Source organism: Sesamum indicum, linkage group LG5, assembly GCF_026168435.1.
Source record: "Sesamum indicum cultivar Baizhima isolate 11 linkage group LG5, ASM2616843v1, whole genome shotgun sequence".
Lineage (NCBI taxonomy): Eukaryota > Viridiplantae > Streptophyta > Magnoliopsida > Lamiales > Pedaliaceae > Sesamum > Sesamum indicum.
The window spans coordinates 10,626,680-10,698,768 of record NC_142661.1 but is presented as its reverse complement, the minus strand read 5'-3'; the positions used below and the strand labels follow the sequence as shown (position 1 = coordinate 10,698,768).

The window sequence follows — 72,089 nt, the reverse complement described above, 5'->3', positions numbered from 1 at the left end:
GCTTTAATGCATGATTCTTCATTGTTATAAGAATATTTTAGTTTGAAAATATTTGTTTGACTTGCAATAAATCAGTAATAAGTCAATTGGGGTTTAATGTCGATTTTCATTCTTTTTCTTTGTCAACATCAACAAATTTAATGAACTTTAACTAATGGAGGGACCTATTTGTTAGATGAAAGCAAACCTCAAAAAAACTGAATGTAATTTTCTAAATCAAGAGGAATTTACGTATAATTTCACCAAACTCAAGAGAGGGGGTGTGATTATCCCATTAAAAAGATATCACGTATTTCATCATATTATGTTTTATAACTAAACAATAATACAAATATTAGTAAAACAACTGCAAATCATTGTGGATAAAAAAATCAAATGTATTAAATATATAAATCTTTAGTTACGGACATTTATGAGAAACTCGTTTTTTAATAACTTACATTAAAAGCCATTTGTTAAATTTAAAGAATATATTCAACTTACATATTATTAATTTTATTTAGTTTTCTGAATAATTAGTAGTTGTTTTATTAATATTGAAGTACAAAAATTAGTACATAAAAATTAGTAGTTGTTTTAGTTACAAAAATTTTGGAGTACTAAATATTTTAAGATTTTCTTCAAATTATTCAAGTACATAACTTTTTTCAATTTTTCCTCACATTAGTGGAATATTTCCCTTATTTTAATTAGATGCCATCAAAATTAATTGATCGAATACCATAGTAAGTTATGTTTAAAAATGAGGGGCTATTATGGTATATTTTAGGACATTAAACTAGTCAAAGTACTCAATATTCAATTGAAAGCAATAGATTAAACCTCGTTCTAAAAAAATTTTTTGTTCGATAAAATTACAAGCTCGCAATCGGGCTCGATTCATTTAATATAAAAATAATTCAATATATTTAAAAACATCAAATTACATACTCGAGTCCGGTTCATATTTAATCCAATTAAAATTTATTTGAGTTTACTAGAGCAATAATCAAACCAAACACAAATATATTTTTTAAATTTAATATTAATTTAAATAATAATATATTTGACTCGAATCAAATAATCTGGTAACCAATTTTTTTTTTCCCTCCAATTGTGAATGAATGTGCTGAGTTTGAAGAAATCTACGTGGAGTCGAGTAATCCAAGGTTGCTGCAACTGCAACTCTCTTTCTGCACAACTTTCTATGTATCCCACCCATTCATGCAAATTCACCTTTCTTTTTTTAAACAAAAAATAAAAAAATAATTACATTTATATCTCTCTCTAAAAATATAAAATTATATTTTTTTAAAAAAAATTAAAATTATACTTATATCTCTGTTGAAAATTCTCTATTTACATCTGATATTTTTTCATTATAGTTTACATGAAAAATATTGATGTTAGCAAAAAAAAAAAGAAATTACATAATTCTTCAATTTTACCCCTCATCTAATATTCTCATATACTAATTTTATATTTATAAAAAAATATAATGATGTTAACTTCACTCAGTATATATAATACTTATTTTTTTATAAATAAAAAATTTATGTAACTTTTTAATATCGTTAGCATTTTTCGTCCAAAACCTAATGAAATAAGCTCATGTGTAAAGGAATTTTTTTAAAAAGAGTGTAAACATAATTTTAAATTTTTGGATGAAAGTATAATTTTACATCTTTTAAAGGGGTTTAAATATAATTAATCCAAACTAAAATTATTCCGTCTTTTTTTTTTCCTCTTCTAAAGGGGTTTAAATATAATTTTAAAGGAGACTCCTAAGATGTGTATAAAACTTGTTTGTTTATGTTATTATTTTTAATTTTCAATTTTTAATAAAAAATATATATTTTCTATTTTGTATAGATTTTCGTGTGAAAAATGTCATTTTTTCTTTCGTTTCATTTCTTACAAAGTTGAAAACATCGTAAATATTTGTTTTTAATATGGATTCTGAGGGTTTTAATATTTTAGAAGAATAATTAATATAGAGGGATACTTTAGAGGTGATAACTGTATTTAACCCTATAAAATGCAATATAGATCCTCTTTAGACCGTATGTTTTAATATCTAACTAATGTATATGTGATATCATAATTATTGAATATGCATCAATACATATGTCACAATTATTAAATAATGTAATAATATAATTACCAATACATAATTATATTTAAATATCTAAAAATACGAAATTACACTTTCTTCTTAAAAATTTAATGAAATTTCACTTATACCCTTTTTAAAAATTTCTCACCCTTTTTGTTGGGGTTTGGACATAAAAAATCTAACGTTAATAGAAAAGTTTACATAATTTTTTAATTTTGGCCCATGTTTAATATTTTCATGTATATTTTTGTACTTATAAAATGATAAGTGTAATATATATATAGAGCGAGGTTAACATTACTATAATTTTTTCATTATTAGTACAAAATTATTATATGAGAATATTAAATGAGGGGTAGAATTAAAAATTTATAAAATTTTGCCAATGTGAGTATTTTTCATCCAACGATAGAAGGTTGGTGTAAATAGAGAAATTTCGAAAAGAGTGTAAGGATAATTTTAATTTTTTTAAGAAAATATAATTGTATATTTTTAAAAGGGTGAATATCAATTTACCCCCATATGATATTGAAAATGAGCACATTATCCCCTTATGAAAAAAATATAGCAATTTACCCCCTTGTACTTTTTAAAATGAAGCAATTTACTCCCTATAGGAAGGTAAATTGCTTCATTTTTAAAAATCATAGGGGGATAAATTGTTGTATTTTAAAAAATACAGAAAGGTAAATCGCTATTTATTTTTTATAATCGGATAATTTGCTCATTTGTAATATCACAATAGAATTGCTGATATATTTTCCATTTTTGAAAGGGGTTTGAATCCAAATAATAATAATAAAGGAAAAGAATGCATGCATGCATGCAGTTGCACGGGGATTTGTAAAATGAAAAGCTATGGGGGTCCAGTCCTCGTCTTTTGAGGGGCAGAAAAGGGAGAAAAAGGAAGTGAAGTTGGGGACTATGGGCTGAATTCCTATTTCCTATTCACAGTCAAAAAAGGATGCCCAAGCATTTGAATTGAGTTGTCAACGAGAGCTGGTTTAATTAGTGAGGTTAAAGTCTCATGACTACAAGGTCAAGTTAGATGCAATTTAACTCGTGTAGTATAAAATGAGCAAATATCTCCTCTAAAAAAAAAATAGTAAATTACTTTCTTGTATTTAAAAAAATGAGGCAAGTTACCCCCTATCGTTAGTTTAGATAGGCGGTAATTTGCTTTTTTTTTCAAAATATAGGGGACAATTTGCTATTTTATTTTTCATAAAGAATTTTTACTCATTTTTCATATATCAATGGGGTAACTTGCATTTTCCCCTACAAGGTCATGTTTGAACTCATTACATATTTTTTTTTTTAATTTTGATAGTAGTTTTTGATTGTATATATATTGATAATTAGTATGTGATTATTATAGTCGTCGGTAATTATTTGATATAGATATTTGATATTGATGATTGTAATCGATTTGTCCAAAAAATAATAGTTCATTGCTTTCATTGATAAAAAAAGAATATTTGAATTGAATTTTTTATTTTCAATATACTATAAAATACAATATGATTTGAAATAGAAAATTGACTCTGATAGTTACTCAGGTCAGATATGATTCATAATTTGAAATTTAAATGGCAATAAATCCATATTGGGTAATTCATATGCACATCCTTTGATATTTGATATACTTATAAGTATCTCTATATTGTTTGAGAAATTATAAATATCTCTCTAGTTTTAATATTGGTCCAACAACGAGCCCATTCTATTACTCTCTCATGCATATGGCCTAGAAAAATCCAGCCCTAGAAAGAGTAAAAGAATCAGGGTTTCCCCTAGTCAACCCAACAACCCATGAAAGGGTGACAATCCAAAATATCCGTAGACCTAGCTCAAGAAGGTGGCCAAACAAGAGATGACTGGCTCAAGATCCATGTTTAAACATCCCCACGTGGCATGCACCTGGATCTCCATGTGTACCCCTCAGCCAACAAGGAAAACACGAGTTAAAGTTCCCTAAAAGCCTCGGACTTTTGGATTAGGAGGACTCCTTGCTGATTAGGAGTCCTCGCCTGTGAAGGATCCCTTTTAACTTGGAGGAAGACTTGCATCAACAAGATTAGCAGAAGATAAGAAGAGATTATGACTTATCCGAACAACCTTTATCTATTCTTCCTGAGAATAGAGGGAACATGCAGAATCCCAACGAAAGGGGACACCCTCTATAAATATAGGTTTGGTCTCCAAGTGGGGGACACCTTCCAAATCCTGGAATATTGTTGTCAATCTTTACTTTGCACTCTAATTGCACTCTTAAAACAATTTGTTTAACGAATTTGATCATTATCTCGATTTCTCATTACAATTTACTTTTTCTTAAATTCGAACTAACTTGAGAATCGAAATGCTAACGTGTTGTTTTGCAGGTTTCGTTTCTCAAGCCTTTTTATTCATTGGCCCAAGTCCAGAACTAAGATCCAAGCTTGTTGGATCCATGCTATTTTTGCACGCATCAATTGGCGCCCTATGTGGGAATATAGAGTTGAAGATGTGAGTCGTAATGGAAACTCCTAGCAACGCCGTAAGTCAGTGGAGTGTCCGCCCCAACACCTCAGCACTAGTACCACCTCAGGCATACAGATCCCGTGGCTGATCCTCGATAATGTAGCACTTCTATCCTTGAGAGAATTGTCTCTAGCCCTCTTATGGGCTATTCAGCAAATAGTCTCGGTAGCCAACTGAGAGCAGGTGGCACACTAGTTCCCGCTTGCATAGTCACCGAATCTGATGTGGACGCCCAAGAAGAAGATGCTGAGGGAGGTACCCCTGGTCCTACACCTCCAGTGCTAGGATGGCGGTGGCATCCCCTAGTAGACCTCCAAGTTGTCCCTCCACAATGGCTTATGCGTCTGGAATACTCACAGAAGGGCCTCGAAGATGTTTAATACCAGATTATAGGGGCCTAGAGGAAGAGCAGCAGGTGTCCCCTTCACCAACATGGTGATGGCGGATAAATTTCTCGCAACTTTTCGTACTCCGCCCATCGCTGAATACAATTGCACTTTTTATTCTCAAGAGCATCTCTCACTTTTTGAGAACACAGCCCTCCTACACAAGTATACAGACGGGATCAAATGTCGTGTTTTCTTCACCATAATGGTTTAATCAATTGTCAGTAGGCGCAATAGGAAGTTTTAGGAGTTTGGATCCCTCTTTTTACACCAGTTTGCCAATAGCCGAAAGCTTTGGAAAATAGAACTTAGTCTCTTTGTTGTTTGGCAGAAAAAAAACAAGCCTTTGAAGGAGTACCTCCAAAGGATCAATGCAGCTGCATTGGAGGTGTCCTCAGTTACCCAAGAAGTAAAAGCTTGTGCTTTCTCTCAGAGGCTCTTAGATGGAGACTTCTTTAAGTCCTTAGCCAAGAAGCCGATAGCCAAATTCGATACCCTTTTAGCTCATGCTGCAAAATACATTAATATGGAGGATGCCCAACCCTCCAAAAGGTAGAGCCATGGAGAAAAGAAAAAGAAAACAAAAGAGGAGACCCCCTCTAAGAAACCACGGACTAATTTTCGAAATAAAAAACTATCTTTCCAGAAAGTAAATGCGGTGTACACCCCGTTGACTGTACCCATCACCCAGGCTCTCATGGCGGTAGGAGGAAATGGCGTATTGGCTCATCTCAAATTATGGAAGGATGGCCCCCGTCGCTCAAAATCTGTTAAATTCTGTCATTTTCACAATAATTACAATCATACCACTAAAAAATATCAACACCTTAAAAACGAAATCAAAAGGATTATCCAAAATGGTTACTTGCAGGAATATGTGTGTTGGGAGAAGGCCCGAGGGACAAGACCCTACCAAAAACAAGAAATTAATAAATCAAAAGAGACAAAAGTTTCTAGTCCAGAACCCCTTCCCAAGGAGGGAACCAAATCTGCATCTCGAAGTAGGACCGAAATCAATGATCCCCCTTCTGTAAGGGAGTCATATGGATAATAGTGGGAGGACCAAATGAAGGTTATTCCAACCATGCCAGAAAAACCCAAGTAGGAGAGGAGCATGATATAACGTTGAAGGAGGTCCTGGATGAGGAGCCGAAGGAGGACACTCATGAGGCATGACCTCACTCCCCCAACCCTAGGAAGTGGGTTCATTCGAAAAACTTGACTACTAAAAGTCCTAGTGGCAGACATACCCTCCATCTACAATGCTATTATGGGGAGGTCTACACTCAATGTGTTCAAGCAGTAATTTTCACATATCATATGAAGATCAAGTTCCCTACATCCTATGGTGTAAGAGAAGTGCAAGGGGACCCCCTCCAATCACCTAAGTGTAATATAGAGATTGTACGTAAATGGTAGAAAAGGAGCACAGTTGAGGCGTTTAAAGAGGCACCCCCAACAATAGGGTGAAGGATGCCGAGCGAGTAGAGGAAGCTGAAGAAGGAGGGGGGACACCCAACAAAATTCAACTGGCTCAAGAACTATTAAATATTGAGCTCGTGTTTGAAGATCGAGAGAAAATTACCCGGATTGATTCCCAAATGTATGGCACAGTTTGACAAAAAATAATCCAATGCTTACGCTGCAATATAGACATCTTTGCCTTGACCCCCCCAGCATTTGGAAGGGATCAACTGAAATGTTATTACCCATCATCTCAACATAGATCCTAGTATCAAACCAGTGAAATAAAAAAACTGACACTTTAAACCTAAGAAAGACAAGATAATCCAAGCTGAGGTAGATAAATTGATGGCGGCAGAACACATCAAGGAGATTCAATTCCTTGAATGGTTATCCAACATGGTCCTGGTACCTAAGCCTGGAAGGAAATGGAGAATGTGCATCGATTGCAAGGACCTCAACAAAGCATGTCCAAAGGATTTCTATCCTTTACCTTGAATTGATCAACTAGCTGATTCCACATCTAGTTGTGAATTGCTAAGCATGATGGACGCCTTCCAGGGATATCACCAAATTATGCTGGCTTTCGAAGATCATAAGAGGGTTAGCTTCATCACTTCTGTTGGAAGATACCTTCGATCCGATGGCTAGAAGAAGTAAACCTCCCGAACAATAGGTAGGATGCAGCTGGACTCAAAACTCAGGCCACACATTTCCTACTTCAAGGAGGGATCCTCTATAAGAAATCTTTCACACACCCATTACTCTGGTGATTGTCCCAACAACAAGGGATGAATGTCCTTAAAGAAATACATAGCAGTTATTGTAGAGCAGATGCAGGAACATGCTGGCTAATAAAGCTTTGCGGACTAGATACTTTTGGCCTACCATGAAGCAGGATGCACGATAATTGGTGAATAAATGTGAAAAATGTTAGAAGCACGCCTCGCTTATACATCAACTCGCAAAGCTACTCTCTACTATGGTATCACCCTGCCTTTTCTCATAGTGTGCTATAAACATTATGAGACCTTTTCTCTTGGCTCCCAGCCAAAGTAAGTTATTTTTGGTAGCTATCGATTATTTTCCAGAGCCACTCGCTCGCATAAAAAAAGGAGAGGTAATGAAGTTTATATGGAGGAACATTGTTTTATCACCTGGGGCTCCTCTGAGAAATAATCTCATACAATAAAGGCTTGCACATCAAATAAAGATTCACATCGGTAGCACACCCACAATCTAACGAACAGGTTGAAGTCACCAACCATATCCTAGTACAAATAATTAAAAAAGAGATTAGCGAGTTGGCGGAAACTAGACGGAAGAGTTAACTAGCGTTTATGAGTTTATAGAACAACCCCTCGAGGATCTACAGGGGAGAGCCTATTCTCGCTGTTTATGAGACTAAGGCTTTCATCCTTGGTGAGTTGGAGATGCTCTCCCACTTGCACTTTTTCGAAGAATGTAATACACAACTCCTGAAAGAAAATTTGGATCTCATTGAAGAATTAAGAGAAAAGCCTCTTATTCGCATATAAAGATACAAAAACACCATGATTAATGCTCACAATAGAAAGGTGAAGACCCAAAATTTTCAAGTCGGGATCTAGTTATGCGGAGGGTTGATATCTTGAAACTGGTGGAAAAATTAGATCCTACTTGGGAAGGACCTTACAAGGTCACAGGAGTAATAGGACGAGTAGCTTATGAATTAGAAGATCTTGAGGGATGCCCTTTGCCACGTCCTTGGAACATACACAATCTCAATAAATATTACATGTGATGAAGGACATCCCCCTCACTACACAAGTCCTCTTGAAGGATATCCCTTCAAAGAATAAGTCCTCCTAAAGGACATCCCATTCAAAGAATAAGTTTTCCTAAAAGACATCCCCCCTCAAAGAATAAATCCTCATGAAGGACATCCCTCACAAAGATTAAATCCTCCTGAAGGACATCCCTCGAAAAATTCCCTCTGGGGATTTCCTTCATAGGTTCCCAGTTTTACATAATAAGGCGAGGCATAAATCAATATCGGAGGAAGCCTTCTTAAAAATCATACAGGCATCAGTCATCAAGGGGACCCCGGGTCCCCCATTTTGAGCCCTCATATGCCTTTTATCCATATTTCACATACATACATTTTGCGATATAACCTAAAAATTAACCTTATTCTTGAGGACACAAGATGCAGGAAGTTAAAGGGAATGCCTCTCACAAAGGGTATCACTATAGCATGCCAAAAAGCCCTTTCCAGCAAATAACCAGTATTCTATCAATCGGGAAAGACTAAAAAACAACATGGCACAAATTCCACGATAGATACCAAGCTTGAAGTAAAGAAAGAAATTAGAGTCATCACATTACGACGCCGACATAAAACATGACCGGGGGGCAAATAAAAAACAGCATCCGTCAAAAAAGAAAATAAATTGCTTCATCCCCATTAGTGATGGGGAAAGGAGCAGAACAAGAAAATTGTCTTAAAAGGGGGAGGGACAAGTACATCTTCGTTTTTCTTCCTTACAAGCGGTTCTTCCTTCTCCTTCTTAGCCTGGTTCTTTGGGGCAGGGGCATCTGCAGAGGCATCAGGAGTTCCTCCATCGGCAACCAAGGGAGCGTCTCCTTCCTTTGGCACTCCAGATCTCCTTCACTTGAGATGTCCCCCACTATAGGATCGACTGTTGCTTTGGGGGAACTTCTCACTTCAGCTTCGACCTCCCCCAATATGTTGTCGAAATCTTCTTCTGCAAGGCCCTCTTTGCGTCAATTTGAAATAAGGTATAATTACGATTAACTAAAAGAAAGAAAAGAGATAACCTAAATCAAGAGGGAGGGTCCTGCATATTGGAATTTGAGGTTTAATGAAGGGGTTTGGGGCATTATCCATGGTGGCCCCAAGATTAAGAAAAGAAGGTTCTTTCCCAATTGGGGGATACCCCTAAGCTAAAAAATGTTTTTTGCAAGCCACAAAACTGTATTCAGAGTAAGGCCGACTATCTTAGCCACCTCCTGATGATAATCCATTGATTTTTGAACTCCTTAAGGTTGTCGTCCAAATAAGCCTCTAGATAATGTTAACCCTACTCAGTATTCGGAAAGTGAAGCACAGCCTTCTCAACTGCCTTTTTGATCACCTCCTCATGCCAACAACTTCTTTTTGTAGCCTTTTCAAATCTTTTCCAATTGCTGGCGATGGCTACTAGCTTCGTTCTTTGTTTCCTTGACTTGGCATTTTCAGCACCCAGGCGCTCTACCCTTTTCTCTAACTTTTGCCTCTAAGCTTCACTTTGGGGGATGGAGGGATCTCCTAGGATCGGGAAAAGAGTTCCTCACCTATGGAGGCCGTTTGCAGATGGAAAAATTATCAAGAAGCATTTCAAAGAAAGAAAAATAACCAAATTCATAAGAGATACCTTGACCAAGTATAAAGAAACTATCCCCTCAAGCTCTTCCCAAAACATAGGGGTCAGGAGGTTTCTAACCCCCAGGGTCATAAACCCCATCATAAGTTTGGTCACCAAAGGGGAATTCTTCACTCTCTCCTATTTTAAAGATTGGCGAGTATGCAAGCAATCTGAAGAAGCACGAGAAGACGTAAGGGGGATACCCCTCTCGTCCTTGAAAGGAGGAAGGGGGAGATCCAGAAAAAAAACCTTGTGGAGCTAGTTGGTGGGGTGCCCAAAGATCTCATTCTAGCTTTTTTGGAGGAACCCCCAGGTGTAATCCCTGGTGAAAGAGAGGCAGGCCATTTTCTCTTAGACTCATTGGATGCTGGGGTCCCCCTAAGAGATCTGGAAAGGAGGGGTGCCCCCAAAAAGACCCCTAGAATTGTGATCACGCATCAGTTGGTTGAACATGATTCTCTCTGGCAAGAAGAAAGAATACAGTTATGAACATAAGCAAAAAAAATAATTAAGTACAAGGAGAAATATAATATACACAGGGAGTCCCCCACGGGTTCCATCCAAGGACTCAAGCCAAGTGCTCCAGAAGCCTTTCATCAATTAAGGACCGATAGTAATTATGGCTCTCATTTAAAGTGGTTAACAAGGAAAACAAGGCAATACCCCTTCCCCGATGTTTACACAGGGAGTGGCCTCCTATATTCAATAATCTGGCAAGGCCCAAGGATGAGGGGGCAGGAAAAAAAAGGAAACTGTTCTTCCAATGCTTCAAAGGGTTGGGGACAACCAAGAAGGGCGTCGGGGCATAAAACGAAAAAAAAAAACCATTTTGGTACATTTTAACCAAAAATACTGGACAAAAATATTAGCACTGACAGGGGACCCATTGAAGTAGAAAATCATATAAAAACTAGTGAAAAACATAAAGGATTTGGGATCAAATAGTTTAAGGGAACTTGAAAGACACGAGCAACATCAGCATAAAAAGAGGGTACACGAAAGCGTAAGCCTGACTGTAATTAAGCAGAAAAGAAACACAAATAATTCAGTGGAGGAGAATGGGGGCAACTAGTAGGGGAAGGATTATAAATAATGAAAGACGGGAGAATATGAAATTCACTTATCAACTAATCAATGGTGGAAGTTTTGAGACTGGAGGACCCCCAATCCACTGGCGATTGGGGCACCTCCCTCTCCTCTTCCTCAGGGGAAGACCCTTCCCCTTCGTTCCCCCTACCTCCTCTTAATCAGTTTAATCATCTATTAAACGACAAGCAGCTGCCTCCGGCACTTGGGAACCCAAAAGAAAAAATCATAAAAGAATTGTGGATAAAGGAGGAGGGAGAATACTTATAGATTTTTGGGGGGAAAAAAGAATCTTTGTTCTTTAAGGAGGATATGAAAAAGGAAGACGGAGAAAAAGAAAGTTACACTTTGATCAAGGACGTGGGAGGGGGAAGTTAAACTCACATCCCCCTATAACCACTCCTTATTTGGCGGTTACTTGGCAACTCAGGCGCGTGAGAGGGGGCAGTATCAAACGCCCACCGGAGCAACAATTATGATGGCTAGGAGTAGCCCTAGCCATCATTCCCTCACTGACAAGTGGCAGGGCTCAAAGTCCCAAACTTAAAAAAGAAAGCAGAAGGTGGGAAAAAGAGCATGAATTAAGTAGGGGGTTACCTTAAACCATTGATTGTTCCCAAATGAAAGGGGGAACCACCCTCAGGCATAAGGGCTCCTACTCTAAAAAAGAGTTGGGGAACAACCCTTCTCCTTAGAGTAAGGGGGACTGAATGATGCATATAGCCAAAAGAAATCAAGCCCAAGAAAGAGTAAAAGAATCAGGGTCTCCCTTAGGAACCCAACAACCCAAGAAGGGAGTGACAATCCAAGATATCAGTAGACCTAGCCCAAGAAGGTGGCCCAAAAAGAGATAACTGGCCCAAGATCTATGTTTTGCAAGACAAAGAGTAGCCTTCCCTTGTTAAAGTACTTTGCCAAAGGCATCTCACTTGAATTGGAGAATATATTAAGCATATCATCCCTCAATCCTTGTACATGGTGAATAACCAAATTCCAGTTGAAATAAAATCTTTAGGATAAATCAATACAATTTATGAGAAATTAATGAGAGAACACCAATTCAAATTTTGGATTTTAAAATTAAGAGAGATATTGAGAGAAAGCAAGAATTCTCACTATTTCTTAGATTCATGGCCCCAATTCCATTCAGTGGGGTCTTTCATTCACATTTTTACATCCCACGTGGCATACATCTAGATCTCGAAGTGTACCCCTCAACCAACAAGGAAAACACAAGTCAAAGGGGGTTCCCTCAAAGCCCCGGACTCTTGGATCAGGAAAACTCCTTACTGATTAGGGGTCCTCGCCTGTGAAGGATCCCCCTCAACTTGGAGGTAGACTTGGATCAACAAAATTAGCAGAAGATAAGAACAGATTATAACTTATCCGAACAACCTTTATCCATTCTTTCGAGAATAGAGGGAACATGCGGAATCCCACTAAAGGGGGACTCTATAAATACAGGTTTGGTCCCCAAGTGGGGGCACCTTCCAAATCCTAGAATATTGCTATCAATCTTTACTTTGCACTCCAAAAATAATTTATTTCACGAATTTGATCATCATATATCGATTTCTCATTACGATTTACTCTTTGCGATTACTTTTTCTTAAATTCAATACTAACTTGAGCGTCGGAGTGACGTGTTGTTTTGTCAGTTCCGTTTCTCAAGTCCTTTTATTCATTGGCCCAAATCTAGAACCAAAGTCCAAGCTTGTTTGAATCCGTGCTATTTTTGCACACTTCACTCTCCATTAGGTTTTCATCTATTTTTTATATTGAATTGATCAAAATGCCTTTTGAATTATTAATTATGATTTAATATATTTTTTTATTTCTTAAAATATTTTATTGACTAATATTCCATGTGGATTATTTATATCACCCATCCTCAATTAATTTTTATATTTTTATTATATATAGATATTTAAAAAATCACAATGCCAAAATAGTAATGTCCACCTCAACGCCTAGAAATATATAATTATTTTTTATTTAAAGAAGATATTTATAATTTTTTAAATAATAATGAGATATTCGTAATTATACTAAATTTTAAAAGAGATAATTGTAGCTTACCTATCCATATTATAGGAACGTTAAGTAAGGAGAAAACAACCCAAGTTTTGATTATATTTGATCATATGGCCCAAAGGAATCCAGCCTCAGGAGGAGTAAACAAGCCCAGGACCTCCCTAAGCCCAAGAAGGGGGCAACAACCCAAAATATTAGCAGATCTAGCCCAAGAACATGGTCCAACAAGAGCTAATCTGCCCAAGACCCATGTTTAAACATCCCCACGTGGCATACACCGGGATCGCTACGTGTACTTCTTAGCAATGTGGAAAGCACGAGTCAAGGGAGGTCCCCTCAAAGTCCCAAACTCCTGGATCAAGAGGACTTCCTGCTGATTAGGAGTTCTTGCAAGTGAAGCATCCCCCTCAACTTGGCGATAGACTTTTATCAACAAGATTAACAGAGGATAATAATAGATTATGGCTTATCCGAACAAATTTTGTCCATTCTTTCCGAGAATAGAGGGGACGTGTAGAATCCTACTGAAGGGGGACACCCCCTATAAATACAAGTTTGGTTCCCAGACGAGGGTCACCCTTCCAAACTCGAAAATGTTGTTGTCAATTTGTACTTTGCCCTCCAATTGCACTTTTAACACGAATTCTCTCATGAATTTGCTGGTCATATTTCGATTTTCCATGATGATCTATTTTTTATAATTATTTTCTCTTAAATTCTGTGCTAACTTGAGCATCGGAGTGCTAATGTATTTATTTGCAGGTTTCGTTTCTCAAGTCCTTTTACTTATTGGCCGAATCCATCACTAAAGTCAAAGCTTGTTGGACTCGTGTTATTCTCACACACATCAATTGCCGTCGTCTGTGGGAAATATAGAGTTCAAAACGTGAGTCATCATGGAAATTCTAGGCAACACCGCGAACAAGCAGAAGGCTGTGGAGGCACCCTGCAACGCTCAAGCTTTGCAAGTTGTTTCAGGGACATCCCTGGCCCCGACCAGTGGAGGGTCCGCCCTAGCACCCCTAGCACTAGTGCCACCACCTCCTCGAACTTCAGGTCCTATAGCTGACCCCCCAAGACGTAGCACTTCCTTAAATACTTCCTTGGGAGAATTATCCGTCCTATTGGGAGCCATTCAACAAATAGTTTCAGGGGCTATTCGAGACAAAAAATAGTGTAAAGAATGCATAAAAAAAAAGTGAAAAAAATAACTATCAAAAAAATAATTATTCATCCTTTTTGGATAACTACATATACGCTATCATAAACATTAACATTATTTACATAAACCAACCCTCTTTTTTAAAAAATTACATACATGACCTTAAAAACCTCAACATCATTCATAAACTATCGTATTTTTTTGGTGTATGCGGGATATTTGTAATTACCCAATAGGATGACTTGGAATATGTGCATAGAACCTCAACTTTAACCATTAAAATATTATTGATAGTTTCTATGAGGTATTGAGCTCTATAAATAGTATACACAGATTAATATATATATATATATATATATGTCACTAAACTAAACAAAATTTTTAAAAGTGAGAATATATTATAGGCATATTTACACTTTCCTCTCCTAAAGTTTGATGTAATTACACATAGACCCTCTATGATTTGAAAAATTATATCTAGTGCTCTTGAAGTTTGTTTCTGTCTAACAAATAGGTCCCTTCATTAGTCAAAATTTATTGAATTTGTTAATATTAATAAAAAAAAACTAAAAAAAAATAGATATTTATCATCAATTGACTTAATGCAAGTCAAATAAATATTTTATGGCTAAACTACTTTTATAACGTTGAAGATTTACTTCATCACGTGCATTAATGTGTGATAATGTATAAAGATAATTTGATCATAAAAAGATTTATTTAATTTGCAATAAATCAGTAATAAATCAATCGATAAAAAATATAACTTTTAATCTTTTATTAATATCAGTAAATTCGATAAATTTTGATTAACGGATAAACTTATTTATTATATAAAAGTAATCTAAAAAATATTAAAAATAATTTTTTAAATTATAAAAAAATTACGTATAATTATATCAAATCTCAAAAAATATCACTGTAATCTCTCTATATTATACACACACGTTGATCTAACACCAAAGTGGGATTGGAAATTCTTCCTACATCAGTCCAAAATGGCTGGAGCAAATTAGTCTTTTGGCAGTGCCGGAAACATAGGCTAATTAATAGTGGCACGGAAACAAATGAGCCAACATATAGACAATCAGCAAGCAACCAAATCAACAGTCAATCATATAGTAATAATAATAATATAAAAACATACACAAAGATTTTGGTAGTGGAAACAAAATAAAATAAAATATTATGGGATTATTAAATTATTAATTAGTAGAAAAGGCCAAATTAGGTGGAAATATTTAAATGCTAATGGCGCACTTTTAATTTTACTTGCCCCATTGACCAAAAGACAATACAAAAATACATTAATATATGCTTAATTAATTATTTAATTAACATAAATCCAATGATTAAATAAAAAATGGAATTTCCATGAACAAGTTTGAAATTACGATCAAGTTGCACTGCACATATGTGTAATTATCTCACTTTAAGTGAATTATTGTAATTTATTTACGATCATATTGATTATTAATTAAATTGAGAGTTATATAATTTATTGTTTATTTTTCTTAACATATTGATATATTAATTATTGATATAATACTTAGAAAAAACCAAAATAATGCAGGATTCTCGGATTATTAGTATAAGCTTATTATCATTATTTTATTTTATTTAATTATTTTGGGGTGGTGATTGGTAAATCTATGACGAGCTTTACCTTAGGTATGAAAGAATATTACATATATTTTATGGTGAATTACGGGACAGTTTTTTAAATTAGGTCTAATTACACAAGTATTCTATATTTTTCGTAAAATTATAAATATATTTTATTAGATTGTAGTTATAATTAAAAACAAAATTTTAAAATAAATACACATCTTGAGATAAAATACATCGAGAAAGTGTACTTATAATTTTGTCGAAAATAGTGTGATTGTCTAAATAGATTTAATCTCAAAAGTTGTTGATGTGATATACTTATTTGCCAAGTATTTAATGAGATTAAATTACTAAATAAAGTTTTGTGGTTGATTTTCTTTCGTATCCTTGTGTGCCAATTAAATTGATTGTGTAACAATGAAGTTTTAATTTAATGGTTGAAAGTAAAACTAATATCTCATGAAAAAGTTCGAGTTCTTGAGTTTAAGTCCAACTTGATGAATGAGTATTTGTCTCACTTTATATTAATGTTTATCTCACTTTCAATGAGTTATTATAATTTGTTTATAATCATATTGATGTATTGATTGAATTTAGAGTTATTGTAATCTATTGTTTACTGTTCGTTGTATATTGATGTATAGGGTCAATGTAATGCAAAAAAAGAAAAAAAAAAAACAGAATTATGATTGTGTTTGCATTAATAAATTCAAAATTAAAGATTTCAAAACCATAATCATAAATTAATTGAATATTTTTGAAAAATTTCATGGTTGAGGGACTTCAAATTTAAATTCTCAATTTGATTTATTTTGTCTTATTTTTTTCCATTTACTCTAAACCTTTCCGTTGGATGAAAATTATTCCATCAAAACACAACTTAAAGTTTGCAATATTTTAATTTTTAATATTCTCTTAATTGTATCCAAACTAAGACTGAATAAAAAATTAAATCACATTTCCTTTGATGTAGCGCAAAGCGATTCCACATTAAAATGGTTAGAACCTCTTTTTCTAAAATCCCATTTTTATAAATATGATTTTACTCCCTAACATAAATCCTTTTCCATTGATATTTATCTTATCTTACGTAAATTCATCATAATTTATTATTTCATTATTCTCACTAACTTAATCTTTAGAAGGAATATATTGATACATTAATCAAATTGTTTAAATATCAATGTAATCATATAATTATCCCTTCTATAAAAAAATATAAAGAAATCTATTATTTCTGAAGTGAACTTGCCTATAGTTGCAAAGATGATGATGTGATGGCATACAGATCCAAAACCCTTGAAAGAAAACAGCCAAAATTGGTACTGCTGCTGTTAGAACAGCCCATAAATCTATAACACAAACATACGTACAAACACCCATATATTTGCAGATTCAATGTCAGTAGCATTAGGTGGGTGGGGTGGGGTGGGGTGGGGCATACACATAGGTCTGGCTCAGTTTCTCTAACTACATTCAATGGCAAAACCATCTTCAGAAACTAGAATCAAACATGGTACACAAGAAATGTCATGACTTCAATACAAGCAGGATCCTAATCAATAAAGAATCCTGTCTCACCAAATAGCTGTGTGTTACTTCGGAGGCCATTATCATATCCCTTTTGTCTCTCTGCATTATCTTTGCTGTTACTGAGTACCGGACGATTAATGAGGACTGCTTTGGTTACATTCAAGATAAGCAACCTCTGCTGACTAAATAGGTCGTCATGCTTCTAAGGGTACAGCAGAATCAAGCTGTACACGGTTTAGTCTGACGGTTCCAAGAATGTATTTGGGGATTTCTGGCTCTTCTTTTGCCTGTAACATAGGGAAATATCATGTTTTTTGTGTATAATATGCATGGTTTAACAGCAATCTAAATTTGAAAGTGAACATGATGTTGAAAATTTAGAAAGGTAAAAAGATAAAAGTAAGAAGATTATAAGGGGATAGAGAAACTAAGTGGACAAGGTATGGTGACAGGAAATTGCGCATTTGCTGATTCTAAGTCATGGTTTATAATATCTCAATACCTCGAACCTCATTTTTCCCGTAAATGAGATAGGACTCTTATTTGTCATTGCACCACCGAAGCATGAAGGAAATCCTAGGAGGGCTTTGGTTTCAGCCAAAACCCAAATACATTATATCTCGTTTATTACACTTGTCATGTGATTCATTTTAAAAAATGCTACCAATCACATGGTGAATGTGCAAACACCATCTAGCAAAGGAAAAGGAAATTCCAACATGCACTAGAAGTGAAGATTGACTCGGGACTTTCTCAATGACATTCAACTTATTTAGATTCTCTTTAATACACAAAGGAGTTATCATCATGTATCAAGTGTGCAAAAGGTTTCTAAAGTTCCCAGTATTTAGGGTATAACGAATAATTGACAGTGTGTACTGATTCCTGGAGTTGTAGAATTCGATGATTTTGGTAAAGAAATCCAGGCATAGAAACGATAGCTTGTTGGAGCGAACAAAATATATCAAAAGAAACGACCAGTGGTCCACGTGGAAGCAGTAAAAGTTTTCCATGTTTAAATGTTTTGAATTGCAGAAATATTAGGCCCCTGGAAAGAATTTGTGAACTAGGAAAACATATGCAACATTCTGATGTCAATGTTGATCTGACATATGTAAAGATTATCTTATTTTAATGTATAGAAAAGTTCCTGGTGAAGAAAGATTGCCAACAAAGTAAAACCTAGAAGCCTTTTCAATAAGCATATGAAAACCCATCCATACTTTTTGAAGAAACATGACCTTGCAGATGAATTGATAAGGCACCGCTGAAGATGATATTGATTCGGCTCGTACTTATTCATTAATACGTAAAACATCGGGATAAGGGGTAGAAACCAGAGTGTGCGCACCTCAATAACTATTGCAAGATCAACAACAAGGCTTGTGACATATCCAAGGACGAGACTGATGACACCCCTTGCCACAGATGATGAACCAATATCCACATCAATCTGCAGGAAGGATTACCACTTAATCATCGTATCTGTAGGAGGGCAAGAAGATAAAAACCACATATGGAAATATATCATTCAAGTGCAATCAAATGCATCCCGTAAACCATGACATCAGACACAGCTAAAAGCTCCTTCACAGTATAGGTACTTCCTGTGAGGCTCACTGAAGCAGCATACTTTTAGCTGGAAAGTTTGACTTGGGAAATGCTATTTATGTATTTGCTATAGCATTTCTTCAATTCTTAATTGCAGGTGGTTTTTCTTCAATCATCATTTCATTTCTTCCATCCCCTCGTCGTGTAAAGTTCTAAAGTTACTGTCAGATGTTTCTCAATCACATTCCAGTTAGGCTCCAAGAGTTTCGCCAGTTTGTTTCACTGGTCTGACCACCCATGCAAATTGATGGTGGAAAATGAAGTCCAAATTACTCCATAGTTCAATTCAATCAACACATAGGCAACAGTTCGGCTCTATATAAAATTCACCAGCATCTGACAAGATTCCAGGACCAAAGAAGTGGGGATCTCACCTCCAGAAAATTGTCTTGCCTGAGGTACTTGCAAGTTACTGCTTTTCCAAGCAGGCAAGCTTTTGTTCCAACTGCCCGCTTTACCATCCAGTATCCCTTTTTTCAAAAAGACAATTGTCAAAAACAAGAAGCATGTCAAGCATACACTCCAAAACTAACCAAGTTTTCACTTTAGCAGATGGAGCTACCCCAACAATGCTTGGAATAAGTTTGAATCTTGAATCACGAAACATATCAGTGCCATCAATAAGTTTACCCAACAATGAGTCCTTCTTCACAGGCCTGTCTGCAGAACAAGGCTGTAGTTTGGTCTGGCACCTGATATAAGGAAACCACTATAAGACTTTCTCATCCGAAAGCTGTGGCCTGTTTATGTTACTATAGATTTTAGCAATGAAGTAACAACAATGTGTCTTTGGACAATCAGCAGTTCGCCCAGATATTAACTTATTGGCAGCTATATTTGCAGACTTCTATTTATGACCCTGAACAAGTTTCACCATATGTGAAAATACAGGCTATGTGCACAAAAACTTACAAAAGACGTTGCTAATGCTTCTACTGAAATCAATAAGATTACATATAAGCTCCCAGAACATTAAACAGAACATATGTAAGCTTAACTTAAAGAACGGTAGACATATAGACAGAAGCGAACCTCAAGATTGATGACAAGAATGAATGGAAGTTTCTTTCCTTCGAGGCTCTGCATTAGGAATGATATTAGAAAAAAAATGAAGGAACAATACAATCATCAGAAATAATCAGAAAGGAACAATGACAACTCATGATATCAGCAAAGTTGTAGCATAAACACTACATATTGATGTCATGATATCTAAGATAATACAACTACCAAAAGAAGGAATAATACAATCATCTGAAAGTAATCAGAATCGAACAGTAACAACTCATGACATCAGCAAGTTGTGACACAAACACTTAAGTATTGATGTTAATGTATATAAGAGAATACAACTACAGAAAGAATACTAAACGACGAATAACTTGTCCACAGATGTGCCAATATGTAAGATGTCTTACACAAACCATTAAGCCAAGATAGTCAGAGAAGTAGGACAACTAGCATTCAGCGATAAACAAAGGAAAACTGAAATAATCTTTACTTATTCGAAAAACTTGAAGCAAAAAACAAAGAGAAGTTGATCGGATGACATATAGCAGATAAGCCAACTGGATAGCTTGAAACAAGCAAGAAGCAAGACTTCATGTGCAACAGCTAAACTTCATTCTTTAGTAAATTAGAAAATCATCTTTAGCTCGGTCGAGAGCATTCATTCAACAGAAAATTAAGACATTTGAAGCAAAGAGAAATTGTCAATTCAAGCCATCTGTGCTCTTGCTTAAAATACAAATTGCCATAGAGTGATTTAAAAATGCCACTTAGCAGAAACTCAATAAGGAAAACAAGGTTGAGAACAAAATAACACCAATCTTAAATTATCACTAAATCATCAGCAAATTTATTTTGAGGTTTAACAGCATTTTCCAAAGGTTTATGACATAGTCTTACCACCACAAGAATGTAGTTTCACCACACGAACAAAATAGTTATAGACTTGGGACAAACGAAGATATTACTTAAGAGGATTATTTCGTGTATACAGTCAAATTCAGAAAGACCCAACATTGGTTTCCATAGTAAAACTTAAATTCTAACCGCCAACTCCTGTTTTAATGAATTTTAAGTTTAGAATATAATTTAATCAAATGAGTGTTAAGAGCATCATCACATGACGGATAGGAATATCAGGTAGAAGCATGATTGAACACATCAGGTAAAAGCCTCTCGAACAAGGAACTGGACAGGAAAATCTTTGACAGAAATTACTAGTGAATAAATAACAAGACTAAATATTGATGATTGAACACATCAAATAAATAAACTTCTATTAGCAATGGAATCTTAAGCACAGCTGAAAACTAGAATTATTAAATCTTGAGATAAGATCTATTGAATTATTACAGAAGGAGAAAAGTTAGTGAACACCTAGGGCATATTCATTTAAACAGAAAATAATTTAAAACTTATAACCGAAACTAGATTGCTTAAATTTGACTTCCAAGTCCATCATGTTAAAAATGAGGAAGATTCTCTAAACATATACCCTTCAGTCTCTAAGATATTCGTGCTTATACCATGTGTACAACCTCCAATTTTTTAATTCAATTAGTTGGTCACAGTTTTGCATCCTGAAGTAATAGACAAGACTTTTCTGGTTAATAGACTTAGTAGATTTATCTGGATAAAGGACTTGAGAGAAGGAAAATAATACATATAACAAAACCCTTCTGTCCCTGTAAAATAATGGAAAGACGGTTGATAAACACTTAGCAAAAGTAATAATCTCAATATGCAAACATAGAATTGAGATCTGCTTAGAACCTTTTAAATTGTCAATCCGAAATTGGAGAGATTGACAGAATACCTTCAATTCTTCTTGAATTACATTGAGATTAAGCTTCATTGAGATGGTTCAAGTTTTATTTAATGTCAAAAGACAAGGAGTATAAACTTCACATAAAGTGCTGTATTTTGTAGTTTATGAACCGACCTTCATGTTATCTTTCAAGTATGTCTTCCCCCTGATCATAAATCCAGAACCATCTGGAGAAGACCAGCAATTCTTATCACTTTTATCCTTTGCTTTCCTCATGGTCCCATGAAACTGACTTGAGTCGAGACTAATGGGAGAACATTTGAGTTCAACTCATTTGATTCTGGTGCTGCACCAGATGCCAAAATAAATCTTAGCACAATAACTTAAATAACAGACAAAACCTATTAATGGTAGTAAAATATGAGAGAAAAGTAGCCAGTTTTTTTCAAAATGAGAGATACTGGCATGGCATATACCTGAAGACCTCTTTAGTGTTAAACTTGCTATGGCCCAAGAAATGTTCTTCAGTTTAATCTTCTTAGCCTGGTGAATAAAACAAAGTCAACAAAGTGTGCGGTCTTTTAGAAATAAAGGATTCAGTTGATGCAGTCACACCAAGGACCAAGAACCTTATTGACTTCTATTTCGTTGTCAGTACCCTCATCAGAAGATGATGAATCACCAGCAATTGCATCGTAGAACTCGTCTGCTCGTTCTGCATCCTCGAACTCACTATTGGATCCAGAAAAATCAGACACTTTCGAATGAATTATTGTAGTAGATTATTCAGATCTGAGTGCTGGATTTGCTCCAATGTACTCCTTCAGACCTGAACAAATCAAATAGCAAGAAAACATCACTATTATACAAACAAATTGAGCTCCAGGTCATTCAAGGAAGCAAAAAGAAAAAACGAAAATGAAAGAAGACATAAAGCATGAGTATGTGATGGAATAGAAGAAGAGAATCAAGATTACAGCCCCAATTAAGTACAAGATAAGGCTGTCTTGAGGTGAGATAGTTGAGAGAATGGTATATGAAGAAATACTGATGAGAGCAGTATCAGGGCTTCTACAGTATGGAGCCATGTTCCAAAACCATAGGTTCTTTAATACGAAAAACACTCTAGTTACAAGACCAGCTTGCTCAAATAATCACGTAAGTTTATTTCTCAACATTTGAATGTCAGAAGAGGAGAGAAGGTTTGCATGGTGATTGTATTTGAACTTTTGCCTTACTGTCTTTAATTATGAAAACGACGGACTTATGCACTCCCGCAGTTCATCAAACTAATGCAATGAATTAACATTCTGAAAAATGGGCAGGGGTTACACAACAGGAGAGGAGGCTTGCAATGTTTCAATCAGGATTACTGGTTAGCAGCAGCTCTCAGTTATACGCAGCATACATGTTCTGTAAAGTAGGACTGGAAGTATTACCAACCTGATACTTGACTCAGCAATGCATAAGGAACAGTCTTTTCAAACTTCTAGCAGCGTTTATTCCTCCATTTAAACCAACCGTTGGGGCTTATCTCAAGCGTTTGTGTAACTAGACACCTCGCAGTATTTGATGGCGAAGATGTGCTTAAATTACTGATCTCCCAAGTGGAAGCTACAGAACAAAACAAAGCAAAAAAGGAATTAGACAAAACAGCAAGGTTCATAACTGCCACAGGGGGAAATATTGTGCCAAAGGCAGCATTTGATAAGAATTGTCTGAGCAACAAAATACATAAACCAAAAAGTCCTAATTAAGCCCGCTTAAATGCTTCGAAACATTAAAGGATTTATTCTCGGTTGACCATGCAATTGCAAAAGCAGGAAACTGAGGTGGGTATAATTTTGGGACTAGATCCAAAGTGATAGTTTCGTCTCACCTTAAGTGCAAATAATTAGTGAAAATATGGAACCAAGAAATTAGAAGTCTATTTGGGTTGAGAACCCCAAGGAACAAAGTATTGTCATTTAGCTGGCTTCTAAACTTGGTTTAGCCTTCAAGTATACATGTCTCTCAAACAGAATAAATACATCTACACCCAAATTCTGGACATGTCTTCAGTGGACATAATAAATGCTTATTTAAAATTGGAAGCTAGTATTTAATACTATATTTTCTTACGGTTGATTTTTGTGCGCTTATAGCCAGATCTGGGAGGCCGCTTCTTGTGTACAGAAGGAAACTGCAGAATTGCTGCACCAACAAGTGTATATCAAACTGTCAATCACAAGAACTGTTGGTTTATAACAATATCAATGAATAAATTTAAGCAGCATATCTACCTTACTATTTGCACCCAAGAAAATATGCATTAGCTAAGCAACAAATAGAGAAGATTAATACTCCATAATATTTTACATTAACAGACAGAACTGACATCTATTCTCATATCCACCAAGCACCAAGCATATGGTAAACCTCAAACTAACATAACTCTGAAAGAATCCTGGACAAAGAATTTGCTAATAGATTCTTATTTCTAGAAGTAGAGAATTAAAATTGATATTACAGCTGAACGTAGACTCGACAAAAATTGATACACCAAATTTTAACAGAAAGCATTAGAGAAGGGCAGCATAAACTGCTTGATTTAATAAAAAGTGTCATCTTCAACAAAGTCAAAAAGAATAAATGATGAGACCACAATTGCATAAAATCTTCATACCTACATTTTAAAAATAAAGGGAGCTCAACGTAATTGCTTCATGTTTCTTTTCTCTATGTTTATCTTCCTCTTATAGCCTTAATGGCTTAACTCCATAATATTTTTTGGAACTTTCCTAAGTAGACCACAATATCATTTTCACAAAGTTTCTAGTTAACAGCTCCTAGCAGTAGGACACACATCAGGATGGGTATCTACTCGACCTGGATCTGATATGAACCTATCATTTCAAGACCCAGCATTAAGCAGGGCAACACATTTGGTCTAAACCACGCAGGATGATTACCATATTGATAACACGTATTGATATATGGTGATTAACAAGACTTCAATACTCAATAGAAGCTACCGAACATAAGCACAGCGAAGCTGACATAAACACAGATTCTTACTGTATGTCCCATCTTGTCCTCGGACCCATTGCCTTGAGAAGACAAAGTCTCTTCTTGACTGCCGCCTGCATATAAAACCCTTCTTTCAAGTGATGCACATACGAAGAACTAGATACAAGAAGCAATTGATGCATCCCTCACTTTTCTTTACAAGCATCCGCTCATATAACTTTTCAATATGAATCGTCTTATTTGTGTGAATGCAGCCTCAGCCTCACAAGAAGAATGGCTATTTGTGTGACTCTAACATGTCACTTCCAAGTCATATGAACCATCTTTATTTGCACCAAGATTCACTACATACTCCTTCAGCACCGAATGGGAAATGATATCATGAAGCTTCTTGAACCAAAAAAAACTAACTCACCAAGTAAAATAACGTGGATCAAACGTCCCGTACACAACATCAAAGTGTCCATTTACAGAATCAACCAACTCCAAGTCACCTGTCAAAGTGTACCACCTGTAAAAGAACATTAGATGCCTATCACTTGTAAGATCAAGTACCACGAACCAAAGGCTGGCCAACTCACTTGTATCCCCTGTGTCGATCAGAATTCAACACAACTTCAATTTTATCACTCTACAAAACAAGGCAAATGAGCAGTCTGTCTTCAGATTAATTTAACTAAAGTAGATAAACACGCAGTACTGTTATGGAACCTAAATGTCATTTACCAAATATATACCTGCATATTATTGGATGGAAACTGGTGGCTGAGTTACTATGTCTCTAATGCTTTCAAGATGGTTCTCTTAAATCGCTAACTCAACGGCCCCAGTATTTTTAAAGTAAAGACACTCAGTTATGACTTATGCTATGGGTTTAAGGAGCCAATCTCGTTTAGGTGTGTGTTGATTGAGGAAGCCAGTAGCCAGTATCTTCAAGAAATAATAAGAAATAACCAAAGTATTTTTGTAACATATATGTTTCTAGGGGTTGTAAAGAGGGATGAAACATGCAGCACAAGGCGAAAAAAGATGCTAAGGTGATATGGAGAATCAATCATATATTTGCTTCACTTAAGGTCGATCTTTGGATTTAAAAAAGCATGTTGTTAGGATCAAATACCACGGTTGCCTTATACTAAGAGACAAGCATTGGCCTATAGTTCATCAAATCAGAAAATCCTAGATTTCTCTTATTTGCCTCCTAGACATATTTGCAACTGTATACTTACATATTTCCACCAGAGTTGACAAACAATTCCATCCAATTCAAACCATCTAAACAGATTTTGAGTAAGAAGTCAAATTATAGCAACTTGACTCGGGTTACTGGAACTCATCCCAAACTTCATCATTTGCAAGTGACCATGTGCAAGTTCACATTTCCACTTGTTTTTACTGTCCATATGCCCTCAAACATCAGACAGCACTTCCAATCCCATTCCAAATCCATTTTGAACCGGAAGGTCCAGCACATCATGAAGCAAACCTTGAGATACTGAAAATAAAAGGTAATATGGGATCCAGCTGGAATTGTTTCAAATACCTGTTCCAATATAGTCTTTAGAAAATATTTTGTGCTGTCCTAATGTTGAAAGTATGTTGGAAAACAAAAATGTAAATTTAGATTCTCATATTTATGATTAACAAAAAAAATATAATCCAGTGATCTGAACATACTCATCCTCCATGTTCAGCTTGTTTCTCACACTACCACCTCTTGAAAACTCATACTCGACCTACAATTCAACAACAGACAGTGAGATATTCAAGCAGCAAAAAATAATAAATAAAATGTGTCAATTCCTTTGATCAAGATAGCTTGGTAATTAATTAATGCTCACATGGTGTTGCCATCCATGTCTACAACATAATGAAAAGCAAATTTAAGCATTGCTCAGAAAAATTAAATGGTTGAAAGCCAACATAAATGGCAACAATGAATAGAGCTTAATCCATTTGCAATTTTGTTTTCTAAAGAAGGGCACAAGTTCATAAAAGTCATTTAACTAATTTTCTCCAACACCCTATTCTTCACATGTCAAATATAATGCACATGAGGGCCCTGTGGAAGTGACACTGTGCCACCTTAACAGTAAAGTCCTAAAGTAAGATGGTTATCAATGTCAAACAAGCAGAAATAAAAATCAAACATATTAGGGGCGGGAATATCTCCAATCTCATTGAACTATCTCATTTGGAAAACTCAAAGTTTAAACGCATTTTTTTCTCTTTTTTCTCTCATACCTGTTGTTTAGCATGATCAAATGCTTCCATCCATTTCCGGGCATCACCGGCTGTATTACAAGCAATCTTGCAGCAATCAAAAGATTTCTTCACTAGGAGCAACTTAAAGAATACAAGCACACCATGTCTAGCTCAAAAACAATAGCATGGAAAGTAGTGACAGCATGTCAAGCAACTTGCAATACTTGTTCTTCAGTACTAGTGCACTTCAGCGATAATGTTACTTTAAGTAGGAGCTCTAATGAATCTGTACTTCATGAACTCAACATACAGTTCGACAGAAATCTTGAGTCATTTGACTATCTTCAACAGGCAACAAGTTCACTTAATAGTGAGCAAAAGTACACCAGATCAAGATTTGATTTTTGGTCTTAAAAGAAAAACAAGAATCATCTATAGTATTTGTTATATCTAACTATTTTGGTATTGAGGAACTATTGGCCCCAGACCAAAACTTTAGCTGGTAAAATTAGCACTTTATCCAGGAGACAGGAAAAGGAGATGTTCCACAGACTTGTATACTCAATAAACAAATTTGCACACCCTACAAGCACTGCCAACTCTAACCCGAATAGATTAGAAATGAAGCTAGTTTCGTTTCAGACACAGAAACATGTCAAAAGGGCTTAACCATCTCATGCGATTGTAGAACCTTAGCAGATACACATCCTACAAAATGTCCACAAAATGTTCAGAGAGAAAACATCTACTTTCTGTGAAGCATTATGTGTGTTGTACTCGAAATAACACACTAAGCTTACAAGGACGGAGCACTTAATAAGTTGAAGCAGTCATAATATGAATATTGACAAACAGAGGTGGAATAGTTTCCTGAAGGATGGAAAGATCTAAAGAATATGCCCAGAGGCCTTACACCATGGTGCACCTTCCGTCGCCCTACCTCCTCCACCATAAGTGTATGCCCTATGACACCCCTTCAAATAGGTTTCTGCAACAAATGTATAGCAGAGTCACTGAATACAAAAGGTGTAACATTAAGAAATTAAATTTGTTAATTCAGAATGAGTTGCAGGTAAACTGAAGATGGTAAGTTCATACTGATCAAAGATCAGTAGCAAACTGATCTGTAATATTCAATGTCAACTCTAAAATGTCAATCCAAAATCAGATAGAATAAGGTTTCTAGAAGGATTTCATTTTCTGCTCGCTTCACCTGAAGGCACTTGCAAGAATACTACGGATAATGCATACAAACTAAATCCTTCATGGAATCCATCTAAAAGTATAGGAACATGATAAACCCACCCCGAATACTCAAACCTCTCCCCATCGCTGCTGGTGCTTCTGATGCTGGTGCCATGAGCATAGGTATTGACGGAATTACTACTCGGCCGCAATCGCTCCTCGGAGCCAGACTCCGAGGTGCCACGTAAAATTTTCAAACTCCTACGTCACCAAGTAAAATAACTACCTACGTACGACAACAACAACATTTAGTCAACTGAAGCCAACAGTACCAAATTTTATTTAATTAACCAAAAACAAAATACCTAAATTGAGGGGAAAAAAAATAAAAAATTAGCCAAATACGTGCTTCCCATAACATGCTCTCTTCATATACACTTCCTCCACAACCATCACACCGGCCGCCTTCAACAATCCACATATAATACCCCACACCCACAATACCCTATTTCCATCCGCACCAAAAATGCCAACACCTAAACACAAACCCCCCACCCCTAAACGCCCACCTCCGCCTCCTCCTCCGTCCGCCAACGCAGTGGCGCCCGACCAATCCCCCCCAAGGCCCCAACTCTCCCTCCAACAACCCTCCCACAAGAAGACACCATCGAAATCCACCAAACTTTTCAGGCGGGTCAAGTCCGTTTTCCGGTCATTTCCAGTGATCAACCCGCCATGCAAGATGCCGGTTTCCATTCACACGAATCGCATGCACGAGGGCCACATCCACGGCGGCAAACAGATGACGGGAACCCTCTTCGGCCACCGGAAATCACGCGTAAACATAGCTATCCAAGAGAACCCCAGGTGTTTGCCCATGCTGGTTCTCGAACTCTCAATCCAGACGGGTAAACTTCTCCAGGACATGGGTCTGGGGCTCGTGAGAATTGCTCTTGAATGCGAAAAGAACCCGTCGGAAAAGATAAAACTCATCGACGAGCCCATTTGGACTATGTACTGCAACGGGAGGAAAGTAGGGTATGCTGTGAAGAGGGAGCCGACCGACGATGATTTGAAAGTCATGCAAACACTGCATGCAGTGTCGATGGGGGCGGGAGTGTTGCCCGGAGAAAGCAGCGCCGTCGGGGAAGCGGCGGCCGAGGGAGAGCTAACGTATATGCGGGCTCACTTTGAGAGGGTAGTGGGGTCAAAGGACTCGGAAACTTATTACATGATGAATCCGGATGGGAACAGTGGACCTGAACTCAGCGTCTTCTTTGTTAGAGTTTGATATTTTTCGCCTCAAAATTTCCCTTGCTATGTAGAAAAAGGAACTAAGCAAGCATTCAATGTAATTGCCATATATATGCGGATTGGAATTTTTGTTACAATTTTTGTTGTATGTTATTTTATATACACACTATGTGTACAATAAAAATTATGTCAATAACTTTATTAAGGAAAAAAAGATTATACACGTAATATGTATATATATATGAGGCTGGGAAGATGCAAATCAAATTTATCAAATTTGAATTAATTATAAAAAAAGTCTAATATATATATATATATTTTCATGGTACAATTAAACAAAAAGTGGTTAATTACATAACAAATGTATTATATTTGCTTTGGAATTGATTTGATTTTATCAAATTTAATTTGAATAATAATTTTTCGTATATATAAAACAGAACATAAATGCAATAGTAATAGCAATAGAAAATTTAATCAGCAAATACAGGTGGCAACTTGTGTAAGGACAATTTAATGTTTTTTATGTGTAGTTTATTCAAGGAAATTGCTTTTCCATTTTCTTTTAGCTCTTTTTCTATTCAATTTTATCGTTTAAAATTAAATTTGGGATTTTATCAAAATACAATTAAGTTTCATAATGTTATTGTACTCGGATTTTGAATTTTGAGTTACTCCTTCAATTCGTAGTATTTAAAATTCAAAATTGATTTGGAGAAACTTTTATAGTTAGATTGAATCTGAATTAATTGAGATTTATTTATATTGCGGTGATATGAGTTTGATCCATTTTATTTAATATTTATACGGTACATATATGTAAGAATTTATTTTTCAATATATATTTCAATATTGTTGTGAATTACCCATAATTGAGCTACCTCATATTATACGTTAGGATAAATTACATTGATACCATTTAAAATTAGATTCAAATAATCAAATACAAAACCTAAGGGTGATATAAAAACAAATATTGAAACTTGCCTAATGTGCCAGCAACATCGGGATCGGTATAATAAAGACCTTGGATGGTATTCGAGAGATTCGGGAAAATAAGTTGAGGACCTACACAAAATAGAGGTGTCGGGTTTGTTCCCAACATAAGTATTCTGATGCTCAAATTAGCAAATAATATAGATTAAATGATTTAGAGGTTGGGACATTAAGAGTAATTAATAACGGAATCAGATATCTAGAATCTTCATAAATGGGTTATTTATACCCAACCCTGTACGATCTACACATGGCAGAGCACCAGATGCCAACACATGTCACTAATCCCCTAAAAGTTATGAATTCAATTGGACAAAATAAGCCTTTAATGGTGGATCTACCTTTGGGGCAACCCTCTTAACCTTAGCTTTGTTGGGCTGACTCCTAACCACTATCCTAAAAGATCCAATACATAAAAGCCTACATTATTTACTCCCCCAATTCAGTTATTCTCTTTTGGCGGCAAATGCCAAAAATTTGAATATATTGGATTGAATCTAGGTCATCGATCCTCTGGCATCTCTTTAGCTATTATGTTGTCCACAGTCTAATGTACTGCCTTTCTGACTTAGTCTTCCTATAAAAGGTGAGTGGGTGTAACTTCCAACTTATTCATTTTTCTCTTAAATGCTCCGACCTAACGTCCTTCGCAGCTTTGTTTGGCTCATGTTTCATAGCATCAAGCATGATCTCCCCTTCCAAAGGAGGGAGCCAAATCTGCATCTCAAATTAAGACCGAAATCAATGATCACCCCTCCGTAAGGGAGTCATATGGATGATAGCGGGAGGACCAAATGAACGTAATTCCGACATGCCAGAAAAGCCCAAGTAAGAGAGGCGCATGATATAATCTTGAAGGAGGTCCTGGATGTGGAGGCGAAAGAGGACACCCCCTCATCCAGTTCGGACGAGTAGAACGATCAGGACCTAAAAACTCTCATAATCACACTTTGTGCATCACAGCATTATTGGCTAACTTTGAACTAGGGAGCATTTTTATAGATTCAGGGAGATCGACAGACATATTATTCAGGGAAGATTATGACTAGATGTAGTTGAGAGACGTCCACCTAGAAAATGTGAACACTTCTCTGTATTGCTTTGCGGGAGAAGTGGTACACTCACGAGGAATGATCTCACTCCCTTTAACCCTAGGAACTGAGCCCATTCAAAAAACTTATCTACTAAAAGTCCTGGTGGCAGACATACCCTCATCTACAATGCTGTTATGGGGAGGCCTACCCTCAATGCATTCAAGCAGTAATTTTCACATATCATATGAAGATCAAGTTCCCTACATCCTATGGTGTAAGAGAAGTGCAGGGGTACCCCCTCCAATCACGTAAGTGTTATATAGAGGTTGTACGTAAATGGTAGAAAAGGAGCACAGGTGAGGCATTTAAAGAGGCACCCCCCAACAAGATGAAGGATGCCAAGCTAGTAGAAGAAGCTGAAGAAGGAGGGAGGACACTCGACAAAATTCAACTGGCTGAAGAACTATTAAATATTGAGCTCGTGCCTGAAGATGGAGAGAAAATTACCCAGATTGGTTCCCAAATGTATGGCACAGTTCGATAAGAAATAATCCAATACTTAATCCGCAATGCAGACATCTTTGCCTAAACCCCCCAAGGATTGGAAGGGATCAACTCGAACATTATTACCCATCACCTCAACATAGATCCCAGTATCAAACCAGTGAAATAAAAAAAGCGACACTTTAGACCTGAGAAAGACAAGTCCAAGTTGAGGTAGATAAATTGATAGTAGTAGAACACATCAAGTAGATTCAATTCCCTGAATGGTTATCCAACATGGTCCTAGTACCTAAGCCTGGAAGGAAATGGAGAATGTGCATCGACTGCAAGGACCTCAACAAAGCATGTTCCAAGGATTTCTATCCTTTACCTTGAATTGATCAACTAGTTGATTCCACGACTGGTTGTGAATTGCTAAGCATGATGGATGCCTTTCAGTGATATCACCAAATTATATTGGCTCCTGAAGATCGTAAGACAGTTAGCTTCATCACTTCTGTCGGCATATTATGTTATGTGGCTATGCCATTCGACTAGAAAAATGCAAGACTAACTACCAGCGTTTGATAGACAAAAATATTTCGTCCACCAATAGGGAGAAACGTTGAAGTTTGCGTGAATGACATGTTAGTAAAAAGCAAAGAGGCCAGAAAGCACATCACAAACTTAGGAGAAACATTCTCTGTGCTAAGAAATTATCGATTGAAATTCAATTTAGGAAAATGCGCCTTTAGAGATCGAGGAGGATGTTTCCTCGATTTATAGTAACACAAAGAGGAATTGAAGCCAAGCCCCTCAAGATTAAAGTACAGAGGCTAATCGGTAGGATAGCCGCACTAAGTCACTTTTATCTCCAAAGCAGCAAAGAAGAGTTTACCTTTCTTCAAAGTGTTGAGAAAAGTAAAGAATTTTGACTGGAACATTACATGCCAGCAAACTTTCGAAGAACTTAAAAAGTATTTTACGGACCCTGTTGATAAAGCCGTCCTCAAGGAACACCTTCTATTTGTATCTCTCTGCCATGCCACAAGCCGTCAGCTCCATTCTCATTTGTGAGGATGGAGGAAAGCAAATGTCAATTTATTTTGTTAGCAAGGTACTAAATGGAACCTGAAGGACACTACAGTCTTATCGAGAAAATGGCTCTACCACTGGTGATCACAGCTAGGAGATTGTGCCCTTATTTCCTCTCACACCCTATCGGGGTGAAGACTTACTTACCATTAAACCAGACTTTGAGCAAACCAGATACTTCTGGGCAACTAGTGAAATGGGCAGTAGAATTAAGCAAATACCATATCTCATATCTGCCACGAACGACGATCAAAGCTCAGGCTTTGGTTGACTTCGTATCCGAGATGGCAGTGATACCTATGGAGGATACCTCCAAGGTTGAAAAATGGTTACGGCATGTGGATTGATCACCCACGACCCAAGGCAATGGTGCAGGCATAGTCATCACTTCACCTCATGAGGAAGATCTAGAATTTGCTATCAAATTCGGGTTCGAGGTCTCTAACAATGAAGTTGAATATGAAGCACTGGTGATAGGTAGGAAGATGGCTCACAAAGCCGGAGCCAGATATTTCTTGGCTTACTCGGACTCCCAACTAATAGTTAAATAGATAGAAGGCACGTACAAAGCCAAAGAAGAAAGTATAGTACAATATCTGCAGTAGATAGCAGAATTAAAAGCAAGGTTTGAAAGTTTACAACTCGTTCAAATCCCAAAAGAGGATAATCTAAGGCTGACTTTCTCTCCAAACTTGCGAGTGCATTAGAAGATTGTAGACCCAGACATATCACTATACAACACCTACCCAGTCCAAGGGCCCCTTTGAGCGTCCAAGTGATATCTCCAATAGAAGATTGGAAGATACCTTCGATCTGATGGCTAGAAGAAGTACACCTCCTAAACAATAGGTAGGATGTAGCTAGACTAAGAACTCAGGCCACACGTTTCCTACTTCAAGGAGGGATCCTCTATAAGAAATCTTTCAACCAACCATTACTCTTGTGTTTGTCCTAACAAGAAGGGATGAGTGTCCTTAAAGAAATACATAGAGGTTGTTGTGGAGCGGATGCCAGAAGATGCTGGTTAATAAAGATTTGCGGATTGGATACTTTTGGCCCACCATGAATCAGGATGCACGACAATTGGTGAATAAATGTGAAAAATATTAAAAGCACGCCTCGCTTATACATCAACTAGCAGAGCCACTCTTTATCATGCTATCACCCTGCCTTTTCTCATAGTGTTGTATAGATATCGTGAGAACTTTTCTCCTGGCTCCCGGCCAAAGAAAGTTATTTTTGGTAGCTATCGATTATTTAACAAAGTGGGTGAAAGCAGAGCCACTCGCTCGCATCACAGAAAGATAGGTAATGAATTTTATATGGAGGAAAATTGTTTATCGCCTCGGGCTCCCCCGAAAAATAAATCTCGAAAAAATGGTCAACAGTTTCAAGGTCAAAAAATACAAGAATGGTGCAAAGGCTTGCATATCAAATAAAGATTTACATCAGTAGCACACCCCCAATCCACGAACCCATTGAAGTCACCAACATATCCTAGTACAAAGAATTAAAAAGAGATTAGAGCGAGTTGGCAGAAACTGGACGGAAGAGCTAACTAGAGTTTTATAAGTTTACAGAACAACCGCTCGAGGATCTACGGGAGAGAGCACCTTCGCGCTGCTAATAGGACTGAGGCCATCATTTCTGGTGAGGTGGAGATGCCCTCCCACAGAGTGTTGCACTTTTTCGAAAAATGTAATATGCAGCTCCTGAAAGATAACTTGGATCTCATTGAAGAATTAAGAGAAAAGCCTTTTATTCACATATAAAAGATATGAAAACACCATGATTAATGCTCGCAATAGAAAGGCGAAGACTCAAAATTTTCAAGTCGGAGATCTTGTATTGTGGTGGGTAGATATCTTGAAACCGGTAGAAAAATTAGATCCTACTTGGGAAGGACCTTACAAGGTCACAAGAGTAATAAGACGAGAAGCTTATGAATTAGAAGATCTTGGTGGACGCCTCTTGCCACATCCTTGGAACATACACAATCTCAACAAATATTACATGTGATGAAGGACGTTCCCCTCACTACACAAGTCCTCTTGAAGGATATCCCTTCAAAGATAAGTCGTCCTAAAGGACATCCCATTCAAAGAATAAGTCCTCCTAAAAGACATCTCCCTCAAAGAATAAATCCTCCTGATTGGCATCCCTCACAAAGATTAAGTCCTCCTGAAGGACGTCCCTCGAAAAATTCCCTCTGGAGATTTCCTCCATAGGTTCCCAGTTTTACATAATAAGGCGAGGCATAAATCAATACATAATTAAGCCCTATTAAAAACCATACAGGCATCAGTCATCAAGGGGACCCTGGGTCCCCCATTCTAAGCCCTTATATGCCTTTTATCCATATTTCACATCCATACATTTTGCAATATAACCTAAAAATTAACCTTATTCTTGAGGACACAAGATGCCGAAAGTTAAAAAGGATGCCTCTGACAAAAGGTATCCCTCATAACATGCCAAAAAGCCCTTTCCAGTAAATAACATGTACTCTATCAATCAGAAAAGACTAAAAAGCAACATGGCACAAATTCCACAATAGATACCAAGCTTGAAGTAAAGAAAGAAATGAGAGTCATCACATTACGGTTCGGGGAAGGGACAAGTACATCTCGACATAAAACATGACCAGGGGAAAATCAAAAACAACATCCGTAAAAAAGGAAAATAAATTGCTTCATCCCCATTAGTGATGGGGGAAAGGAGCAGAACAAGAAAATTGTCTTAAAGGGGGAGGGACAAGTACATCTTCATTTTTCTTCCTCACAAGCGATGTATTCCTTCTCCTTCTTAGCCTAGTTCTTCGGGACAGGGACATCTGTAGAGGCATCAGGGGTTCCTCCATCGGCGGCCAAGGGAGCGCCTCCTTACTTCGACTCCAGGTCTTCTTCACTCGGTATATCCCCCACTACAGGATCAATTGTTGCTTCGGGGACTTCTCACTTCAGCTTCGACCTCCCCCAATATGTTGTCAAAATCTTCTTCTGCAATGCCCTCTCTGAGTCAATTTGAAATAAGGCATAACTACAATTAACTAAAGGAAAGAAAAGAAATAACCTAAATCAAGAGGAAGAGTCCCGCTTATTGGAATGGAGGTTCAATGAAGGGGTCTGGGGCATTATCCATGGCGGCCCCAAGATCAAGAAAAGAAGGTTCTTCCCCAGATGCGGGATACCCCTAAGCTAAAAAAATGTTCTTTGTAAGCCACAAAATTGTATTCAGAGTAAGGCCTGACTATCTTATCCTCCTCCTGTTGATAATTCGTCGATTTTTTGAACTCCATAAGGTTGTCGTCTGAATAAGCCTCCAGATAATGTTAACCCTACTCAATATTGGGAAAGTCAAGCACAGTCTTCTCAACCGTCTTTTTTATCACCTCCTCATGCCCAACAACTTCTTTTTGCAGACTTTTCAAATCGTTTCCAATTGCTGGCAATGGCTACTAGCTTCCTTCTTTGCGTCCTTTAACTTGGCATTTTCAGCACCCAGGCATTCCACCATTTTCTCGAACTTTCACCTCTAAGCTTCACTTTGGAGGGGCCTCCTAGGATCGGGAACAGAGTTCCTCACATATAGAGGCCGTTTGCAGATGGAAAAATCATCAAGAAGCATTTCAAAGAAAGAAAAATAACCAAATCCATAAGAGATACCTTGACCAAGTATGAAGAAACTATCCCCTTAAGCTCCTCCCAGAACATAGGGGCCAGGAGGTTTCTAATCCCCAAGGTCATAAACCCCCTCATTAATTCGGCCACCAAAGGGGAATTCTTTGCTCTCTCTAGTTTTAAAGATTGGCGAGTATACAAGCAGTCTGAAGAAGCACGAGAAGACTTGAGGGGGATACCCCTCTCGTCCTTGAAAGGAAGGGGGTGGATCTAGAAAAAGACCTTGTGGGGCTGGTTAGTGGGGTGTCCAAGGATCTCATTCTAGCTTTTTTGGAGGAACCCCCAGGGGTAATCCTTGGTGAAGGAGAGGCAGGTTGTTTTCTCTTAGACTCATTAGATGCAGGGGTCCCCCTAAGAGATTTTGAAGGAGGGGTTTCCCCAACAAGACCCCCAGAAGCGTGATCACGCATCAGCTGGTTGAACATGATACTCTCTAGCAAGAAGGAAGAATATAGTTATGATCATAAGTAAACAAAATAATTAAGTACAAGGAGAAAGATAATATACTTAGGGAATCCCCCACGGGTTCCATCCAAGGACTCAATCCAAAGTGCTCCAGAAACCTTTCATCAATTAAGGACCGACAGTCATTAGGGCTCTCGTTTAAAGTGGTCAACAAGGAAGACAAGGCAATGGTCCTTACCCCGACGTTTACAAAGGGAGGGCCTCCTGTATCCAATAATCTGGCAAGACCCAGGGATGAGGGGGTGGGACAAAAAAGAAACTGTTATTCTAATGCTTCAAGGTTTTGGGGACAAGCAAGAAGGAAACCTCTTCGGGATATAAAATGAAAAAAAAACCCATTTTGGGACATTTTCACCGAAAACACTAGGCAAAAATATTGACACTAACATAAGACCCATTGAAGTAGAAAATCATATAAAAACTAGCGAAAACCATAAAAGAGTTGGGGATCAACTAGTTCAAGGGAACTTGAAAGAGACGAGCAACATTAGCACAAAAAGAGGGAACGTGAAAGCATAAGCCTGACTGTAACTAGCTGAAAAGAAACACAAATAATTTGATGGAGGAGAATGGGGGATACTAGTTGGAGAAGGAGTATAAATAGTGAAAGATGGGGGAATACGAAATTCACTTATCAACTAATCAATGGCAGAAGTTTTTAGACTGGAGGATTGGGGTACCTCCCTCTCCTCTTCCTCAGGGGAAGACCATTCCCCTTCGTTCCCCCTACCTCCTCTTCTTTAGTTTAGTAATCTATTAAATGACGAGTAGCCGCCTTTGGCACTTGGGAGCCCAGAAGAGCCAGGGCCCGTTATCCTCGAAGTGGCCTCTAAGGGGTCATCGTCTCGGAAGGTCTCCTTAACAAATCGAGCGGATTCATTTGAACATTCCATAAAAGAACATCGAGAAGAAAAAATCATAAAAGAATTGTGGATAAAGGAGGAGAATACATATAGATTTTTGGGGGAAAAAAACCTTTGTTCTTTAAGAAGGATATGAGAAAGGAAGACAGAGAAAAAGAAAATTACACTTTGATCAAGGACGTGGGAGGGGGAAGTTAAACTCACATCCCCCTATTACCGCTCCTTATTTGGCGGTTACTTAGCAACTTAGGCGCGTGGGAGGGGGTGGTATGCCCCCGAGAGCAACAATTATGATGGCTAGGAATAGCCCTAGCTATCATTCCCTCACTGACAAGTGGTAGGGCTCAAAGCCCCAAACTTAAAAAAGAAAACAGAAGGTGGGAAAAAGAGCATGAACTAAGAAGGGGGTTACCTTAAAGCATTGATCACTCCAAACGAAAGGGGGAACTCCCTCGGGCATAAGAAGGACTCCTACTCTAAAAAGGAGTTGGGGAATACCCCTCCTCCGTAAAATAAGGGGAATAGAATGATGCATATAGCCCAAAGAAATCAAGCCCAAGAAAGAGTAAAAGAATTAGGGCCTCCCTTAGCAACCCAACAAATCAAGAAGGGGGTGACAATCCAAGATATCCGCAGACCTAGCCCAAGAAGGTGGCCCAAAAAGAATAACTGGCCCAAGATCCATGTTTTGCAAGACAAAGAGCGGCCTTCCCTTATTAAAGTACTTTGCTGAAGGCATCACTTGTATTGGAGAATATATTAAGCATAAGATCATCCCTCAATCCTCGTACATGGTGAATAAACAAATTCCAATTGAATAAAATCTTTAGGATAAATCAATACAAGGAGGAATCAATGAGAGGACATCAATTCAAATTCTGGATTTTCGAATTGAGAGAGATCAAGAATTCTCACTATTTCTTATATTCATAGCCCCAATTCCATTCAGTGGGGCCTTTCATTCACATTTTTACATCCCCACGTGGCATACACCTGGATCGCGAAGTGTACCCCTCAGCCAACAAGGAAAACACTAGTCAAAGGGGGTTCCCTCAAAGCCCCAAATTCTTGGATCAGGAGTCTCCTTACTGATTAGGAGTCCTCACCTGTGAAGGATCCCCCTCAACTTGGAGGCAGACTTGGATCAACAAAATTAGTAGAAGATAAAAACTGATTATAACTTATTCAAACAACCTTTATCCATTCTTCCCGAGAATAGAGGGAGCATGCAGAATCCCACCAAAGGGGGACGCCACCCTATAAATACAGGTTTGGTCCCCAAGTTGGGGCACCTTCCAGATCCTAGAATATTGCTATCAATCTTTACTTTGCACTCTTAAAATAATTTGTTTCACCAATTTGATCATCATATCTCGATTTCTCATTACGATTTACTCTTTGCGATTACTTTTTCTTAAATTCGATACTAACTTGAGCATCAGAGTGCTAACGTGTTGTTTCGCCAGTTCCATTTCTCAAGTCCTTTTATTTATTAGCCCAAATCTAGAACCAAAATTCAAGCTTGTTGAATCCGTGCTATTTTTGCACACTTCACTCTCCATTAGGTTTTCATCTATTTTCTATAGTGAATTAATCAAAATGCCTTTTGAATTATTTATTATTATTTAATATATTTTTTTATTTCTTAAAATATTTTATTGACTAATATTCCATGTGGATTATTTATATCACCCATCCTCAATTTATTTTTATATTTTTATTAAATATATATATAGATATATAAAAAAATCAGCAATGATAAAATAGTAATGTCCACCTCATCTTCTAGAAATATATAATTATTTTTCATTTAAAGAAGTTATTTATAATTTTTTAAATAATAATGAGATATTCGTAATTATACTAAATCTTAAAAGAGATAATTGTAGCTTACCGATCCATATTAGAGGACTCCCTGCTGATTAGGAGTTCTTGCCAGTGAAGCATCCCCCTCAATTTGGAGGTAGACTTTTATCAACAAGATTAACAGAGGATAATAACAGATTATGGCTTATCCGAACAAATTTATTCATTCTTTCCGAGAATAGAGGGAACGTGTAGAATCCTACTGAATGGGGACACCTCCTATAAATACAAGTTTGGTCCCCAGACGAGGGTCACCTTCCAAACTCGGAAATAATGTTGTCAATTTTTACTTTGCCCTTCAAGTACACTCTTAACATGAATTCTCTCATGGATTTGCTAATCATATCTCGATTTTCCATTATGATTTATTTTTTATAAATATTTTCTCTTAAATTCGATACTAACTTGAGTATTGGAGTGCTAATGTATTGTTTTGTAAGTCCGTTTCTGAAGTCCTTTTACTTGAGTATCCGAATCCATCACCAAAGTCGAAGCTTGTTGGACTTGTGTTATTCTCGCATGCATCAATTGGCGCCGTTCGTGGAAAAACATAAAGTTCAAGACGTGGGTCATCATGGAAATTCTAGGCAACACCGCAAACAAGTAGAAGGCTGTGGAGGCACCTGGCAACGCTCAGGCTTTGCAAGTTGTTGCGGGGACATCCTTGGCCCCGACTAGTGGAGGGTCCGCCACAGCACCCTAAGCACCAGTACCACCACCTCCTAGAACTGTAGGTCCTATGGCTGACCCCCCAAGACATAGCACTTCCTTAGATACTTCCTTGGAAGAATTATCCACCCTGTGGGAAGCCATTTAGTAGATAGTTTCAGCGGCTATTCGAAAAAAAATAGTGTAAAGAATGCCTAAAAATAAGTGAAAAAATAACTGTCAAAAAATAATTATTCATACTTTTTGGATAATTATAAACATTGACATTATTTATACAAACCAACCCTATTTTTTAAAAAATTACACATACATGACCCTAAAAACCTCAACATCATTCATAAACTATCGTATTCTTTTGTTGTCATGAGGGATTTTTGTAATTATCCAATAGGATGACTCGGAATATGTGCATGGGACCTCAACTTTAACCATTAAAATATTATTGGTAGTTTCTATGAGGTCTTGAGCTCTATAAATAGTATACACAGATTAAATATATATATATATATATATGTAACTAAACTAAACAAAATTTTTAAAAGTGAGAATATATTATAGGGATAATTACACTTTTCTCTCCTAAAATTTGATGTAATTACTACACATAAACCCTCTATGATTTGAAGAATTATATCTAGTGCTCTTGAGGTTTGCTTCTGTCTAACAAATATGTCCCTTCGTTAGTCACAATTTATTGAATTTGTTAATATTAATAAAAAAAACTAAAAAAAAATCGATATTTATCATCAATTGACTTAATGCAAGTCAAATAAATATTTTATGACTAAACTATTTTTATAACGTTGAAAATTTACTTCATCACGTGCATTAATGTGTGATAATGTATAAAAATAATTTTGTCATAAAAAAATTTATTTAATTTGCAATAAATTAGTACTAAATCAATCGAGAAGAAATATAACTTTTAATCTAATTTTTTTGTTAATATCAATTAATTAACGAATAAACTTATTTATTATATAAAAATAATCTTAAAAATATTAAATATAATTTTTTAAATTATAAAAAAATTACGTGTAATTATATTAAATCTCAAAAAACATCACTGTAATTTCTCTATATTATACACACACACGCATTGATCTAACACCAAAGAAGGATAGAAAATTCTTCCTACATCAGTCCAAAATGGCTGGGGCAAATTAGTCTTTTGGCAGTGCCGGAAACATAGGCTAATTAATAGTGGCACGGAAACAAATGAGCCAACATATAGATAATCAGCAAGCAACCAAATCAACAGTCAATCATATAATAATAATAATATAAAAATATACACAAAGATTTTGGTAGAGGAAACAAAATAAAATAAAATATTATGGGGTTATTAAATTATTAATTAGTAGAAAAGGCCAAATTAGGTGGAAATATTAAATTGAGAGTTATATAATTTATTGCTTATTGTTGTTCGTATATTAATATATTAGTTATTGATATAATGCTTAGAAAAAACCAAAATAATGCAGGATTCTCGGATTATTAGTATTAGCATATTATCATTATTTTATTTTATTTTATTATTTTGGGGTGGGGGAGGGGGGGTGGGATGGGGTGATTAGTAAATCTATGACCAGCTTTACTTTACGTATGAAAGAATATTACATATATTTTATGGTGAATTACGGGGACAGTTTTTGAAATTAGATCTAATTATACAAATATTTTATAATTTTTGTAAAATTATAAATATAATTTATTAGATTGTAGTGTGCAATTATAAGCAAAATTTTAAAATAAATACACATCTTGAGATAAAATACAAGAACGTGTACTTATAATTTTGTTGAAAATAGTGTGTGATTGTCTAAATAGATTTAATTTGTTGATGTGATATACTTATTTGCCAAGTATTTAATGAGATTAAATTACTAAATAGAGTTTTGTGGTTGATTTTCTTTCGTATCATTGTGTGCCAATTAGATTGATTGTGTAACAATTATGTCTTAATTTAATGGTTGAAAGTAAGACTAATATATTCGCCTCCTATCACCGCCAGGGCCCAAGGTAAACTGGTTTTCACTACTCTGAGGCCCTTCAAAATTTCCAGACACACTTTCTTGCTTTAGTTGACCATCCTCGACAGGCTGTCCATATTGGACAAGTCGTGGCTTTTTTACTTGGGCACTTCCTGTATCCTGTGTGCTAATGATGCTATGGAAACGCACAACCACATGTTCTTCTGATGCTACTATTCCCGGCACTATTTAGAGGAGATTCACGTCATGTGTGGGTTCCTCGACCGAACTTTTTTCTTGGACTAGAGATGTTACTTGGGCTTCGTCATGATGGAGAGGGAACAACATCATTAATGCAGCCTATAGAACATTACTTGCTTCTATGGTCTATCATGTTTGGATGTAACGCAATCGTCATCAGTTTGAGAACATGCTCCGCGATGCATGTACTCTCTCTGTTATTATTATAAATGATGTGCGACAGCAAATTATTAGTACTGATTTACCTTTCTCTATTAGCTCATGTGGGCTTTATCGCTTATAGTGGATTCCTTGACCTGTCGAGGGTAAAACTAAAGAACGATTCATGATTGTATTGTACTAGTGTACTTCTTGTTGTTTAATACAATTTACAATTACCAAAAAAAAGAAAAAAGCTAATATCTTATAAAAAAGTTCAAGTTCACCATAATTTATCTTATCTATGGTTAGAACCTCTTTTTCTAAAATCCCATTTTTATAAATATGATTTTAGTCTCTAACATAAATCCATTTCCATTGATATCTTATGTTACGTAAATTCATCATAATTTATTATTTCATTATTCTCCCTCACTTAATCTTTAGAAGGAATATATTGATACATTAATCAAATTCTTTAAATATCAATGTAATAATATAATTATTCCTCCTATAAAAAAATATAAAGAAATCTATTATTTCTGAAGTGAACCTGCCTATAGTTGCAACGATGATGATGTAATGGCATACAAATCCAAAACCCTGGAAAGAAAACAGCCAAAATTGGCTTCTACTGCTGCTGTTAGAACAGCCCATAAATCTATACACAAACATACGTACAAACACCCATATATTTGCAGATTCAATGTCAGTAGCATTAGGTGGGTGGGGTGGGGAATACACATAGATCTGGCTCAGTTTCTCTAACTACATTCAATGGCAAAACCATCTTCAGAAACTAGAATCAAACATGGTATACAAGAAATGTCATGACTTCAATACAAGCAGGATCCTAATCAATAAAGAATCCTGTCTCACCAAATAGCTGTGTGTTACTTCGGAGGCCATTATCATATCCCTTTTGTCTCTCTGCATTATCTTTGCTGTTACTGAGTACCGGACGATTAATAAGGACTGCTTTGGTTACATTATTCAAGATAAGCAACCTCTGTTGACTAAATAGGTCGTCATGCTTCTAAGGGTACAGCTGAATCAAGCTGTACACGGTTTAATCTGACGGTTCCAAGAATATATTCTGGGAGTTCTGCCTCTTCTTTTGCCTGTAACATATGGAAATATCATGTTTTTCGTGTATAATATGCATGATTTAACAGCAATCTAAATTTGAAAGTGAACATGATGTTGAAAATTTAGAAAGGTAAAAGGATAAAAGTAAGAAGATTATAAGGGGATGGAGAAACTAAGTGGACAAGGTATGGTGATAGGAAATTGCGCATTTGCTGATTCTAAGTCATGGTTTATAATATCTGAATTAACTCGAACCTCAATTTTTCCCGTAAATGAGATAGGACTCTTATTTGTCATTGCACCACCGAAGCGTGAAGGAAATTCTAAGAGGGCTTTGGTTTCAGCCAAAACCCAAATACATCATATATCGTTTATTACACTTTTCATGTGGTTCATTTTAAAAAGTGTGACCAATCACATGGTGAAAGTGCAAACACCATCTAGCAAAGAAAAAGGAAATTCCAACATGCACTAGAAGTGAAAATTGACTCGGGACTTTCTCAATGACATTCAACTTATTTAGATTCTCTTCAATACACAAAGGAGTTATCATCATGTATCAAGTGTGCAAAAGGTTTCTCAAGTTCCCAGTATCTACGGTATAACGAATAATTGACAGTGTGTCCTGATTCCTGGAGTTGTAGAATTCGTTGCTTTTGATAAAGATATCCAGGCATAGAAACCATAGCATGTTGGAGCAAACAAAATTATCAAAAGAAACAATCAGTGGCCCACGTGGAAGCAGTAAAAGTTTTCCATGTTTAAATGTTTTGAATTGCAGAAATATTAGGCCCCTGGAAAGAATTTGTGAATTAGGAAAACATATGCAACATTCTGATGCCAATGTTGATCTGACATATGTAAAGATTATCTTCTTTTAATGTATAGAAAAGTTCCTGGTGAAGAATCAAGAATTTAGATTGCCAACAAAGTAAAACCTAGAAGCCTTATTCAAAGCATATGAAAACCCATACTTTTTGAAGAAACATGATCTTGCAGATGAATTGATAAGGCACCGCTGAAGATGGTATTGATTCGGGTTGTACTTATTCATTAATACGTAAAAATCATCGGGATAAAGGGTAGAAACCAGAGTGTACGCACCTCAATAACTATTGCAAGATCAACAACAAGGCTTGTGACATATCCAAGGACGAGACTGATGACACCCCTTGCCACAGATGATGAACCAATATCCACATCAATCTGCAGGAAGGATTACCACTTAATCATCGTATCTGTAGGAGGGCTAGAAGATAAAAACCACATATGGAAATATATCATTCAAGTGCAATCAAATGCATCCCGTAAACCATGACATCAGACACAGCTAAAAGCTCCTTCACAGTATAGGTACTTCCTGTGAGGCTCAACTGAAGCAGCATACTTTTAGCTGGAAAGTTTGAATTGGGAAATGCTATTCATGCATTTTCTAAAGCATTTCTTCAATTCTTAATTACAGGTGGTTTTTCCTTCAATCATCATTTCATTTCTTCCATCCCCCTCGTCGTGTAAAGTTCTCAAGTTACTGTCAGATGTTTCTCAATCACATTCCAGTTAGGCCTCCAAGAGTTTCACCAGTTTGTTTCACTGCTCTGACCACCCACGCAAATTGATGGTGCAAAATGAAGTCCAAATTACTCCATAGTTCAATTCAATCAACACATAGGCAACAGTTGTGCTCTATATAAAATTCACCAGCATCTGACAAGATTCCAGGACCAAAGAAGTGGGAATCTCACCTCCAGAAAATTGTCCTGCCTGAGGTACTTGCAAGTTACTGCTTTTCCAAGAAGGCAAGCTTTCGTTCCAACTGCCCGCTTTACCATCCAGTATCCCTTTTTTTAAAAAGACAATTGTCAAAAACAAGAATCATGTCAAGCATACACTCCAAAACTAACCAAGTTTTCACTTCAGCAGATGGAGCTACCTCAACAATGCTTGGAATAAGTTTGAATCTTGAATCACGAAACATATCAGTGCCATCAATAAATTTACCCAACAATGAGTCCTTCTTCACAGGCCTGTCTGCAGCATAATAGAGAACAAGGCTGTAATTTGGTCTGGCTGGTACCTGATACAAGGAAACCACTATAAGACTTTCTCATCCAAAAGCTGTGGCCTGTGGGTGAACAGAAAAGAAAGAATTTTAAGAATTGACAAGAAAAATTCATTTCACCACACCTAAATTGTACACTGTTTATGTTACTACAAATTTTAGCAATGAAGTAACAACAATGTGTCTTTGGACAATCAGCAGTTTGCCCAGATATTAACTTATTGGCAGCTATATTTGCAGACTTGTTTTATGACCCTGAACAAGTTTCACCATATGTGAAAATACAGGCTATGCGCACAAAAACTTATAAAAGACAAATAGTTGCTAATGCTGCTACTGAAATCAATAAGATTACATATAAGCTCCCAGAACATTAAACAGAACATATGTAAGCTTAATACTTAAAAAACGGAAGACATATAGACAGAAGCGAACCTCAAGATTGATGACAAGAATGAATGGAAGTTTCTGTCCTTCGGGGCTCTGCGTTAGGAATGATATTAGAAAAAAAATGAAGGAACAATACAATCATCAGAAATAATCAGAAAGGAACAATGACAACTCATGACATCAGCAAGTTGTAGCGTAAACACTACGTATTGATGTCATGATATCTAAGATAATACAACTACCAAAAGAAGGAATAATACAATCATCTGAGAGTAATCAGAATGGAACAGTAACAACTCATGGCAGCAACAAAGGAAAACTGAAATAATCTTTACTTATTCCAAAAACTTGAAGTGAAAAACAAAGAGAAGTTGATCGGATGACATATAGCAGATAAGCCAACTGGATAGCTTGAAACAAACAAGAAGGAAGACTTCATGTGCAACAGCTAAACTTCATTCTTTACTAAATTAGGAAATCATCTTCAGCTCGGTCGAGAGCATTCATTCAACAGAGAATTAAGACATTTTAAGCAAAGAGAAATCGTAAATTCAAGCCATCTGTGCTCTTGCTTAAAATAGAAATTGCCATAGAGTGATTTAAATTGCCAATTAGCAGAAACTCAATAAGGAAAACAAGGTTGAGAACATAATAAGACCAATCTTAAATTATCACTAAATCATCAGCAAATTTATTTTGAGGTTTAACAGCATTTTGCAAAGGTTTATGACAGTCTTACCACCACAAGAATGTAGTTTCACCACACGAACAAAATAGTTATAAACTTGGGACAAACGAAGATATTACTTAAGAGGATAATTTCGTGTATACAGTCAATTCAGAAAGACCCAACATTGGTTTCCATAGTAAAGCTTAAATTCTAACCGCCAACTCCTCTTTTAATGAATTTTAAGTTTAGAATATAATTTCATCAAATGAATGTTAAGAGCATCATCACATGACGGATAGGAATATCAGGTAGAAGCATGATTTGTCTGAGCACATCGAATGTTGTAATCCCGCATATCAACTATACCTGAACAAGGCTTTTAGGATGCAAAGCAACCTTTGAGGCACAATCTTCCACCTTGAACCAGTCAACTGCGATGAGCTTGAGAAGAGGTTCTCCACCTTTCACCTGAGAGGTTATCAAGCAAGAGCATTTTTAATCAAATTAGATTGCATTAGAAAAGTTACGTTTGAGTACGGATAAACATGAAAAAATTATGATACAGAATTAGATCTGTTCTTCTGCTGAACATGAATTCAGAACGGTCCTTTAAACAAATGCCTGTCCATCTTGGAAGTTGGCTCAATAATGAGTTTATCATTGGCAAAGTATAGTAGAGACGAGAAATAGAGAAGTCAAACCAAGAGAACCTTGAATCTAACCAAGTTTGAGATGATCGCACAATACAAGTTTCTATGCTTCGTGATGATCAACTCTAGAAATATTAGAGGCACAGACAAGGTTTATAGTGGTAAAAGCCTCTCGAACAAGGAAATGGACAGGAAAATCTTTGACAGAAATTACTAGTGAATAAATGACAAGACTAAATATTGATGATTGAACACATCAAATAAATAAACTTCTAATAGCAATGGACTCTTAAGCAGAGCTGAAAACTAGAATTATTAAATCTCGAGATAAGATCTATTGAATCACCAAAACAACATTAAACTTGAACTTAATACAGAATGAGGAAAGTTAGTGAACACCTAGGGCATATTCATTTAAACAGAAAATAGTTTGAAACTTATGACCGAAACTAGATTGCTTAAATTTGACTTCCAAGTCCATCATGCTAAAAATGAGGAAGACTCTCTAAACATATACCCTTCAGTCTCTAAGACATTCGTGGTTATACCATGAGTACAACCTCCAATTTTTTAATTCAATTAGTCGGTCACAGTTTTGCATCCTGAAGTAATAGACAAGACTTTTCTGGTTAATAGACTTAGTAGATTTATCTAGATAAAGGACTTGAGAGAAGGAAAATAATACATACAACAAAACCCTTCTGTCCCTGTAAAATAATGGAAAGATAGTTGATAAACACTTAGCAAAAGTAATAATCTAAATATGCAAACATAGAATTGAGATCTAATTAGAACCTTTTAAATTGTCAATCCGAAATTGGAGAGATTGACAGAATACCTTCAATTCTTCTTGAATTACATTGAGATTAAGCTGAACTGAGATGGTTCAAGTTTTATTTAATGTCAAAAGACAAGCAGTATAAACTTCACATAAAGTGCTGTATTTTATAGTGTATGAACCGACCTTCATGTTATCTTTCAAGTATGTCTTCCCCCTGATCATGAATCCAGAACCATCTGGAGAAGACCAGCAATTCTTATCACTTTCATCCTTTGCTTTCTTCATGGTCCCATGAAACTGACTTGAGTCGAGACTAATGGGAGGTACATTTGAGTTCAACTCATTTGATTCTGGTGCTGCACCAGATGCCAAAATAAATCTTAGCACAATAATTTAAATAACAGATAAAACCTATTAATGGTGGGAAAATATGAGAGAAAAGTAGCCAGTTTTTTCCAAAATGAAAGATACTGGCATGACAAGTACCTGAAGACCTCTTTAGTGTTAAACTTGCTATGGCCCAGGAAATGTTCTTCAGTTTAATCTTCTTCTCCTGGTGAATAAAACAAAGTCAGCAAAGTGTTCGGTCTTCTAAAAATAAAGGATTCAGTTGATGCAGTCACACCAAGGACCAAGAACCTTATTGACTTCTACTTCATTGTCACTACCCTCATCAGAAGATGAGGAATCACCAGCAATTGCATCATAGAACTCGTCTGCTCCTTCTGCATCCTCGAACTCACTATGGGATCCAGAAAAATCAGACACTTTCGAATGAATTATTGTAGTAGATGACTCAGATGTAAGTGCTGGATTTGCTCCAATGTACTCCTTCAGACCTGAACAAATCATATAGCAAGAAAACATCACTATTATACAAACAAATTGAGTTCCAGGTCATTCAAGGAAGCAAAAAGAAAACACGAAAATGAAAGAAGATGTAAAGCATGAGTATGTGATGGAATAGAAGAAGAGAATCAAGATTACAGCCCCAATTAAGTACAAGATAAGGCTGTCTTGAGCAGAGTGAAATAGTTGAGAGAATGGTATATGAAGAAATACTGATAAGAGCAGCATCAGGGCTTCCACAGTATGAAGCCATGTTCCAAAACCATGGGTTCATTAATATGAAAAACAGTCTTGTTACAAGACCAGCTTGCTCAAATAATCAAGTAAGTTTATTTCTCAACATTTGAATGTCAGAAGAGGAGAGAAGGTCTGCTTGGTGATTGTATTTGAACTTTTGCCTTACTGTCTTTAATTATGAAAATGACGGACTTATGCACTCCCGCAGTTCATCAAACTTATGCAATGAATTAACATTCTGAAAAATGGGCAGGGGTTACATGACAGGAGAGGAGGTATGCAATGTTTCAATCAGGATTACTGGTTAGGAGTAGCTCTCAGTTATTCGCAGCATACACGTTCTGTAAAGTAGGACTGGAAGTATTACCAACCTGATACTTGACTCAGCAATGCATAAGGAACAGTCTTTTCAAACTTCTGGCAGTGTTTATTCCTCCATTTAAACCAACCTTTGGGGCTTATCTCAAGCGTTTGTGTAACTAGACACCTCGCAGTATTTGACGGCGAAGATGTGCTTAAATTACTGATCTCCCAAGTGGAAGCTACAGAACAAAACAAAGCAAAAAAGGAGTTAGAGAAAACAGCAAGGTTCATAACTGCCGCATAGGGAAATATTGTGCCAAAGGCAGCATTCGATAAGAATTATCTGAGCAACAAAATACATAAACCAAAAAGTCCTACTTAAGCCCACTTAAATGCTTAGAAACATTAAAGGATTTATTCTCGGTCGACCATGCAATTGCAAAAGCAGGAAACTGAGGTGGGTATAATTTTGGGACTAGATCCAAAGTGATAGTTTCTCTCACCTTAAGTGCAAATAATTAGTGAAAATATGGAACCAAGAAATTAGAAGTCTATTTGGGTTGAGAACCCCAAGGAACAAAATATTGCCGTTTGGCTGGCTTCTAAACTTGGTTTAGCCTTCAAGTATACATGTCTTCAGTGCACATAATAAATGCTTATTTAAAATTGGAAGCTAGTATTTAATACTATATTTTCTTACGGTTGATTTTTGTGCGCTTATAGCCAGATCTGGGAGGCCGCTTCTTGTGTACAGAAGGAAACTGCAGAATTGCTGCACCAATAAGTGTATATCAAACTGTCAATCACAAGAACTGTGAGTTTATAACAATATCAATGAATAAATTTAAGCAGCATATCTACCTTACTATTTGCACCCAAGAAAATATGCATTAGCTAAGCAACAAATATAGAAGATTAATACTCCATAATATTTTACATTAACAGACAGAACTGACATCTATTCTCATATCCACCAAGCACCAAGCATATGCTAAACCTCAAACTAACATAACTCTGAAAGAATCCTGGACAAAGAATTTGCTAATAGATTCTTATTTCTAGAAGTAGACCATTAAAAATTGATATTACAGCTGAATGTAGACTCGACAAAAATTGATACACCAAATTTTAACAGAAAGCTTTAGAGAAGAGCAGCATTAACTGCTTGATTTCGTAAAAAGTGTCATGTTCAACAAAGTCAAAAGAAAATAAATGATGAGACCATAATTGCATAAAATCTTCATACCTACATTTTAAAATACAGGGAGCTCATCATAATTGCTTTATGTTTCTTTTCTCTCTGTTTATCTTCAACTTCGTGTTATAGCCTTATTGGCTTAACTCCATAATAGTTTTTGGAACTTTCCTAAGTAGACCACAATATCATTTTCACAAAGTTTCTAGTAACGGCTCCTAGCAGTAGGACACACACATCAGGATGGGTATCTACTCGACCTGGATCTGATATGAACCTATCATTTCAAGACCCAGCATTGAGCAGGGCAATGCATTTGCTCTAAACCACACATGATGATTACCATATTGATAACACGTATTGATATGTGGTGATTAACAAGACTTCAATACTCAATAGAAGCTACCGAACATAAGCACAGAGAAGCTGACATAAACACAGATTCTTACTGTATGTCCCATCTTGTCCTCGGACCCATTGCCTTGAGAAGACAAAGTCTCTTCTTGACTGCCGCCTGCATATAAAACCCTTCTTTCAAGTGATGCAAATACGAAGAACTAGATACAAGAAGCAATTAATGCATCCCTCACTTTTCTTTACAAGCATCAGCTCATATAACTTTTCAATATGAATCATCTTATTTGTGTGAATGCAGCCTCAGCCTCACAAGAAGAATGGCTATTTGTGTGACTCTAACATGTCACTTCCAAGTCATATGAACCATCTTTATTTGCACCAAGATCACTATATACTCCTTCAGCACCGAATGGGAAATGATATCATGAAGCTTCTTGAACCAAAAAAAACGAACTCACCAAGTAAAATAACGTGGATCAAATGTCCCATACACAACATCAAAGTGTCCATTAACAGAATCAACCAACTCCAAGTCACCTGTCAAAGTGTCCCACCTGTAAAAGAATATTAGATGCCTGACACTTGTAACATCAAGTACCACAAACCAAAGGCTTTCCAACTCACTCGTATCTCCTGTGTCGATCAGGATTCAACACAACTTCAAATACAGTATCTGCACTCGCATCAACAACACCAACAGCTTTGACCAGTACACCTTTATCACACTACAAAACAAGGCAAATGAGCTGTCTGTCTTCAGATTAATTTAACTAAAGCAGATAAACACGCAGTGCTGGTATGGAACCTAAATGTCATTTACCAAATATATACCTGCATATTATCGGATGGAAACTGGTGGCTGAGTTACTATGTCTCTAATGCTTTCAAGATGGTTCTCTTAAATCGCTAACTTCAACGGCCCCAGTATTTTTAAAGTAAAAAACACTCAGTTATGACTTATGCCATGGGTTTAAGGAGCCAATCTTGTTTAGGTGTGTGTTGATTGAGGAAGCCAGTAGCCAGTATCTTCAAGAAATAAATAAGAAAAAACCAAAGTATTTTTGTAACGTATATGTTTCTAGGGGTTGTAAAGAGGGATCAAACATGCAGCACATTGTTCAAAGGCAAAAAAAGATGCTAAGATGCTATGGAGAATCAATCATATATTTGCTTCACTCAAGGTGGATCTTTCGATTAAAAAAGCATGTTGTTAGGATCAAATACCACGGTTGCCTTATATTAAGAGACAGGCATTTGCCTATAGTTCATCAAATCGGAAAATCCTACATTTCTCTTATTTGCCTCCAAGACATACTTCTTGGAAATAACTCACTACTAAGAAAAAGCTCGAGTTCATGATCTTGTCAAAGGGAGACATATCATAGTAGTAAACGTTATGCAAACAACAATAAAAGTTTTGATCAATGAACTACCTTTGGGCTGGCCACATCTTCAAATATTCGCACACCTAAAACAAATAAGGATTTTGAAAAAAAAGATATGTTAGTCATGTCTTTCTAACTAAACTAAAATTCTTAAATAAACACTAAGAATATGGCAAAGCAAAATTCTCTTGTTTAAGTCTATGAAATGAATCAGATCTTTTTGACATGATACAATCAAATAAACCATTTCTCCATTTTTCATCAAATTTAATGATAGTCAACAATTAATATCAAAAACCTATAGAGGTTCTCAAAATGTCCAAGTGGCAGACATTCAGGTTATCAAGTGAACTAACAGGTCCATGAAGTCTCTGATCCATGCTCTCAACCTGTTTATTTCAGTTCTATTCATAGGCTTTACTCTGCCAGGCTTCTCAGATCAGTATCATCTGAGAAGGGAAAAAACTAGTTTTATACGTTGTGTGGCTCTTTTTTCTCTGAAAGTTATCATGATCTTGTAGTCAATCAAATTAGTTAACCATACTTATTTGTCAATTCTCTCTAGATCGTGAATCTGCAACTGTACTTACATATTTCCACCATAATTGACAAACAATTCCATCCAATTCAAACCATCTACGGATTTTGAGTAAGAAGTCCAATTATAGCAACTAGACTCAGGTTAGGTTACTGGAACCTTCCCAAACTTCATTATTTGCAAGTGACCATGTGCAAGTTCACATTTCCACATGTTTTTGTCCATATGCCCTCAAACATCAGACAGCACTTCCAATCCCATTCCAAATCCATTTTGAACCGGCAGGTCCGGCACATCATGAAGCAAACCTTAAGATAATAAAAGGTAATATAGGATCCACCTGGAACTGTTTCAAATATCTGTTCCAATATAGTCTTCAGAAAATATTTTGTGCTGTCCCAATGTTGAAAGTATGTTGGAAAACGAAAATGCTTATGAATGAAGTATATTCAAATATTTTGCCTCATTGATATAATTTGCCACTGTACCGGCTGAGGCTTCCTGACAAAGTCGACTCCACATAATAGGATGGGTAGATTTACCCTATTTTATCTTATCTTTTATTTTTAAAATATAAATGTTTAAACTCCTACCACTGGTATTCAGTATAATTGTCAATTTTTAGGGTCTTCTGCCTGAATTTCCCCCTTTCTACTGCCACTGCTGGGTTCTCATCCATCTCTGTTCTTGTGGCACCCATCACCACATCATTGACCTTAAATTTATCCGTATGAATTTCTTCTTCCTCGGTACCAACTTTGCATGCAACCACTGCGGTGATGAAGTTTGCTATTTCATCAAAAGAACCACACTTCCCTCTCCTCACGACTGTTGATGGGCCCACCATCTCATCATTGAGCTTTAATTTGTCCTTTTCTGGTTGCTTAAGGGCAAGCCAACGACAGGGCAGCAAACAATATTGTGGTTTTCAGGATGGTGGGGAAGGCGGTGGCTTTGGTAGATGGCCCTGCAGCAAGATTTAGGTTTTTGTTGCGCTAATGTGGCCATGACTGGGTGAGTACATATCTAACTACTTCTTTAACTGAAACAAGGATCAGAGGAAAGTTATCCATCATCTAACTGTATCTTATCAAGTCCTCCAGAATGTTCCCAAAATTTTCAACCGAAAAAGGATAAAAAAATCAGCAATGGTAGTCTGAAAATCGTACTTCAGGAATAGAAGAGTCCATTCAAATTCAAATGCAATTCTATCCAAGCTGAGCAGCAGCAGCTGTCATTTTCCTTTGGTGCTCATGCTAAATGTAAAAAACTTTTCATGTTCACTTTCATGTTAACACAAATATCAGCAACCAAAAGATTAGTGGTTTGCGGGACAAACTTTTTTCCAGCAGTGCCGCAAAAACAGGCAATTCAGAAAATGTGGTCAACTTAAGCTTGATAAAGGTTATAAAGACTAATACGGGAATATGAGGATGCACAAGCAGAAAACATTTGGGGCACCCATCAAACAATCTTCATATAAATCATAGACAATTGGCACATCCACATAATATGCAATATTCTTGAGTAACTTCATAATGGAACCTGGGATCTTTTTAATCATTCCTGTAGACAGATAAGATAATGAAAAATTGAAAATATCTTATATACAACAACTAAGAATTTTGTGATGATTTAAGTTGAGAATGATCATTTAAATGCACATATATTTCAGGTGAATAGACTTTACAAAAGAAAAAAAATGAATGAAGACTATGAAGTCTACCATTGATTGTACGGACACATTTCCATTCATGTGCCTCGACAACATCACCACCATCTGCATCAAAATATGCATCCAATCTACCATCTGTACCTAAGCTTGAGGCTTTGCGCAAAAGCACTTCCGGACCTATGAATAACACCATACAGAAAACCAGAAAGAAAAGTTGCGAAACTCTAATTATGGTAAACCAATTAAATCGGGAGAAAAAAAAAAGAAGAAAAAAGAATCACAGTAAAAACACAGAGCTCTTGGAGAAGTACAACCATAACATGATTATGTGACACAAACACAAACAATGGCACGCAGAAGTTGATGTGAAGCTGCATACACTTTTGACATTTAGCATGATAAGTATCAAGGTATAAGCATTCTAATCTCCGAAGAGACTGACCATAAGTCTAGACAAGAAAAGCTTATGTTCTTTCAGCTGATAATGATAAACAAAGTGCACCATACTCATTCAACTTTATGTAAACAAACTCTATTAAGGTGACATAAGAAAAGTTAGAAAACATAAGACAATACCAAACATTTGATCAGGAAAATTGATTTCTCGCACAAACATATATGTACCAATTGCCTATAAATATGAAATGAAGAAATTTAATTTAACAGGATGCAAAGAAACGTAAGTCAGTACAAGAGCAAGTTTTTGCGAAAAATAGCAAGACTAAAGATATTACTGTCACACACGATAAAATCAACAAAACAAAAATAGAGAATTAACAAAAAAAAACAAATACATTAATAAGTACATTACAAAGGAATCAATGGTAGTGTTTAAATTGTAGAGACACATTAGCAATAAATTGCTATGGAAACACAAAAACGATTATGAATTACCAAATAAGACCCTTGTAAGATCAAACAAAAGCACCTCACCTTGTCCTATCCTTATTAGCTTCTTTAAACCATGAGCATAACGCCGTACTCTAGGCCGATGTCCCTCCAGGTTAATCCTCCAACAAAGAAAAATTAATCTCAGACTTAGTAGTAGTAGCCCTAACTGTCAATGTGAGTAGAATCAACCATACTTTGAAATTAACAAAGCAGAATTTGCCTATCACATGTAAACAAGCAAAAGCTTATCTGTACATACAAATATTACTCGAATGAAGATCAAAGACTCATGTTGAGTAAAAATCATCATGAGATCACAATACAGAGCAGTTCAAATTTTCTCACCATTTCTAAATTAAGCTACCAAGAATTTAATGGTATATACTGTCACCTTGGAGTAGAAACAAAAGCAATTATATGTGAGATATGAAGTTTACTTTTCAAATAAATCCTCCGGTGAGTCAACTACTCAATGAGAAAATGTCAATTTAGATTCTCATATTTATGATTAACAGAAAAAATATAATCCAGTGATCTGAACATACTCATCCTCCATGTTCAGCTTGTTTCTCACACTACCACCTCTTGAAAACTCATACTCGGCCTACAATTCAACAACAGACAGTGAGATATTCAAGCAGCAAAAAATAATAAACAAAATGTGTCAATTCCTTTGATCAAGATAGCTTGGTAATTAATTAATGCTCACTGGTGTTGCCATCCATGTCTACAACATAATGTAAAGCAAATTTAAGCATTGCTCAGAAAAATTAAATGGTTGAAAGCCAACATAAATGGCAACAATGAATGGAGCTTAATCCATTTGCAATTTTGTTTTCTAAAGAAGGGCACAGTTCATAAAAGTCATTTAACTAATTTTCTCCAACACTCTACTCTTCGCATGTCAAATATAATGCACATGAGGGCCCTATGGAAGTGACATTGTGTCACCTTAACAGTAAAGTCCTAAAGTTAAGATGGTTATCAATGTCAAACAAGCAGAAATAAAAATCAAACACATTAGGGGGAGGGGGAGGGGAAATATCTCCAACCTCATCCAACTATCTCATTTGGATAAGTCAAAGTTTAAATGCATTTTTTTTCTCTTTTTTCTCTCATACCTGTTGTTTAGCATGATCAAATGCTTCCATCCATTTCCGGGCATCACCGGCTGTATTACAAGCAATCTTGCAGGAATCAAAGATTTCTTCACTGTGAGCAACTTAAAGAATACAAGCACACCATGTCTAGCTAAAAACAATTGCATGGAAAGTAGTGACAGCATGTCAAGCAACTTGCAATACTTGTTCTTCAGTAATCGCGCACTTCAGCAATAATGTTACTTTAGGTAGGAGCTCTAATGAATCTGTACTTCATGAACTCAACATACAGCTCAATAGAAATCTTGAGTCATTTGACTATCTTCAACAGGCAACAAGTTCACTTAATAGTAAGCAAAAGTACACCCAAGATTTGATGTTCGGTCTTAAAAGAAAAACAAGAATCATGGATAGTATTTGTTATATCTAACTATTTTGGTATTGAGGAACTATTGGCCCCAGACCAAAACTTTAGCTGGTAAAATTAGCACTTTATCCAGGAGACAGGAAAAGGAGATGTTCCACAGACTTGTATACTCAATAAACAAATTTGCATGCCCTACAAGGACTGCCAACTCTAACCCGAATAGATTAGAAATAAGCTACTGTCGTTTCAGACACAGAAACATGTCAAAAGGGCTTAACCATCTCATGCATATCAGCTTCTTTGAAAGATCAACATAATGAAACTGTCACTTACTTCTCCCTTCTTGGTTTCGTCCAAGCGATTGTAGAACCTTAGCACGTACACATCCTACAAAATGTCCACATTATTTTCAGAGAGAAAACATCTACTTTCTGTGAAGCATTATGTGTGTTGTACTCGAAATAACACACTAAGCTTACAAGGACAGAGCACTAAATAAGTTGAAGCAGTCATAATATGAAAATTGACAAAAAGAGGTGGAATAGCTTCCTGAAGCATGGAAAGATCTAAAGAATATGCCCAGAGGCCTTACACCATGGTTCAACTTCCGTCGCCCTAACTCCTCCACCATAAGTGTATGCCCTATGACACCCCTTCGAATAGGTTTCTGCAAAAAATGTATAGCCAGAGTCACTGAATACAAAAGGTGGAACATTAAGAAATTGCATTTGTTAATACAGGATGAGTTGCAGGTAAACTGAAGATGGTAAGTTCATACTGATCAAAGATCAGTAGCAAACTGATCTGTGATATTCAGTGTCAACTCTAAAATGTCAATCCAAAATCAGATAGAATAAGGTTTCTAGAAGGATTTCATTTTGTGCTCACTTCACACGAGGGCCCTTGCAAGAATACCATGGATAATGCATACAAACTAAATCCTTCATGGAATCCATCTAAAAGTATAGGAACATGAACAAAAGTTATGCTTATCGAGCAGGCAAATTCTCTTTGATGCAGTAATTATTTCCCACTTATTTTTCATGTAGTGAACCGGAAATTAAATGTGGATGATGATATTAGCACTGTATCATTATTTCAGATGCTCCATTATTCACTTCCTAAAGTTTCTTATATTCGAGTGCATTAAGTGAATTTTTAGAGCCCGTATTGGGGTTCTTAACTTCTGCAGTAACCATAGCTGATAAGACGTGACTTAACACTTCACTGACAACTTTCTGCCTTCTGGCACCTCTCTTTTCCTTTAGGCAATTTAAGGTGATCAATCATAAAGAACGAGGGGCTCTACCTAAACTGCATGTAGAGGTGAAGCCAAGGAAATTGAAGATTACATTTTTTTTGTGTGTGTACGCCAATCTATTTCACAGAGACAAGAACATAATGCTATAACCTAAACTTTTTCCAGTTATGCAGCACCAAAACTTATCCAAATCCTCAAAAGCAGATAGCACATTAATGATAAATACCACATGCTGTCGAAGATGTTAAAAAACGTGACAAAGGATGCATGTCTTCATAATCATTATATCAAAAAGAAAAACTCCAGTCCAGGCCAAATATTTGTCCCTCAACCCTGTGAGTCTTGGGCTCATCCCTTTTCGTTTCATATGCTTTACTGGAACTTTTCCCAGCTCCTTATCCTGTTTGAAGCTAATTCTTGACTGTAAATCCAAAAAAGTGTTTAAGAGTGGGTACTGCGCTCCTCATAAATCCCCATGTGACGCTCCGTAACATCAGACATCTAGCCTAACCCGAAGCAATCTCTTCTACCAAAAGAAAAGAGCTAACAACAAACTTCAGCCTTGGAAGTGTGACATAGTTCGAACGCAATCCGAAGGTAAATCGTCACCCTTCGTTACCATATCCATAACTTGACTGTGCAGGTTCAAATAAAACCCAAACCCAAACAAAGAAAACATGGAAAATGAAACCAACTTACTTTCAACTTCAAGGACTCCCAAAAAAATGAATAAAAATACGTAACAAAGGGCCGGAAGACGATACATACAATGCCAGGATGCTCACTGGGATCGCGTTTATACATCTCCACATACCGGCCGCGGATGCGGAGGAAGCGGAAGTGGCAATACTCATGGCCAATCGAATTAACCCCCACATGATAAACCCACCCCGAATACTCAAACCTCTCCCCACCGCTGCTGTTGCTTCTGATGCTGGTGCCATGAGCATCGGTATTGACGGAATTACTACTTGGCCGCAATCGCTCCTCGGAGCCAGACTCCGAGGTGGCACTTTCCGACGAGGCTCCTTCACTGTCCACCTTCTTCAACACCGGCACAGAAGCCATTTCCAAGAATCAAGATCTAAGCAAGCGTGTCTGGGAAGAGAGTGGGAGGGAGGGACGAATTGAATTGGCAATGGGAAGTCAAATAGTAAAAGGACAACCAAGAAAGTGGACTGAACGCAGAATTGTGTGCATGTGGGGTGGCCCCCCCACCATGTCTTCTTCCCTACCTATAATTGCCGGGGTATATACAATATATAATTACATTCATAACCTCTCAATAAAGTAATTACATTTGATACCTTCCTAATTTAAATTTAATTATAATTATACTTTTTTTCTTTTATGAAATAACAAATATACACGAATAGAACACGCTTCTGACTGTACACCTAATTTTATAAAGGACAAAAAAAAATTTGTATAATTAAATCTAATCTCAAAAATCTGAACGTGATTTATTTTTCCTTATATATTCCTATGTCCAAATATATGATTTATTATTTTACAAATCTTCCAGAAAATAATTGACCATGTGCAATGATTGAGGAATTTATTGATTTTTCTTTCATATTACTAGTCATGATGGTTATTTTTCATGCATATAATAAATAATATTTTATATTTTAAAATATATTATAAATTAAACTATAATATATAAACCAATATATTATATTAAAAATATAAACAGAAATAAAAAAACTACTAATTTATCAGCTAATGTGAAAAGTTGCATAAATCAGCTATCTTATCATGGTATTTTATGACTTTACAAAATATTAATGAGGCGGTGCCATTTCTGTATGATTAATACTATTTTAATAACCAATTAATGCTATTCACCCAGTTTTTAATTATTTTTTATGTAATAATCATTTTATTCCTAAATACAAAAAAAAATAGTACATACAATCAAAGGAAAATTGCATAAATTTTATTTGATATATTTAATTTTTATTTTAGCAGTTCGACTATTTTTTTTTTTGCGCGTGATTCATATATTTAAAAACAATATTTTTATTATTTTATCGACTTCATTTATCAATATTTATAAGATAAAAACTTAAAATCATAATACATTACAAGCTCATCTTAATTTGTATTTTGCATAAATTTTACGACTTTTGAATTTAAATTTTAAGTTTTTCTAATCGAGTATTAATATCTCGAAGAGATTTAAATAAATACTTCCGACGATAAATGTATATCTTTATATCCTATATCTCTATTATTTAAAACAAAGTTACTATTTTAAGTCTATTTTTTATAAGTCAATTTAGCTATATCGGTAGGTTATTACATAATAATTTATATGATCGTAATCTTAATAATCATATATTAAACTAAAGGGTCCAACTGCTAAAACAAATATAAACACTTCTGACTGAAATCTGTGCATTTTTTTTATTAAAAAAAATAATATTTTTTGAATTATAATATGTATGAGTAGAATAACCATTACATAAAGATAAGGGTAAATTATATTTTGATATTTGAAATATTCCCATTTTTACCTTTTCTCCATTTTTTTTATTTTTTTAATCAAATTATCAATTTAATTTTGTGAAATTTACAGGTTACCATACTTAGTCATTTTTTTTATTGATTTTTCTGTTAAAAAAACATCATATACGTACAATGCACATAAGAGTTTATATAATTTATCTTTCAATCTAAGCACACTATACACTGCATGATGGTATTTTTTTTATTAAAAAAAAAATCAATCAAGAAACGGTCATGTATAGTAATATGCGAATTTTACAACATTTAGATGATAAGTTGATACAAAATAAAAATAAAAATAAACGACAAAATATAAAAACAGACATAATTCTGATGGCAAAATATAATCAACAAATAACAACAATCAATTGGGTACTAAAATAACATCAATGGTGTAATGTGGATTATCTATTGAGCCATTTATGAACACTCCTTTACTAAATTAATATTAATGACAATATTTGTGTATGGAAATTATTTTTACTCTTTAAAATTTGATTCTAATTTAAAATGGGAGATGATTTTTTTTTTTTTAAGATTTTGGAATGTGGTAGCCATGATGGGACAGCTCATCTAAAAATCATAACTATTTTTATTTTATTTTAATAAAAGTTGTCTTGCCTTTGTAGGGGACAACAATTTTAATAAGTAGCTGGAAAAAGACTGGCTCCAAAATAATTAATTACTTTCAATGTTTTCTTATTATGAAACCATTTGGCAAAATTTCATTTCATTTTGTGACTATAGGGGTAGGTAAAATTGTAATTTTAATTCCATGAAACTAAAGTATATGCTAATTTCATCCGACCTTGCATAGAATTTACTAAAAATTGTCCCAAATTTTAAAAAAAAAAAAAAAGAATTGATAGGTTCAATGTGAAAAGGCTATTTTTGTTGATTTTTAGAGATATTTATTTATGGGACGAAAATAAAATTATGCAGATTGTAATGCATCTATTTCAATTTGTAAAAATGCTCAAATAAATTGACATTGGTCCAAGAATAGGTGAGAGTTTGTCTATGTCCTATGGTAGATTTTATTTAAATAGAAACTATATTTGTTTCTTGTATTTGGCAAACAAAAATGACAACCAACCGAATTAAAACAACTGGTCAAGTGATGAAATCAAAGTCTTTGGTTTGGCTTTCAATTTTTTGAGTACTCTTTTGGATGTGTTCCAAATTAACGTTGAAATTAAAATTAGGTTTAGATGTTAGGAGTTTATAGGTTTTTAAAAAAAGTAAATAGTTTTTAATTTGTTTTTAAATTTTTGACAAATATTTGAGTTTAATTATATTGTTTATACAAATTTTGTGTTTGTAAAAAGTAATTACAAGATAAAAAAAAAATGCTATGGATAAAATAAAAATTATTTATTTAGATCAAAAGCTTAGTCCAAGCCTAACCCGATAATCATCAAAATCGCATTTTGCGGTCTAATTGGGTTGGGGCGGGTCGGCCAGATTTTTGCGGTCTTTAATATCGAGTCAATCACCGTACAATTATATTAGTATTTTATAAAAATTTAGGCTTTTGTTATAATTATTTTGTCATAATAAACAAATTTTCTTGTATTGATAATTAGCAAAAGTATAAAAACATGAGATATCAATTACAATGTATAAAACATAAACGGTTATATATTTATTAGAGAAGAATATAAATAAATACGAAAAAAGAACTTACTAGTTTTTTGTGAATAAGATTGTGAAAAGAATTCTTATTTTAAATTAAATCTATACGAAACTAATAATATATAATAATATATAAATATCAAATAAATATTATTTAAATTAAAATAAGATGATTATGAAAATAGATTGTAACAAAATAATGATACCATCTATTTATCTTGTTACAATCTATTTTCAAGTTACTTGCACTTATCAACGGCATAAAAGCATAGAAAATTACCAATAATCAAGAATCGATTAACTAATAAATCTCATTTACATGTTCATGCATATATATATATATATATATCATACAATACCAATAAAAAATATATTAATTGTTATTATTATATTGAAGATTAGTTTATGTATTATCAAAACTTTAGTATAAACATATAAAGAATTCTAGCATATTGTATAGTTATTCTTCTTATTATTATTATTATTATTGTTATTATTATTATTATTGTTATTATTATAATTATTATTGTTATTATTATAATTATTATTATCATCATCATCATTATCGCGGTCGAACATAGTCTATATAGTTTATGTAAACATAAAATCAAACTCAATTGTTAAGATGTGGTCTTTTTTTTTACTAGCCCAAGGCCAACCCAACCCACCCTTAGCTCGTTAATTGCAGCGCGATTTAGATTGGATTGATAGGTAGGAGCGACGATATTGTTTAACACTCCTAGATTTAAGGACTTGAAACTTGTTGTTTAATGTGAATCTGTAATCTACTCCGCATTTATTGAGCAAACTACTTGTCACCTTGAAACTTGTTATTGAAGCTTGAAGGATTTGATGCCAAGGAGCACATGGAACCTTCATAGTTGCAAAGTTTCGTCGTGGCAAAGGGTTCTAGGCTTGAGTCATTTTAATTTATTATGACTTGCATCTCGTGTTACCATAGTCTTGTGTTATATGTAATGTCGTATGGAATGAAATTACGTGTGTAGAATATTGTATGTCCTCCTTCATTATGCGGTACAAGCTCTTATTTATAGGCATAAGCAGGTTTTGATTTGTAGCTTGGGCTCACCATTGTTGGACTTGGATCAGTTTCCTAATAGGTTGTTCTTATAAATGTTTTGGCTCAATTTGATCATCCAAAAAAAAATGTATATATTTATATTAGATTGACCCATTAAAATGGGAAAAAATGCAAGCAACCCCCTTGTAATATAGCAAATAAGCAAATTATCTCCTTATGAAAAAATAAATAGCGATTTACCTCTCTATATTTTTTAAAATACAACAATTTACTCCACCTATGATTTTTAAAATGAAGCACTTTACCTCCCCATATAAGGAGATAAATTGGTTCATTTTAAAAAATATAAAAGATAAATTATTATATTTTTTTATAAAAAATTAATATACTCATTTTTAATATAACATGGAATAAATTGCTATTCAGCCCATTAGAATGCATAAGCTCCAAATACTGTATGCGCTTGCCAATATTATTTTGAAATACGAAAAGCCCAAAATTTATCATCAACTTCTATCGTTGGACTCAATTACTAACTAATTTATTTAGATTGTAATTAATAGTTTATTTTAAAATATTTTAATTTATAAAATTATAATTACTAATATTTTATTATTTTATCGAAATATTGCAAAAGTAATTTCAAATAAAATATATGAACTTATAAGATTGTTTCGGTATAATATTCTTAATTCCAGCATACGGAGCCTCTGATGAATCACATAGATGCTGTTATTCGGACAGGTGGAGTGTTGGCCAATCTTGTACTTGTCAAAGCTTCTTCAATTTTGTTGCCATCTGCCGTTGATTAATTTGATGTGTAGAAAATTGATGTTTATGGGATTAATTATTATTTTTTTGTGGTGATGCTGTAATTTGGACAGGTGTATAGTTCAATCCATAGTGGTAATAGTCCCTTTCTGCCATCTTAATTATTTAGAATTATAAAATTATTTCTTACATTATTAAAATGACTAAATACTTTAAGAGTTTGCGTATTTCTTTTTAGATCGATATGAATTAAATTCGACTAAAATGCAAAAAGGAAAAGAATGTAGCTGATGTTTGTGAATACCTGATCAAAATTAGTTCAATGATCTATGATGAATCACATAACTCGATCATTTCTATGAATACATATTTTCAATGGGTGTCGAGTATATATGTTTTTACTGCTTCTAATACTCTCGAGGTTCATCTTGTATTGATCTTACCAATGTAAGCATTAAGGAGTTTAACAATGATTTACTTGGTATTGTTCTTGCTGGTTTTGTGAGTGTAGGTTCGCTTAAAAGAAACCTATGGTTTGAGATCGATTCAAGAACTTAAACATTAAACTTCTACTCGAATCTCATATCACTTTTTTTGTTGGGTAAATTAACGGCATTTCTATTGAGATCTGACATAATTATAATATATTCGTGTTATTTGAGAAATTACAAATATCTTTTGATTTTATAGTTCGTTTAACAATGAGCCAATTCCGGTAGATTTTTCATCCGATTTCTGAATTGAATTGATCAAAATGTCTTTTTGCATTGTAAATTAAAAAATCTTGTATATTTTTTAAAGAATTTTTAAAACATTTGTACGAACTAATACATATTTCCTATGGAAATTTTATTTTTCCCACCCTAATTTTTTTTACATTTTTTAAATATATATATATTTTTAAAAAAATTCAGCAAGAATAAAATAGTAATGTCCACTTTACTACCTAAAGACGACATAATTATTTTTTATTTGAGGAGGATACTTATAATTTTTCAAAACAATGATAGAGTATTCGTAATTGTGTCAAATTTCAGGAAAATCTGGAATCTACCCCTTTTTATTTGAGTGAACTATTATTTGATATACGAACAAAACTAGGTGGCAAGGTTTTGAAAGTCATTAATCACACCATCATCAATCACATCTTCATAAGTCATTGCAATATAGCCCTCAATTCAGTAAGCAATCTCTTTATCTCAATTTATAATATTTACACCAATAATTCCATGAATCAATTTTATTCGACAATCAAACATATTATCACACAGTCATTCATCTATTTTTCTGCACCATAGCCACATACAGTCATACTTCTTCAACTTCACAGGATAACAAGTTGATCCAGAAAAATAACCAACAATTAACAATTGGGTATATAACACAAGTGTATAATATACTTAGATATATAAGTTTTATTAACTATAATTATCTAAATCTCACAACGATTTATTTAGTAGAAGAGTGGTTCAACCTTTTACTTTATCTTTACACCAAATAAAGTTTTATGTACATCAGAATTCGCCATTTTTTATGAGATCATTTTCAAAATAAAAAGATACCTCATGAACTTGACTTTAGGGGTCTGTAATGTGTAAGTTCACACAATATGAATGGGGATAATTTATGGAAGTATGACTATGGGCCCTCTTAATCCTCTCCTCATTCAAGGTTATGATGTTGATGCGTCCGACTTGAAAAAAATAGGTTTTAAAATCTTTTTATGAGGTATTTTTTCTATATAAAATGCTTTACATTATCGAATAGAAGTGAGTGTTCAAAATAGATAAATTTTAAAAGGGAAAAATTTAAACAACCCCTATAATAATAGAAATATTTAAAAAATTTCCTATAAAAATTAAATTATCGAATATCCCCTGTGATATATAATAAAGTTTAAAAAACTCCCTCCGAACAAAAATTGAGTCACACGAGTTTTGACTGCAATTTTGCTATAAAGTACCTTCTCTCCCATCTAATATATATAATGTTATATATATTTATTAATAATAAAATATTATTTTATATAATAATTACTTAATTATTTATATAATAAAATAAAATTTTAATTAAATTAATGTAAAAAAGTGCAGTAGAAACAGAGCAACCTGGAGCATCAGCTTATGAAGAAGAAAAAAGAGGAAGAAACAGATAAAATCGTGTCATTCAACTTCTGCACTTCTATTATGTATCCACGATTTTATTAGTTCACTCTCCACACAAGTATTAGAAGCGCACCCACGTTTCTTTTAGTGAAAAACACAACTTAGAGAGAGGGAAAAGTGAGATTTCTGGTTTTAGAGGTTTATATAAGACCCCTGCTGAGTTCTTATTCAATATAGAAAACAAAACCCTGAAAACTACTGAAACTTTGTCTTCTTGATTCAAGAATATCAATTCAAGATTTGCTCGGAATGAAATCAATTTTCTTTCTTGCTCTTTTACGCCATTTTACATGGTATCAGAGCCATCTTTGATGGTCTCTGATCTCCTTTTTCTTTAAGTCGAATTCCAGTCCCTCTGCAAATCAAGAACTCAAGAAACCCTCAGATACAGAGATGGCTGAAGATCAAGAAAACTTGAAACTCCAATTGAACGACAACCCAGGTTTAAGCCTGGTTTCGAGACCACTAGATGGATCAAATTTTTTGTCCTGGAGCAGATCTATCAAGATCGCTCTAGGTGCGAAAATGAAGTTAAACTTCATCAACGGAGAAGGGGCCAAACCTGCCGAAGGAAGCAGAGAACTCGAGCAGTGGATTAGAGCCGATTACATGGTCACGTCTTGGATACTTAACTCGATTTCAAAGGAAATAGTGGAAAGCTTCCTATACACCAACACTTCCAGAGAATTATGGTTAGAACTTGAAAGCCGGTTCGGCGAAGTAACGGGCCCATGATTTATCAACTCAAAAGAGAATTATCGTCCACTTTGCAGGGCACAATGTCAGTCTCTGCGTATTTTTCAAAGATGAAAAGACTATGGGACGAACTCAATTGCATAACACCAGTTGCACAGTGCACGTGTGGAGCAGCAAAGGAATCTGCAGACATAAGAGCGGCGGATCAGTTGATCCAATTCCTAATGGGATTGAACGAGAATTATGACCATGTGAGGAACCAAATCCTCATGATGGATCCTCTACCTAATGTTAGTAGAACATACTCAATGATTTTGGGAGTAGAAAAGCAAAAGGAGGTCACCTTGGGACAATCATATGGTTCACAACAGATGGCAATGCCTGTGTTCAAAAGAAATGAAAATCAAAGGTTTCTTGGAAAGAAAAGAAATCTTATGGATAAAAGAACACATGTCTGTAAAGAGTGTGGGAAGACAGGACACTTGAAGGAGGTGTGCTTCGAAATTTACGGCTATCCGGAATGGTATAAATCATTGATGGAACAGAGGAAGAAAACTGCGTCTGCAGCAAATAGAACTGCAGCTGTTACTGAGCCTGAACGAGACGGCCAAAGTGTTAATGATGGCAAAGCTATATCTGAGATTATACGTGCAGAATTCCACAAATTTCTTGGAAACTTGAAGCCACAATCCTCAGCATTAATGGGAGAAGGTAACTGTGAATTTTCTGGTAAGTGCACTGAATTGTTAAACTACAAAACAGGGCTTAATAATTCTTGGATTATTGATAGTGGAGCCACTGCTCACATGTGCAACAACAAGACTTTATTTGACAAAATTGACACTGATGTTCCCAATAGTTACATTCATCTTGCAGATGATAGCAAACATCAGATACTTAGTTCAGGCTATCTAACTTTAGGAAACATAATTAAATTGAAGGATGTGTTATATGTTCCTGGACTTAAGTTTAATCTACTATCAGTTAGCAAGATATGCAATAACACTTCTATTAGATTCGAATTCATTCAGTCACATTGTATTGTGCAGGACCACATGACTAATGAGGTGCTTGCAATAGGATGCCAAATAGGAAAATTATACATCATCAAGGATCAACACTTTGACAAGAATCATATAAAGAAGATCATGGAATCCTGCAGTGAATTAGGACTTAGTGTGCTGTCTATTTCTTCAGAAACTTGGCATAGAAGATTAGGGCATGCTTCACAAAATGTAATGATGCATACAAGGCTGATCAAAGAATGTAAAGTGCAAGAAAACTTCTAAACTTGTCCTCTTGTAAAACAGCATAGGTTGCCTTTTCCTTTGAGCACATCATCATCTGAATCTTGTTTTGATCTAATGCATGTGGACCTATGGGGACCCTATAATGAGTATTCTATTTCAAAATGTACTTACATGATGACCATTGTAGATGACCATAGCAGGTGTACATGGGTGTTTTTGATGAAACAGAAACTTGAAGCACCTAATCTGTTGATTAACTTTCATAAGATGATCCTCACACAATTTGATAAAAGGATCAAGATCATTAGAACGAATAATGATAGGGAATTTCTAGGACAACAAACTGAAGAATTTTACAAGAGAGAAGGAATAATACATCAAACTACTTGTACATATACACCACAACAAAATGAAATTGTGGAAAGAAAACATAAACACCTCTTAGAGGTGGCAAGATGCTTAATGTTCCAATCTAAACTTCCCAAAATATTTTGGACTGATGCTATCCTTACAGCCACATATATAATCAATAGACTTCCAACACCTATTTTAAAATGGAAATCTCCCTATGAAATTTTATATAACAAACCTATTGATTATTCTCATTTTAAAACTTTTGGATGTTTTTGTTTTGCCACTAACAACTTGCCTAACAAAACTAAATTTGAACCAAGAGCATTGAAATGTATTTTTTTAGGATATGCTATGAATCAAAAGGGCTACAAAGTTTATGACTTAGATAAAAGATTGGTACTATTTTCAAGAGATGTCAGATTTCAAGAGAATGTGTTCCCTTATCATGAAGAACAAACAGACCCTTTATCTTGTTCCTTGCCCCTAATTATGACTGAGTTAGAACCTAGCCAAACAGATGAATATGAACAAAACATAGAAATACAGGAACTCGATACTAATGCAGGAAATACAGAAAATTCACCTCAAACCAATGTTGAGAGTAATGAAAATATGAAAAATTTAACTCTAAGAAGATCATCTAGGGTCGTTACTAAACCAGCAAGGTATCATGATTTTATATGTAACCACACAGAAAGTGATTTAGACATATACAGTGTTACATATTTGCCTCATATGCATGAGTATATACTTACTGCTCACCAATCACCCCAAGAACCTAAGAGTTAAACACAAGCTGTCAAAGATAGTATGTGGATTAATGATATGGAAAATGAAATAAAAGCACTAGAAGATAATCATATTTGGGACATTACCGTAATGTTTGGATTAGTGTTTTGGGTGTTTTTGTTTTGGTGTTTTGGAGATAGAGAGAGAAAAATAGAGATAAGTTAGTATGTGTTTTGAGATAGATTGTATGTTTGGATTTGTGTTTTGATATAATATAAAATAGTAGAAAATAAGTGGTGTAGGTTTGATGTTGGGATTTGGGAGACAGGAGTTACTGTTCATTGTCAAATCATGTCTTTTAATATATATATTTAGTAATATATATATATATATGTATGTATATAGTATTTTGTTTGTTTGTGAAGTATAATATATATATTTATGTTAAGTAATTTTTTTTATTGAGGCATTTATTTTTATATTTTAAACAGTATTTATAATTTAAATGCATGATTGAATACATTGTAGTATTGTCTCTTAAATGGTTTTGTTAGACTTTATATTTGGAATAAAAAAATATAATATATTAAATTTAAATAAAAAATTTAGAATTACGTATGTATTATTGGTATATTGTCCTCAAATTTCAAATTTCTTAAATATTTCATTGAAATAGGAAAAATTATAAGTATAAAATATTTAATATAGTCTAAGTTGAAATTTTTTTTATGAAAGCGTTAAATGCTCTATATAACGTGTTGAAAATAGATTCGTTAAAATTTTACATTTTCGAACAGATAAATTTTATTAGATAATTGAAGTAATAAAAATACGAATTAGATATATAGTATTGATATATTGTCAGTAGTGTACGAAACTACTACAGTATTTTTCGTTAGGTAGAAAAGTTTTATATTTCTTAACTAAGTAGCATTGAAAAATATCTTTAATATCAATGATTTCATAAGTTAATAATTATTTTTAGTAGTAATTATTGCTTACATTTCACATATATTATATATTAAATAATTTTTTAAACATATAATGAAAATAATTTTAAAAAAAAACAATTAAATCTCAGTTGCTTTGGTGTTGAATAGATTTGTTTAGATTAAATCGGTGTGGTGAAAATTATTTCATGGTCGTTTATATTCGTGGTGAAAATAATTGCTTGATAAATCGAACAATAGCCACTTTGCATTACGCATGCAGTAATGATATATTGCCCAATATTTTTGAAATATTTTTTACAAATATTGTTTGTCATGTAAAGAACGATGTGTTGAGTAAAAAATACAAAAATAATTAAAGGTCAGTGAATAAGTATCGATTAGTTAAAAACAGAATAGAGGAAATATTTTATTTGTACCATATAAAGCTGTCATATTTTTAGGGAATTGTTAAAATCTTAAAACACATCGGCACGACATATAAGAAACGAATGCGTTTGACAATGACAAACTGCTCGAGTACTTGTTCCAGCTTTACTAATTAAATCAACATTTGACGTAGAGTTTTCATATTCGGCCATTGTAATTCTAAGGACCGTCACGCCGCCGTGGTGGGAGTCCCTGTGGTCGGCGTGAGCGTGCTGTGCTGTCGCCCTCACTGTACGACTGGTCACCCCCATCCTGCTGCACGCCAAATCGACGAATATAATCAGTCCACGATCCAATTTCCCCCACTTCTGAACCCATGTCAAGACTGCGTCGTGCGGCTATTTGGGTACTGTGTGGCACCGGTGGGGCAACATCGCCACGAGCTACATGTTCCACTGCATCCCAACTGGCAATGTGTGTATGCGTCTGTGCCGATGGGGCAGTAGAATCCGATATGACAATTGGTGCATGCTGGCCTCCTCTCACCGGAATACGCACGGTGTGACTGCTCTCGCTGTCCGGTGCATCACCGTGGGCCTCAGCAGGAACATCTGGCAACATCAATGGGCCCCAAATCTCTAGCATACTGGGATAATGTGGCTCTGGATAATGATAGTACCGTCTAGCCAACGGAAAGTGCTGTAAAATGGTCAATTGAAAGGTGTTTGTGCGTTGCAAAATAATGTATGTAGTTTGAAATGACAATTGTTAAATGGATTTCATTACATTTGCAATAACATGACGTACCCGTGACGCGTGTGGTCGTACCTCGGAGGGAAACACCATAACAAATGTTTCAATATCATAAAAAACCCCTGTTAGCTGAGTGCTGCCGTGAAACTAGCGAAATCGATTTTTAAACTCGTAGAACTTAGCACGGACTTGCTCTCGTGTGT

The 72,089-nt window shown here is 35.3% G+C and overlaps 1 protein-coding gene, 1 long non-coding RNA gene and 2 pseudogenes across 6 annotated transcripts in view; 1 reads left to right on the top strand and 3 right to left on the bottom strand.

The window, feature by feature from the left end:
* Positions 1-17,138: 17,138 nt before the first annotated feature.
* LOC105162398 (protein ENHANCED DISEASE RESISTANCE 2-like) lies at positions 17,139-28,646 on the bottom strand (annotated as a pseudogene). The gene is made up of 17 exons (XR_016065439.1): positions 28,453-28,646; positions 28,208-28,373; positions 27,816-27,890; positions 26,942-26,991; positions 26,375-26,433; positions 25,113-25,208; positions 24,746-24,810; positions 23,810-23,881; positions 23,132-23,302; positions 22,318-22,517; positions 22,165-22,231; positions 21,863-22,034; positions 19,920-19,992; positions 19,475-19,604; positions 19,287-19,382; positions 18,653-18,754; positions 17,139-17,588 (listed from the first exon to the last, which is right to left on the bottom strand). The product of XR_016065439.1 is annotated as a protein ENHANCED DISEASE RESISTANCE 2-like (transcript).
* Positions 28,562-29,490, top strand: LOC105162388 (protein MIZU-KUSSEI 1 pseudogene; annotated as a pseudogene).
* A 13,978-nt stretch (positions 29,491-43,468) lies between these two features.
* LOC105162389 (protein ENHANCED DISEASE RESISTANCE 2-like) lies at positions 43,469-59,849 on the bottom strand. 3 transcript variants are annotated; one of them, XM_011080389.3, is made up of 22 exons: positions 59,430-59,841; positions 57,993-58,067; positions 57,734-57,787; positions 57,055-57,120; positions 56,479-56,537; positions 55,976-56,052; positions 55,094-55,219; positions 52,878-52,912; positions 52,069-52,169; positions 51,903-51,998; positions 51,537-51,601; positions 50,593-50,664; positions 49,961-50,131; positions 49,143-49,342; positions 48,990-49,056; positions 48,687-48,859; positions 47,439-47,540; positions 46,448-46,495; positions 45,884-46,027; positions 45,696-45,791; positions 45,058-45,159; positions 43,469-43,985 (listed from the first exon to the last, which is right to left on the bottom strand). In XM_011080389.3, the coding sequence occupies exons 1-22, from the start codon at positions 59,727-59,729 to the stop codon at positions 43,893-43,895; spliced, it is 2,322 nt and encodes a 773-aa protein (XP_011078691.1). In that variant the 5' UTR covers positions 59,730-59,841; the 3' UTR covers positions 43,469-43,892. The 3 variants fall into 3 exon arrangements, with proteins under 3 accessions (XP_011078691.1, XP_088736580.1, XP_088736579.1); XM_088880454.1 differs by lacking the exon at positions 59,430-59,841 and having other exon boundaries at positions 57,055-57,104; positions 57,993-58,073; XM_088880453.1 differs by lacking the exons at positions 43,469-43,985; positions 45,058-45,159; positions 45,696-45,791 and having other exon boundaries at positions 45,990-46,075; positions 59,430-59,849.
* An 11,362-nt stretch (positions 59,850-71,211) lies between these two features.
* LOC105177332 (uncharacterized) overlaps positions 71,212-72,089 on the bottom strand; it is a 7,973-nt gene continuing 7,095 nt past the window's right edge. For both annotated transcript variants that reach the window (XR_016065449.1, XR_016065450.1), the window contains exons 3-4: positions 71,941-72,089; positions 71,212-71,832 (exon numbers count right to left, since the gene is read on the bottom strand). The exon at positions 71,941-72,089 is cut by the window's right edge and continues 691 nt beyond it. This is a non-coding gene — a long non-coding RNA (uncharacterized LOC105177332). The remainder of the gene's footprint in view (positions 71,833-71,940) is intronic.

Coding starts and splice junctions, on each gene's coding strand:
- LOC105162389 (XM_011080389.3), bottom strand. CDS start 59,729: ATGGCTTCTGTGCCGGTGTTGAAGAAGGTGGACAGTGAAGGAGCCTCG. Junction 57,121..57,733: donor ACGAAACCAAGAAGGGAGAA/GTAAGTGACAGT, acceptor GATTCCTGCAAG/ATTGCTTGTAATACAGCCGG. Junction 46,028..46,447: donor TTCTTGTCATCAATCTTGAG/GTTCGCTTCTGT, acceptor TCCTTGTATCAG/GTACCAGCCAGACCAAATTA.